Source organism: Urocitellus parryii, chromosome 11 (genome assembly GCF_045843805.1).
Source record: "Urocitellus parryii isolate mUroPar1 chromosome 11, mUroPar1.hap1, whole genome shotgun sequence".
NCBI classification, from domain to species: Eukaryota; Metazoa; Chordata; class Mammalia; order Rodentia; family Sciuridae; genus Urocitellus; species Urocitellus parryii.
In genome coordinates this window covers 115,786,323-115,858,411 of record NC_135541.1, presented here as the reverse complement: position 1 = coordinate 115,858,411, position 72,089 = coordinate 115,786,323, and the positions used below count along the sequence as shown (strand labels likewise).

General features: G+C 39.1%; 1 pseudogene; it reads left to right on the top strand.

Moving 5' to 3' along the window:
- Window positions 1-36,190: 36,190 nt before the first annotated feature.
- Window positions 36,191-41,693, top strand: LOC144249391 (dual specificity protein phosphatase 4 pseudogene; annotated as a pseudogene).
- Window positions 41,694-72,089: the final 30,396 nt, after the last annotated feature.

Genomic DNA, 72,089 nt, shown 5'->3' with positions numbered 1-72,089 from the left:
AGGGGTCTCCCTCCAGGATGCTACATTAAGATGCAGCACATTCTAACAACCTATGTAGCTCCTGACCTTCAGAAAGCCCTGGAACTGAGAATACAGAATCTCATGGGGCAGAAGAACAAAGCTTATACCAGAAGACAACACTGGCCTCTTACCACTTTGCCAGGCAGCCCAGGGCCGTGGAAGCTTGGTAAAGCTGCTCTCCAGAACGTAGTCAGGAGCGAGGCTGACTCATCTAGGATGTGCTGCAGGGCATGAGCACTGCTTCTTAGCTCATGGAAACATCTGCTACCTGGTGCCTGTGGAAAGGTGGGAGGGAGCCATGGACATCACTGAAGTTGAGACATCTCAGGGCTCATGACATTGCAGCCCTGCACAAGACTCAAGCTTCCTTTGTTGATGAGGCACAAAGCATGTGCTGCTTGAACCTGGAAAACCCTAGCTCATCCCTCTGAGGTCCCAGGACTGAAGTGTGGCTCCTTTTACCTGGAATGACTCCTCACCTGGACACCCTATATAAGGCTGTCACAGCTCATTCCCATGTCATGTCCTCTACAGACCTTTTACCTTCCTCGCATGCAATAAAAGACCCCTCTGCACCAGTGAACTTGAGGCACAAGAGGGGACTTCTCACATTGGGCCTGTGGCCCATTAGTTGGTTTATAAATAGGGGTCTGTATCTTGCCCTGAAGTGGGGGTTACCTGGATGCAAGGCTCTGTCTATACAACCATGGGTCTCTGGTGGCTCAGACAGCACAGCCATTGGCCCTTGTTGTCTCTGAACAGAGATGCACTCTGAGAAGCATTTGCAGATTGCCTCCCTCCCATTGCCAGGTTCTTACTCTTTCCATACACAAGGCCTTTATGGATGCGAATCCCTTAGTACCTGTCCATCTGACAGATTTTAATCCACATGGGTCAGCATGAGTGTAACAGATAATGAACCATGAGACAGTGCTGATTTCAACATCATATGGGCATCAACTCTTAGCAAATACTTTACTGAGGATGGTGGCAACACTGCACAGACATCTCTGTGGCTCTGAGGGAGAATATCTAGTTGGCTTCCTATACCACATAGTAGAACATAGAATGAATCAGGAGATAGGGAAGCAAGGGCTTGGCTAGAATAATTGGAAGATGCTTTCTCTGCCATTGGGAGATGCAGGCCACAAAAATAAATAGGGGAGAAGAAACTAGAATTAAGGACGAAGGGCACAAAGAAAGGGTGAATGCAGGAGCTGCAGGTGTGTCTACCTCTGAGCTCTGAGCTTCAAGGCCCAGGGAGTTGCATGTGGGTCTCAGGAGAGACTGGATCTTTTCAACCAGCTGTTTCCCCTCCCCAATCTGCTCTCTGAGAGCAGTATAGTCATCAATGTGGCCTATGATGTGGCAGCCATGCTTGTTGGCGAAGGAGCCATCCATAGAATCACCCTCTAGCTTCAGAGAGTTCTTCATTCCTGAAGGATCATTTGAATCCAGCTCTGAAAAAGAAAACCACAATAATAAAGATATGCTGTTATTCATGAAAATATCCTCAGTTTTCACCAGTACAGAGACAGTTGAAAGAGCCCAGGTTCAAGAAAGGCAGCCTTCAGAAATGCAGGGTGGCTCAAGCCCATAGACACCTTTTGTTTTCTTTACTTTTATAATCTTTCTTACAACATTACATAATGATAAACTTTCCAGAAGAAAAATTTTCTATTCATTGACAAGTGGGCTATTCGGGACAAATAGCATAAACATGAAAGTTTTCTGGATAGAAAGGCACAGACGACTGAATAAGAATGTGTACAGGGCAATGACCCAAACAGAGCAATAGGACAACTGTGGCAAGAAGAAGAATGAGAAGAAAGGCAGCCACAGAAGTCTCAAGGAACATGGAAGATGCTTTCTCTGTGAGGAATAAGGATGTCGCACACAGAAAATTTTCTAAATTCACATGACACACTTACAGAGGACCAAGAGTTATTTGCATTAATAATTTTCCTTCATTGTGTCCAAGCCCTTTAGTTGTCATATTTATACCATTTGTCCTGGTGACAATGACAGTATCTGAGCCAGGAGAAGAGAAAGAAGAGCTGTGGAGGACCAGAGTTAGAAAATCTATGCCAACATCCCAAATACAGAGGAAATACCTGAATCTAGGGAGTAAAAACAACCAGTGTTAAGGACATCACAAACAGCCTGCACCCCAAATCATGCACAGTCTAGCCTTCACCACACAAGATCTAAGGTGCCAGGACTTCCCTCTCATATCATTAGCCTATATATGTCACATAGAAAAGCAAAAGTCAACAGATTGATATGTTTCTATTATTTAGAAAAAAAATGTTTGATGGATGGATATTCCACATGAATGTAACTTCCAGTAAAAACTTGTTAGGTACAATTTCATAAACCAACTTTGAGTATAATTTTCTACGTGCTTTCTAGTACAATGCCTTGTAGTGAAACTTAAATATGTACAAAATCACATACATATATAAAATACACATACATATGCATATATGTGAAATATGTATATGTTAAAATATTTATCAAGGGCTAGGGTGCAGTTCAGTGGTAGAATGAAGAAAAAGAAACCACTCTATAGAGTATGGCAGGTCTGGCACACACAGAAGAACTTGGGTTCAAATTCTCTGTATTATAAAAGTTCATCAAAATGTAAACTATCAATAAAAGGAGTTCCTGCTAAGAGGAGAGTGGGTCAGAGCCAGGTTCCAGTTCAGGCCTCTGGGGCTGGGAACAAGAGGAAGAGCAGGGACTGAGCCATGCTGCTGCCATCTCAGCTGGTACATGGGAAAACAGTGACAGGGAAGCCCTGTCAGGAGGAAGTAAAGAGGAGACTCAACACCACACACACCATGGCAGCTCTAAAAGGACAAGGCAGCAACCTAATGTATCCTGAGCACTTCCTGCTAGCTGGGTACTGTGCTTAGCAGTTTAAAAAGTCCATGAAATAGTCCACTTTCATCTGACATTTGAGGACATTAACTGAAAAATGAGTATTCAGTTTAACCAGAGAAAATAAGGATTAACATGACCCAAGAATATCTGGCATGAAAATTTCAAGGCTCAGACTTTGAGAAACCTGAGCAGAAGTGATTGAGGATATAGCCATGCCGGTCATTGGAGAGCGTGAATCAATTGGTGCCCCCAAAAGACAAAACAGAAGACACAGAGTGGAATGTTGTGTCAAGAGGCTGGGGAGTGGGACCTCTGTTAACACTCAAATTAAAACTAGGGAGGTAAGACAGAGGCTGGATATTGAAGAGAGCCAGAGAAATCTGGTGAACATGCTTATCTGAACAGGCAGGCAAGAGACTGGGGCACAAGTGGATGTCTACCACGTGGAATAAATGTGCCTGCCACCCAGCACTTTTCCACAGCCCTGGTTTCCTTAGGGACAGGAGCATTGTGCCACATACTGAGGTTCCCCTAGGTGAAGAAAAGGAAGCCACTTTAGAGAGTGTGGAAGGTCTGTGATGCTGAGACGGAGCCTAGTGAGGTGGAAGGAAGAGCAACTAAAAAGCCAAGCACCTGATTAGGTCTCCAAGCCCTGTAAACCCAGCTTGTCTATTAATGTCTCAGTGCCCCCTTTGTCAGTTGGGTCATGTAAAATATAAAAATGTAGTAAAACCTGTCCTACTATAAATGACATCGGAAAACACAGGCTCCGGGCCAGTATGTGTCTCCCACCTATAGCCAAACTTCCACAGAAATTTGTTTTTGCCTTTTTAGGTTTCATAATGATTTTCTTACCTATATTTCTTTTTTAAGATTAGAACTGTGTAGTTATACATAGTAGTGGGTTCATTCGGACAAAATCATACACACATGCAATTTGACTTCAATTCATGATTGCCCCCTTCCCTCTCTCTTTTTCTCCCATTCCCACTAACATTTCCCAAATCTCTTTCATCTACTCTACTAGACTTCTTTTTTGCTCATCTATTAATTTATATTTGATTGCTTCTTTCTACCTATGCATAAAGGTGGAGTCCCCTGTGGTATATTTATATGTCCACATAACAACTTTTTAAGAATTCATTCTGGGGCTGGGGTTGTGGCTTAGTCGAGAACACTTGCCTCAAATGCCTGAGTCCCTTTGATCAACCCTAAGCACCAGGTTAAAAATATATAGAAATATATTGTGTTCATCTATAACAACAACAAAACAATCATCTGCATTGACTCCCCTTACCATCTCTGCACTCTGCCTCTCAATCTTCTCCATTACTGCTCTTTCCTTTATCTGTATGATATCCTATCCTGCCCTCCCCATTTCCTTTGTTTTACTCTAGTTTCTGCATGAGAGTAAACATTCAAGTTTTGAGTTTTTGTGTTTGGCTTATTTCACGTAGCATGATATTCTCATTGCTGTCCATTTACCTGTAAAAGCCATTATTTCATTTTCTTTTATGCCTTTGAAGAACCCCAGTGTGTGTGTGTGTATGCTTACACACATATCATGTATATGTTTCAGAATTATAAAATTTATTGATTAAGGTGATTCCATCATTTAGCTATTGTGAAATGTGCTTCTATAAACATTGAGGTGGCTGTCACTGTAGTATGCTGATTATAGAAGTTTTCGCAAAATACCAAGGAGTGGGCAGATCCTCACAGGATGTTTACATCTCTAGTTTTTTGATGAATCTCTATAGTGGTTTCTGGACTTGTACTCATCTGCAGTCCCATTAACAATATACAAGTGTATATTTTCCCAAGAACCTTGCCTGCATTTTTTTATGTATATTCTTGAACATTGCAATTCTGGAGTGAGATAAAATTTTAGTATTTCTTTCATTTGCTTTCCCTAATTGCTAGTGATATTGAACCTTTTCTCATTTGGCTATTTGTATTTTTTTTATTAAGAAGTTTCTATTTCATTTTTTCTATTGCCCATTTATTGATTGGGTTATTTGGGATATTTTTGTATGAAGTGCTTTGAGTTACTTATATATTTGGGGTATTAATCCCTTATCAGATGAGTAGCTGGCCAAGATATTTTTCTCATTCTGTAGGCTCTCTCTTCACACTCTTCTTTCTTTCTTTTGCTGGGAAGAAGTTTTGTAGTTTGATGGTGTCCCACTTATTTATTCATAGTTTCAGTTCATGTACTTTTGAGGAAGCTGGTGCCAGCAATTATATGTAGAATGTTGGCCCTACGTTCTTTTCTAACAGTTGTAAGGTTTCTGGTCTAATTCCTCAGTGTTTGATCCATTTTCATTTGAGTTTTGTGCAGGGTGAGAAATAGGGTTTTAGTGTTATTTTTCTAGATAGTTATCCAGTTGTCCCAGAACCATTTATTAAAAATCCTCTTTCCTCCAATGTATATTTTTGCACCGTTGTTAAGTATCAGAGGGCTCTAAGTATTGGATTTGTCTCTGTCTTCTATTCTGTCCTATTGGTCTTTGGGTCTATTTTTGTGACAATATCATGCTGTTTTGTTACTAGAGCTCTGCAGCATTACTTATTGTCTGGAGTTTTGTATTTAACAGTGGTACCAATAATAAAAAACAAACTGAAATAGAAAACTACTTCAAGAATTAGATAGTAGGAGACAACTATGTAGGCTAATACATTAACATCAGAACTTGAAGTGGTGGGAATTACAATATATATATATATATATATATATATATATATGAATACAGTATTTTTCTTTTGGCAGAGCTATTTTTGTTTAATACTTTTACTTCATTTATTTTTACGTGGTACTGAGGATCCAATCAGTGCCTCACACATGCTAGGCAAGTGCTCCGCCACTGAGCTACAATACCAAATCTAGGAATACAGTATTTATTGAAAATTCTTTTTAAAAATATTATTGTTTTTACATAATAGCATATTTTGGCATATTATACATACATAGAATAAGTATAACTTGTTGAAAATACGATCCCCCATTACTGTGGTTGTACATGACGAAGAACTTCATTGTTTGTATATTCATACATGAAGATAGGAAAGATGTGTCTTATTCATTCTCCTGTCTTTCCTATTACATGTTCCCCCTTCTCTTCATTCCCTTTTGTCTAGTCCAATGAACCTCTAATCTTTCACTCTCTAGTTGTGAGTTAGCATCCACATTCTGCCTTTGGGTTTGGGACAGACTTATTTCACAAAGCATGATAGTCTCCACTTCCATCCATTTACTGGTGAATGATATCATTTCATTCTTTGTTATGGCTGAGTAGTATTCCATTTTGTATGTATACCAAATTCTTTATCTATTCATCTGATGTAGGGCACCTAAGTTGGTTCCATAGCTTGACTATTGTGAATTGAGCTGATATTAAATATTGAAGTGGCTATGTCACTGCAGTATGCTCATTTTAAGTTGTTTGGGTATAAAGTGAGTGGGATAATGGGGTCAAATAGCGGTTCCATTCCAAGTTTTGTAAAAAAGCTCCACACTGCTTTCCAGAATGGTTGCACCAATTTGCAATTCCACCAGCAATGTATTAAGTGAATCTCTTTCCACACATCCTTGCCATCATTTACTGTTGCTTTTATTTTTAATATTTACCATTCTGAGTGGGGTGAGTGAATTCTCAGTGTAGTTTTGATTTACATTTCTCTAATTGCTAAGATTTTAAATACTGCAACCTCTAAATCAACCAAGTTCAGGCAGCTTCTCTGATTTCAGGTTTTTCTGTACTCAATCTGTGTTTCTCTGTGTTCTCCCCTCCCTCTGTGGGGAATCTTTGCTGCTTTCAGTACCCATGTGGCAGGTGAGTTGGCGTCTATATATTCTTATTCTTTCTTTTTGTACTCAAATTTCTGATTCCCTAGTCCAATTGAATGTACACTATTATATTTTGTGAAATTCCTTTTTCATCAACCTCAGTAAGTGTCGGTATTCCTGCTGCTTTGCTCATGAGACAAGGTAATGCAGCTTTCCACTATATCACCATCTTCTGGTCTTGCAATACAGCTTTTTATCCAGGATGATTGCTCATCAATTTTAACACTTTTCAGGTTGATGCCATCCCATTTGTGGATGTTTCATTTTATTTCTTGAACTTTAGGAGTGTACTTAAGGAATTCAGTTCCTGAGCCTCAATGTTAGAGTGTTAGGCCTACATGTTCTTCTGGTAGATGCAGGGTTTCTGGTCTACTTTTAAGGTCTTTGATATGCTTTCAGTGCAGTTTTAAGAGAGAGGGGCTAAATTTCATTTGACTACATATGGATTTCCAGTTTTTCCAGCACCATTTGTTGAAGAGGCTATCCTCAGCACACTATAGTGATATAATCACATCAATGTTTTTAGCAGCACAATTCACAATAGCTAAGCTATGGAGTCAACCTAGGTTTTCATACACACACACACACACACACACACTCACACACACACACATGTATTACTCAGCCATAAAGAAGAATAACTTTATGATATTTGCCATTATATGGATGAATCTGGAGACTACTATGCTAAGTAAATTAAGTCAGTCTCCCCAAATATAAATATCAAATGTTTTCTCTGACATTTGGAAGGTAATCTACACTAAGGAGGGAAGAGGGGAAGAATACAAGTTCCAGGTATTAGACAAAGGGAAATGAAGGAAAAAGAGTACGGTAAGGAAAGGAAATGAATGGTAAGAAAAAGAATGAACCTGACATAATTTTGCTATGTACATATAGGAACACAATGCAGAATGTCACCTTTATGTACATCAAAAGCCTGGGGTCCTAATTAGATTAAGATATATTCCATGCTTCTATATGATCTCAAAATGGGCTCCACTCTCATGAATAACTAAAAAGAAGTAATAAAAACATAATAAAAAATGACACTTTAATTTGCATGTCTAAGTTAACAATCCAGGGGGCTGGGTTTGTGGCTCAGTGGTAGAGCACTTGCCTCGCATGTACAAGACCCTGGGTTTGATCCTCAGCACCACATAAAAATAAATAAGTGAAATAGAGGCATTATGTCCAACTACAACTAAAAAATAAATATTAAAAAAAGATAACAACCCAGGTTTGAGTTAGACTTGTTTCCTATGAAAACCCCCAGAGAGAGATCCATGTGCTACCAACTTAGGAAAGACTCATTCCCAGCAGAAAGAGGTAATGAAGTCAAGGAAGTCAGGTACAGAAGGCAAAAAAGTGTAGAAAGTATAGAATTTAAGAGAAGGTAGCATGTGACTGAAAGATGCTCTTCATAGGGTTGGGACCCTAATCTGACTGGGCTTCCCTGCGGCAGTTATCAAGAATATTAGGAGAGCAGGCATGAGAACAGAGCAGATTTCAGAATGTAAACAGGAAATGTAGATGGAAGGGCAGGTCAGGGCTACAAGGCCATGGGAAATACAGATAAGACCAAACAGAGGCTCCATCTCCTGTTGGAGACAAGCACAGGTGAACAGAAATCACTGCAGAAGGAGGAGCTACAATCTTATAGAGCTAAAAGGAGTCAAGTGCATCCCAGAGCCAACATACCTGAAGCCTGAAGGCCAGGGAATCTGCATGCTAGTTTCCTCTTGCTCATTAGAATTTTTCTTGTAATTATCTTTTGTTTGCAGACACCTGTGGCATCACTGAAGACATGCTCTGTAAGTATGTGCAAATAAGACAGGATTTGTAAAATCCAATAGCACCCAGATATATTTGCAAACACTAGAAAATCAGAGTGGAGGTAGGTTGTGCTTGGGGAAGGAAGAGATAATAAAAATCAAGCAAAATCAAAGGAGAAACACATTATTAAAGAAAGGAAAACTCATCCTAAGGAATTTAAAAATATGCATAATAATGATACACTGCATGTATACCCATTATGTATGATAAAGCACATATATAAACAATGTGCAATACACACAAGAGGGATCTCTATATTTATCTGATGGACAACTGCTCCTTTGGGCTCCTGACTCCAGCTGTGCATAGGAAATTTGCATCTATGATATGTACGGGCTCACATGTCCACTCAAAGGCCCTTGGGCCTTCTCTGAGGAAGTTGAAAGGAGAAGAGGGTTCAGTAACAATCCCAATTCTCCCTTTGCTAACCACTCCTGGAAAACCCATTTCTTATGTCCCTGCCAACTGACCCAACCGAGCGACCCAGGCACAGTGACAGAAATCATGTGTCCAATGGACATGTCATCTTTTGTACATGTGCCTAAGTATTCTTGGGTGGGTGGTGCCCATACAAAAGTTCCTAAAATAAAGTAATCCAATTGACAAAGAGGGCTTTGAAGTAACAATGAGTTCATGTTTTTTATCCAAATATAATTAATCTTAGTCACTATTTCTGGAGAGAACATTCTACAGAGACACCAGGGCATGGGACAAAAAAAGGAATTTATTGATCTTGATCCACAGGCAGGAAAGATCATGAATAGAAATGGGGAACATCATATTTTTCTTGGGGGGGCGGACAGCAGGGATTTAACTCAGGGGACTTGATCACTGAGCTACATCCCAGCCCTATTTTGTGTTTAATTTACAAATTGGGTTTCAGTGAGTTTCTTAGCACCCCACTGTTGCTGAGGCTGGCTTTGAATTCATCATTCTCCCGTCTCAGCCTCCTAAGCCCCTGGGATTATAGGCCTGGGCCCCCATGCCAAGCACAGTGGACATACTTTAAAGACAGAATCAGTCAGAGTCTCTGAAGTGCTCATGATGCGCTCCCTCTTAATTGCAACCTACATGCCAATATATGGTTGACACAGCAAAGGCAACAATAAAATAAATCTGACCAGGCCATAGGAAAACAGCAAAGCTTAAGATCCACCTGACCTCTGTACCTACTCTGAAACAAGATGGGTCTCCTGCCTCTGAATGCATATATCTCAGCTTACACACCAGAGTTGAGTGCAGAGAATTTTTGCTTTCCCAGGGAGACAAGTTCGATTCATCTGAATTATGATAGGAGTACTCACTGGCTTCATCCACAGCAGAACTGACTTCAGGCTCTGCTGATGGGAAGACATGCGAGTTTCTGACAAGTTCTTGTGTGTTAGATGAATTAGGAGGATCTGAGGGTAGAAAATAAGTTTTCCCCAGCAGGTCGTCATCCTCATTCTCCTCCTGCAGTTCACCATTGGGAATGCTGAGACAAGGAAGTATAACAGAAAAAATCAAGGTGGTTTAGAAGCTACAGCCTCCCAGTTGGTCCTGATTCAAAGTTGAAGAGTGGAGTCCCCTAACAGGTGCCTCCCTTCAAAAATGATCTAGAAAACCATTTTCAACTCATGGACATAGTTTAGGTGCCATGGTATGAGATAGAGAGGGAGAGCCACCAGTGTCCAGTGTACTGGCCAGATAACAAGCTGATGAGAAAGGAGGCTCATCTTCATCTATAAAGTACAACTACAGAAGGATCATACAATGAGAAGCAAAGCTGTAGTTGAACCTAGGGCATGACTGATATTGACACTTACATATAGATGGCCAGCAAATACAGCCTGGTACATGAGAGAGTGCCCAAAGAATGTGTGCCTTCCAGAACTTTTTCTATCCATTTTTTTGACATAATACTTTTTTGGGTGGGGGGACAGGGGTAGAAAGGGAGCGTATTTCTGTTTTTCTTGCTATGACATACCTGTCCGCGATTATCAGGCCATAGTATAGAAAGATAGTATGCCTCTAATTCTGATTATTCAACTTAAAATAAACAAGTGATTTTGTTAAAAGGAAGAAATGCCCAAGACTGACTGTGCAGTTCTTGTCAGTCACACTCACTGTACCAGCACCAGGAAGATAAAAGATAACCTTGCTAAAGGGCTCCATCACACTGGGCTTAGTCAACATCACCCCTGCCAACAGTAGTCTTTTTTACATTTGGTCATCAAATGTATCTACTTTTGACCTCATGGTTTATTCTTTCAGGTTATCCTTAACCCCTTATTTTGCCCTTTCTTACAATCTCCAGATTATTTGTTGTTACCTGGAATTCAGTGAATTTTGGTCTTTTTCATCATCATTTCGATGGTTTTCTGCAAACAATTCAAAAACATCCAGGAGTCATTACATAGTGCTATTTCACCCATTTCAATACAGAGCCCATGTGGGTTCTTCAGTCACCTTGGCTAGACAGGAATAAGAATCTGCAGGAAATCTTGAAAGTTATTACAATTTAGATCACGAATGAGCAGAAAAAGGAGTCATGGAAAATGGAGTGGGCTAAGGGGTGAAGACAAAATGACTCCAGACCTGTTTTTGGGTCTGCCACCTATAGCCCAGATAAAGTTCAATTGTCATAATCTTTCTCTTCATTTTTCACAATTTTTCTTTGTGTGTACAAGATAAGAATCCAGGGTTGACTTAGTCCTGTTTGCCAAGGAGGGTCCAAGAAGGAGCCATGTGCCAGTGACTTATGAAGGCCATGTTCCCAGAATAAAGAGGCAGCAGAGTCAAGGAAGCTGGGTAGATCAAAAGCCTAGACAGTGTTTGATTCCAGGGAAGGTGGCATGTGTCTGAAAGATGCTCTTCATGGGATTAGGACCCCCAATTAAGCTGGGCTTTCCTGTGTCAGTTACCGGGAATATCACGACAGCAGATGTAGGAACAGAGCAGACTTCAGAATGCAAACAGGAGGTAGAGATGGAAGGGCCTCTCAGGGTGGGAGACCATAAAATAGAGACATAAGACCAGACAGTCTCCATCTGCTGTTGGAAAGAACCAATGGTGAAGAGAAATCACAGCAGAAGGAGCTACATCCTCATAGAGAGAGCTAAAATAGGTAAGTGGATCCCAGAGCCACAGAAGCTGTCACCACTCTACCTGAAGCTTGAAGTCCTGGGAATCTGCATGCCATTCTCCACTTGCAGAAGAGTTGTTTTCTTTTCATGATCTTCTGTTTCAGGACACTCATGGTATCAGTGAGGACATGCAGCTCACATCCAGGTGTTTTGACAGCCAAGCCTCCAAGGGTATTACCCTCAAGCTTGGGAAGGTTCTGCAGTCCAATGCAAGTATCCAAATTCAGTTCTGAAAATAAGAAAATAAAACAGGAACTATTATTCTGTGACACAACTATTGACCCGAAAGAGTCACCCAATCAGGAAAGCAGCCTTGCACAAGAAAGTCTAAGGATTGATGTGTAGCTTATAGAGACTGATACTTTCAGGGCTGGGGTTGTAGCTTGGAGTTAGAGCACTTGCCTTAAATGCATGAGGCCCTGGGTTCTATCCTCAGCACCACATAAAAATAAAGACATTGAGACGGATACTTTCATTTTGTTGATGATTCTGGCATATCCAGTATGATAAACTTGACAGGAGGCAAGTGTGCTTCCAATTCTTGAAAATATTCAAGAAATATGGAAGTTATAGACACCTATAGCTCCTCAATATAAAAATCAATAATACCACTAGAGATCTAGGCAGAGTTTTAGTCAGGAAGAGATCATCAAAGTTAAGCAAAATCATAGTAGAAGGAAAACTATATGAAAGTAGAGAACTGGGGAAGAATCATCCCTGGAATATTTTAAATCTTACTCTGACTGACTGATTTTACATACAGGCATTATTACTAATAGAACTACTGTATATGCCTAACATATAATGGATATATCTGATGAACAGAAAATTATGAACATTTACATGTGGGATTGTATAATATCAATATTCTGGCCACTAGAAGTCGGAGATAATTTAGAAACCTGAGGGAAAAAAAGAGATGTTTGAAAAGCAGATGCTCAAAAATTCCCTGTGAGACACCAGAACACAATCACTCAACTGAGCCTGTAGGCTGAGTCTTGACTGGGATTGTGGGAGCACCCAGTAGAGTCCAGCAGGACGAAAAGATGGTGAGCCTCCTTAAGTTATCACATCTGCTTCTAGAACTACACACCACTGACACACACTGAGCCCATGCCAGGGAGTGCTCCACATGAGGGACAGGTGTTTCTTCTCTTGCAGGACCCTCAGAGGTTTGTAATGAGGGCTAGGTTGCCCACATCTGTCAGAGGAGTGTGGCACCAGACATGAGAACCAGCGGCTCCAGAAGCTGATATTGAGGGAGACAGAGAATCAAGATGAACACACCCAGATTGAGGGGGCAGGAGGGACTGAAACTCAGTCTTCACATCTGAGCAGAATTGAGACCTTGTGAGGACACTGACAACATGGCTATGGAGACAGAGGAATGGAGAAGATGGACTCAGTGTGGAATCAGGGAGACCAATTTGTGCACTTTCTGTGTGAAGGTGTCACATTAATTCAAAGAGATGAGGAAAGGTGAAAAGTGAGCTAGATATGTCAGGACACAGACTTGTGGGCCCAGGATTTATACTATTACTGAACAATTGCTCTATATAAAATAAAAATATCTTTTATGAAATTATATTTATCAAATCACCAGAAGTTATCTGAGGATTTGAGATTACAGAGTCAAAGCTTTCATTAAAAAATTTTATTTTTATTCAACTGGTTCTATGGAAATTATTTTAATGAACCAAGAAAGAGATGAAAGCACCTAAGATATGCCCTTGGTAAAGGCCAGCCCAGGACCTGAGAATGTATTTAACCCTAGGCCCCAGGCTCCAGCTCACATCACTATGTCAGAGAATCGCAGCTTTCAGTCTGACCAAGAGAACATGGAGAGGCCCACTATCTCTGCCACCCACAATATTCTGACTACCAACATGTGGATCAGAGCTTACAAATTCCCTTTCCTTTCCTACCTGGGAAGAGCATCCACTGTTTTCCAGGGTCAGTGTTGGCTACACAGCTATCGATAGCAGAGGAAAGGCTCAGCCTGGCTCCACCATCACCACTGATTAACTGGTGATCCAACATTGTCCCCTGACAACTACTCATTTGGGCATTTACATCCAGGTGTGCATCTGAGGCTTGCATCTCTGACACACTGGGGCTCACATGCCCACTCAAAGGCCCATGGAGGCAGGCCTTCTCAGTGACACCTAAAAGGAGAAGAGGGCTCCATAACTATCCCAGTTCTTTCTTTAGTACCCCCACACAGAATGCCCATCTCTTATGTCCCTGTCTTTTGGGGGAAACCAGCTTGTGACTCAGGTACAGTGACAGAGATCATGAGTGTGATGGATATGTCACCTTTGGTTTCTGTGCCTGGATGCTAAGAAGCCAGAATAAATGGGATGGCAAACTGCAAAGCTTCTTCACAGTAAAGGAAACAATAACGTGAAGAGAGAGCCTACAGAATGGGAAAAGATTTTTACCACATGCACCTCAGACAAGAGCATTCAATCCTCAGGATATATTAAGAACTCAAAAAACTAAAAACCCAAAAGAAAAAAAAAACATTAAATAACCCAATAAATAAATGGACAAAGGACTGAACATGCACCTCACAGCCGAAAAAATACTAATGGCCCAAAGATACATGAACAACTCTTTATTATCTCTAGCAATTAGAGAAATGCAAATTAAAACTACGCAGAGATTCCATCTCACTTGAGTTAGAATGGCAATTATAAAGAATTCAAGTAATAATAAATGTTGGTGGGGAAGGGGGTGAGAACGTTCTCTCATACATTTTGGGTAGGACTGAAAATTAGAGCAGCCTCTATGGAAAGCAGTATGAAGATTCGTTAGAAAACTTGGAATGAAACCACCATTTGACATCATCAACAGATGAATGGATAAAGAAAACATAATGTATATAGAGAATGGAATATTACTCAGGCATAAAGAAAAATAAAACAATGGCATTTGCAGGAAATGGATGGAACTGGAGATATCATGCTAAGTGAAATAAGCCAATCCCAAACACCAAAGGCTATATGTTCTGACTTGTAGATGCTAACCCCAAACAAGGGAGTTTGGGGAAGGGAATAATAGAAATCTACTGTATTGGACAAAGGAAAATAAAGGGATGGGAGGGGATAGAGAAACAGGAAAGACAATAGAATTAACTGGACCTAACTAGCCTTAACTAGCCTTGTATTTGAATACATAACCAGGGTAAATTCACATCATAAACAAAAAGAGTGGGATCATCGACAGGATAAGTTATACTCTACTAATGTGTAATTTGCAAAATACATTCTACTGTCATATGTTACTAAACAAGAACAACAACAACAAAGGCAGGTGTCCAGAAAAGAGTGTCCCTGAAGAAAAATCATCCACTTAAGATGGCTTTGAAGAAAAAAATGAGTTCAAGGCTATTTTCCCAGTATTATTAACTCCATCACTGTTTGTAGAGAGGACATTCTATTGAGACTCAATGAAGTGACTGAAATAAAAAGAGTTAATGATCTCTCTCCCCAGGGAGGAAAGATCATGGAAAGAATCTAGGATACCATGTAGAGGGGTGTCGAGTGGTTGTATAACATTCCTAGTTATGGGACCCTCTCTGCATTTCAGTAGCCTATGACTCCTTGTGGCCTATGTACCACCTACAATGCATACACATATACAGTCTGTTGCCACCTGGAGGCTGTTAGCAGCTATAAGCAATGCAGCAGAGGAGCTGGCTACTTATTGTAAATCAACTGTATGAAACTGTGAAGAGATATCGGGTCCATAATCCTTATATTTTCCACATACTGCAGAGGCAAATTGGACATTCCTCCTGATATAATTGAGTTCTATGTCCCTAGGGAAATGAATAGATGTCTTCAGAAATTGAGCTGACTGGAGGTTTCCAGAAGCCTCATGTCTATCCAGGTCAGGCTCAGGAAGAACTGGGTACAATAGGGCCAGCTGCCCACTACTGTGTTCTCCACACACTCTCCCTGAAAATCCCTCATTCTCACCACGATCTGTTTCAGTTTTCTCAAAATTTCTTCAATCTGACTGTTTGGCTCCTTCACCCTGAGAGCACACCTCATCATACTCTCATCACTGGTGTCTAGATTCTTCCACTCTCCTCCTCACTACCTCCTCTGGTTGTGAAGTTCCCCAAAGATCAACTCTCTCGTCAGGCTTACTTTGGTTAAGATACAGCTGCACAGTGTTACCCATGCTGGCCTCACACTCCTGGCCATGAGAGAACCTCCTGCTGGGACCACTGAGCCCAGCCTCACTAGCCTTCTCACTCAATGTCCTGCTCTTACCATGTTCCCACTCTGCTTGTGAAAACTGTATTCCTACATCCCCCTGAATAATTCCAACTCCCCATCTTGCATTTGAAGTCCTCATTCCTGGCCCCACAAGGTTATCCAACATCACATCCCGAAACTCCCATACACCATCCTTCCTTGACAGGCTGTCTCCTCCCTGACTCTCACTCTGCTTCACTGTCTTCCAGCATTCAGGTCTTTGTCTACAGGTGCTGCTCCATGAAAAAAGAGCGGAAATCATTAGAAAATAAATGCAATTTCCAAGGACACTGCAGAAGGAATGATTTAACCCCTTTCAAGACTGAGGTCTGACCAATCCCTCCTGGAACAACTTGTAGTGATGTCTGTGAGGTGCTTCTAATCCCCTCCTCCTAACTCCAGTCTACCTGCAACTCTGGCTGGCACATTGCAGACCAGGATTAAAAATCAACTGACCTGGCAAGAAAAATAACAAAGCTTCCAATCCACCTGACCTCTACACCTGCTGGGAAACAAAATGGGTCTCCTGGCTCTGCAGGCATATGTCTCAGCCTAGATAGTGGAGGTGAGTGCAGAGAATTTGTGATTTACCAGGGAGACAAGTTGCATTCATCTGAATTAGGATAAAAGTACTCACTGGTTCCATCCACAGTAGAGCTGACATTAGGCTCATGTGATGGCAACACAGAGCTTATGTCAAGTTCTTCTGTGTCACATGAATCAGGATGACCAGAGTACCGAAAATATTTTTCATCCAGCTGGAGGTCATTCTCTTCGTCTTCCTTCAATTCACTGTTGAGACTGCTGAGACAGCTGAGGCAGGGAAGAACAAAAGATGAAATCATGGTGGTTCAGAAGTTACAGCCTCCCAGCTGGTCCCGATTCAAAGCTGAAGGGTGGAGTCCCAAACAGGTGCCTCCCTTCAAAAATGATCCAGAAAACCATTTTCATCTGAAGGACATAGTTTAGGAGACCAAGGGCCACCAGTGGTCAGTGTACTGATATCAAGATAACAAGCTGATGAGGAAGAGGGCACAGCTCAGCCTATAAAGTACAGTCACAGAAGGGTCATACAATGAGAAGCTTAGCAGGGGCCAATCTTGTGCATAAAGCAAGGTGAATTTTAGACACAAGTGTCTGATCAATAGTCTCCTGAACTGAAGAGTCTCAGAGAAATTTTGCCTTCTTTGCACAGCCATCTTATGACATGATATCATTTTTGTTCTATCTACTTTTCTTGCTATGGAATACCTGTTGATGAGCTCAGGCTAACACTACAGAAATGATTTTTTGGTCTCATCCTGAGTCTGACCTTTACAAAGGGAACACATGTTTTATTTAAGATCTAGAAGTACCCAAGGCTGCTCATTTCTCCTTGAGCAGACTCACTCTTACAATACCATAAAGAAGACAGAGAACTTTGCTAATGGGTTCCACCATCTTGGGTTGAATCAACAACTTCACTGAAATCAGCACTCCTACTGTGCCTTTAAGAAACTTTGACTACATTTGACCTCATGCTCTGTACTTTTAGGATTCCTGCACCCCCTTTATTTTACCCAATTTTTTCTAGCCCCTGGTCATTCATTGTTACCTGAAATAAAGTGACTCTTCTTTATCATTGTCCTCATTGTCATGGTGTTCTGTAAACATATTCAGAAATGTAGAAGTCATTAAATAACTCCACTTTACACATTCCAATACAGACACCTCCCTCAGAAGAAGACATAATTTATGTATATATAATTCAGGGAGCAACGAAGGGACTTAACCTGGAAGAACTCACATGCTGAATTTAAGGAAATGGTCGGGGATGCTATGCTGATCCATCATGCACAATGTCTCTGACTGGGTGGATCATTATTATGGAATGCTCTTCATGTATTTGGACAAAGTCAAAATACATTTTGGTCTCCTGATCCCTGGATACTCGTCCAGGTTCTTCTGGATTTCACTAACTTCAGCTTCCTTCCTTCCACAAAGCTCATTCCAAGACTTAGTGGCTCTGGGCCCCCTCATAATTCTCAAACAGAACCAGTTTCATTCTCTATGAAGAGGATTAAAATCCCTGAGGCTCATTTTTTCTCAATACTAGGGATTTTTTTTAAGGATCTCAAAGTTAACTTTGGCAGTGTACTAGAAGGAAATTCCTCTTTCAGAACTGTTCTGGTATAAACCAATATTTCCACCACCTGATTCTAGCATTTTAATGGAAGCAAAAGTAACCATTTCAATGTTCTCTCTCTTTTTTGTTTTTGGTACCAGTGATTGAACTTAGGGGCACATGACCACTGCACTACATCCCCAGGCCTATTTTGTATTTCATTTAGTGATAGGGTCTGAGTTGTTTACTACCTTGCTTTTTCCTGAGGCTGGCTTTTTAAATTTTTAAAATTTTTTTTAGTTTTAGGTGGACACACAATATCTTTATTTTTTATCTTTTTTATGGTGCCGAGAGTTGAACCCAGTGCCTCATGCATGCTAGCTGACTGTCCTACCACTTGAGCCACATCCCATGCCCTCTAAGTTGGCTTTAAACCCAAGATCCTCCTGCCTCAAACTCCTGAGCAGCTGGGATTATAGGCTTGTGCTTGTAATCAAAGGATCAAACATGAGCAAGAACACTGTAGGAGAGATCACTTGTCCTAGGTTGTAAGAATAAGGTCATGCAGAGCCCTGATATGCACACACATAAATGGTACCTGTGAGTAGGTTACAGTCTCTACAACTTCCCTGCTCTTGTTAGTTCTAGGTTTACCATCCTGAATTTGTCACTGGGCCCTCAGAAGTATAATTAATAGGTGTGCATTTGTGTTTTAATGGGGTGGTCATGAGCTGCAGCTAGACAAAGGGAGACTTCATGCTCACCCAAGAGATCAGCACTGAAGCAGGGGGCCTGGTGGATATCTGATGATTCAGAGTGACTGGGGCAAGTGTTACAGCCCTCATTCAATAAGTCCTGCAGGATTTCTTTCTCCTTCTGTGGGGCTTGTCTCAGACTGGAGGGATAAAGAGTACAATTAAAGGAGAGAATTAAATATGAGTCCGAGTTGGTCTAAATAGAGGCCTAAGGGAGTGGTCACAGAAGGGCAAGAGGGTACTCCTTTCAAAGAGAAAGAAAATGATCCTCCTAGGATGTGGGCAGGGTGCACATGTCTTTATGACAGGAGATAGGAAGAGGGGCTCAATCTACTGACTAGAAAAGAGCTGAGGACAGAGACTCCACTCTCCCTGTGTGATACAACCATGTGCCACAGCATATACAGAAAATGAACTTTATGTGTGTGTTTGTGCGCACATTTGTATATGTGTGTGTGTGTGTGTGTGTGTATGTGTATTCCCCCCACCCAAGGCTATGGCATCCCTGCCAAAAAGTCTTATCAACCAGAAAGAAATCCGATTTATATCTCATACTCAATGGACCCATACAAGACAGGAGATGTAGATTCTGTGAGGTAAAAAAAAAAAAAAAACATTTAGTTAGTTTGATTATTTCTAGTTGGATACAGACAAGAACCACAGAGAAAAGAAAAACACCTCCTTAAAAGATGGACTTCTTCCATGGTTGAGGAATGCAGTCATACCAGCAGCTTGTGTTTGCCTTTGCATGTGAATAGTGTGGACACTTTGTACCTCTTGGTTTGCTCATCTGGGGACCCTGCTCATATTTAACCCATCCTCTTCCAGGCTCTTAACACTCATTGTTACCTGGGAGCCAGTAATTCCTGTTCTTTTCCACTTTCCTCCTCTGCACCACTCCCTGAAATCAAATTCAGAAATGTCCAGTCAGTCAATGAGTAGTTTCTACATCACTCACTACAAACACAGGGGAAGCCTGAACTCAATGGAGAATCATTAGTCCCAGACCTTTACCAACACGGCTGTTATATGTCTGTGGATCTGATATGGTACAAAATGGATCCTGATATAAAAAGATTTGAGCTATTCTTAAGGATGAAAAGGCATTTTCATGTCTCCAGTAGAAATCAGTAACTGGAAATTAACCTATGCCCACCCTACACTTCCCTGTAAACTAGAAGTTGCTATAGTCTTTGTGTTTCATTATTCCATTGTTAGTAAACTGAAGGCAAAATAACAATATCTTTACTTCTAGAAATGATGGATTTCCTTTTGATGAAAGAAAAGAGGAGAAAAAGTTTTGGAGAAAATCTTTTTCTCAGAGGGGAAACAGACAATCATACCTCACTTTAGTGACCATAAACCTATCTGCAACTTACGATATTTCTGGAACTGGTTGGCCAGGGTATACACGGTAGATTGACATAAGATGAATTTTTCTTCCAGATCACGGAAATTCAGTTTGTGTTCTTGTAATTCGGCTTGTAGTCCCCGTATGATATCTTCAAGTTTCATCTGAGGCTCTCCATCAAGGTTCATTTCAGCCCCTCCATCAGGGGAAGGGCTGAAGAATACTGCCATGTTTGTACAGTAAATGTACAGACAGGACCTGCAAAGAGGAAACCCAAACATGTTATGGGTTAAAAACAAGTGAATCCAAGAGCTGGATGCAGTGGCAAACGCCTATAATCTCAGAGGCTCAGAAGGTGAGACAGAAAGATCTAGAGTTAGAAGTCAGCTTGAGCAATGGCAAGGTGCTAAGCCACTCAGTGAGACCCTGTCTCTTAATAAAATACAAAAAAGGGCTGCATATGTGGCTCAGTGTTTGAGTGCTTCTGACCCAAATATTAAAAAATAAAATAAAATAACCCAAGTAGAATTCATCAGGACTAAGGGAAGGCAGCAGCTGTCATGATTCACTTACTGTTGAGAAACAACTACTCAGCAGTCCACAACACTTGAAACTCCTTCACCTTTCAAACAAGGATTCACACACCTGAGTCTATAGCATGGACTCAAGACAGAAATGAGGAGGTAGGGCTGAGTGCGCTAGGTAACAGTCTAACAGAATCAGAATGTAGGAGATGTCATGGAATGTGGGAGCCTCTGCCTTCCAATGGCCTCATGATGGCTGACCCACTGGTTTCTTCAGAAGGTCACTACAGACATGGACCGCCACTCATTGGGCAGTCTCAGTACTTGTGTACCCTCATGCCAATGTTACCAACTTTTCTTTGTTCCCTTCTCCAAACACCATATTTCACATTACTCCTACAGGTATATGTTGAGAATCCTCGAAGTAATTATCTACAGGACTACCCAGTGGTCACCTCATTATTTCCTTAATAATAAGGTGGATCATAAGGCTTTTCCTCAAGGGAACAATGCAAAACTGTCAATGTAACATAGGCATAATATTCGTCTCTGAATATGCAGCCAATATTTAAAAATCCACTAAAAATACAGAACAAAGAGTAAACCATGAGTGTTTGAAATAGTTTTCTGCACTCTATCAATATTATTTTGTTATACTCCATTTTTATTGTGGCCTCTTTTCTCTCACTGGGACAAAAAAAATGGATAAAAAATGTGGCATTTATACACAATGGAATACTACTCTGCATTAAAAAATGACAAAATCATAGAATTTGGAGGAAAATGGATGGCATTAGAGCAGATTATGCTAAGTGAAGCTAGCCAATCCCTAAAAAACAAATGCCAAATGTCTTCTTTGATATAAGGGGAGTAACTAAGAACAGAGTAGAGAAGAAGAGCATGAGAAGAAGACTAACATTAAACAGGGATGAGGGGTGCGAGGGAAAGGGAGAGAGAAGGGAAATTGCATGGAAATGGAAGGAGACCCTCATTGTTATACAAAATTACATACAAGAGGAAGTGAGGGGAAACAGAAAAATAATACAAGGGGGAGAAATGATTACAGTAGAGGTGGTAGAGAGAGAAGAGGGTAGAGGAGGGGAGAGGGGATAGTAGAGGATAGCAAAGGCAGCAGAATACAATAGACATGAGTATGGCAATATGTAAATCAATGGAAGTATAACTGATGTGATTCTGCAATCTGTATATGGGGTAAAAATGGGAGTTCATAACCCACTTAAATCAAAGTGTGAAATATGATGTATCAAGAACTATGTAATGTTTTGAACAACCAACAATTAAAAAAATTTAAAAATTTTAAAAAAGACACAAATGGTGTGACTCAACTTTGTGTACAACCATCGATATGAAAATTTGTGCTCTATATGTGGAATATGAGTCATAATGCATTCTGCGGTCATATATAACAAATTAAAATTTAAAAACTACAAAAAAAGAACGTGAAAGTTAAAAAAAAAATACTACCGTAAATCTAGGCCCCATCTAAGACTCTTCAATTTCAAGTAGCAATTTGTATGACATAACTCTAGCTGAAAGTGCCAATGGTGCCAATCATTTATTAGTCTTCCTTTAATTTGCATGGTTTCAGAAAGCAATGGTACAATGATAAACAGACAGATAATTATTAGGGTCCTTATGGGCAAGGAGAATATCTCTACTACAAATCTTCTACTCTAATTTGCCTAGGCTTTTCCTTTTGATAAGATACACAATTTTTCCAGCATTTTTCTTCTATTACAACGTTTAGTCTCATTTCAGAGCTATAACATAGATATCTCTAAAACATAGATACCTTCACTTTAGATCCACATTGGTTTACTGATAAATACAAGATCTCTGTATTCTAAGAAATATGGGAAGTATTGCCCTTTATCATGATGTCAAGTCAAAGTCAACCCATTTTTGTTAAAAAATTTTGAGGAATAAACTTCCTTTTCATGTGAGTGAAAAATCAAATTCCATAACAGATAAAGTCTGATGAAATATGGAACATAGCAATGTAACCTCCAATTACTCTTTGAGAACATGCACTTTTTTTTTCTCCATTTTCTACACCAGGTATACATGTTATCTATTTCAATATCAAAACTCTATTATCAGAATCCAACAGTTAATTCCTTTAAAGGCTATGGAACCAAGAAAAAAAGAGGTATTAAAATCAGAAGTTCAATTAGAAAATTTAACATGAAAAAAATAATAATTTTGAGAATAAGAGATTTAGTTAGATTTAATTCTCTAAGATTTAATTAGAATTAATTCTGCACGTTATTTAATTAAAACAATAGCATGTCAATTACAAAACAGTCAGTGTTCATAATAATCAGAAAATTAGTAGACTTAGTAATTTTTAAAATTTTATTCTGAACCTCATTTTTTATTCCTTTAATAAGAGACCTCTATGTTGCCTGAGGACTGCTAATATTTTTAAAGATTGTTTTCTGAGGTTGGAAAAAGGCTTAAATTTTGTTTACTCAAATTCAATTAAACTTTTATTTCTAAGTACTGTAGCACTTATAGACTTAGTTGTAAAGTCTTAAAACCTCAAATTTAACTCCTGTATTTATTAGGCACATCATCTTCTACAGTATCTATTGATTTAAATAAATCCTTATAGTGAAAATGAAATGTTGACAAACACACACTCTGACACTGATGATCACTGTTGAACATCAGCTAATTGATACTCTTAGCAACAAATACATAGGAGGATTCTTAAAATATCACAGCTACCAAAATAATGAGTGCATTTGACCTTTTTTTAGTTTGCATATACTTTATTTTCATTTCATTCTCACAAAAGTCTTACAAAATGAGTAGAACAGGTAGTTGAAAGTTGAGTTTACCAAAAAAACAATCAAGTACAGATAATTTAAATCCCTCTTGTCACAGCTAGTAAAGTGAGGAGTCCTATATTCAAACCTAGAGTTTCTAATAATGGGACCAGTCGGTCTCAGAGTATGGCACTCAACTAACAGAATCTGGGACTTTTTTTTCCAGTATGAGTGCATTTGATCTTTAAGAACCATTTTAAATGACATTTCTAAATTAAGTATTAAAGTAGAAGAAGTCTTAAGGTAAGTAAATTGGATATGCCTGAAAATTTACCCACTATGCACTTAAAGCAGGTACTCCCAAATCAAAAACAAACAACTTAACATAAAAATATTTTGAATAAAACTGTTAATTATTACTTCTATGGTTATTAAACCTTTACTTCAAACTAGACCACTTAACATTAAATTTGTCTTTCCAAAGGAGGCCAATTTAATAAACAAAATAGTAACAAAATATTAAGCTTTTACATAAAAAGTAAGAGTAAGACACAATTAGAAACAAAGAATATACCACAGCCTTGTCTTGTTTGCAGTGTCTGGAGCTTCCAAAGCATACCATCATCAGTCATTATAACTTAGAAATGCAAAAATAAAAAGTTATTTGGATTTTGTTTGTTCAAAGCATGCTTTGTTAAAGCTGCAGATTACCTTTTCAATACAGTGGTGTTACAATAGTATATATGAATGATTAATTAAAAGTTTAATGCCTGATTACAAAGAAAGAAAAACACAGCTTTAAAAAAAAATTGAAAAAAGACACTATGGGGTTAGAAACGATGGTAGGGGGGCTGGGGTTGTAGCACAGTGGTAGAGCACTGGCCTCACATGTGTGAAGCTCTGGGTTCAATCCTCAGCACCACATATAATAAATAAATTAAATAAAGATATTGTGTCCAAGTATAACCAAAAAAGATAAATATTTACAAAAAAGAAAAAGAAACAATGGTAGAATGATTTGGCCATTACTAATGCATGGGCCCACATGATTACATGATTTGTGTAAATCTGCTTCCTGGACAACCAGATGAAGGAGAAATTATACTTCACTGATTTGGGATGTGTCAAAGCGCATTCCACTGTCATGTGTAACTGATCAGAACAAATGAAGAATATATTTGAACAAATTAAAAAGCAGAAAGCAAGCTTACCAAAGTTCTGGGGCTGGTGTAAGTAGCATATGCTCCTCTGCTGTCTGCATGTGTGGAAATTCTGGCTGGTGCGTGGGTCCTGGTCACAGGTGCTTGTGTCTTGATGCCAACAGCAATCCTTGTGTGCACGCAGGCATGTGTGTGAACACGGACAGCAGCTTCCACTTCGAGGGTCCTGAGGGCCATAGGGCACCTCGTTGGGAGATGTACATCAACCAATGTCATTCAGAGCCCTGCCAGATATACGTTCCCCATGATAAACAAAAACTAAATAATTTACAACTAGAATGCCCACACCACACAACATTCTCAACAAAATATATCATGAGGATGAATTTTAAAAAAATGGAAAGGGAGGATCTACACTAAATAAATAGTCAATCAAACTAGAAACTACGTCACATTAATAACCAGATATAATTCAAAATGAGTGGGAACCCAGATCATACCTCAATAATAAACTTGAATATTAACAGCCTGAACTCATCAATCAGAACTGGCAGATTCATTTCATGGGGAAAGACATCCACAGGCTGCGGGTGAAAGGATGGGAAAAAAACATCACATTAAATGTGTAAACAAGCTAGGGTTTCCATGCTCATCTCAGATAAAGTAGACTTCAAGCCAAATTTAATTGGAAGAGACAAAGAAGGATATTTCATACTTCTTAAGAGAAGTATATATGAGGAGGACATAACAATATAAACATTTGTGTCCCAAACAATGGACGTCTGCATGTATCAAACAAATCCTTCTCTATTTCAATAGCAAAATAGATCATAACACAATAATACTGGGTGACTTTAACACACCTCTCTCACTACTAGACAGTCGTTCTAAACAAAAACAAATGAAAAATCTATAGAGGGACTTGGGTTGAGGCTCCATGGTAGAGCACTTGCCTAGCATGTATGAGGCACTGGGATCAATTCTCAGCACAGCATATAAAATATAATAAATAAAATAAAGTTATAAGAAGTAAAAATAAATATTTTTAAAAAAGAAACCACACAATAATACAGTCAATAATTTATAATTAATAGAAATATATAGAATATTTCATCCATTAACGAGTAAATATACTTTCTTTTCAGCAGCACGTGTCTTCTTCTCTAAAATAGGCCATATCTTACACCGCAAAGCAATTCTTAGTAAATACAAAAAAAGCAAAGAAATTACCCTGCATTCTATCATATTAAAATGGAAGAAATTAGAAATCAGCGCTCAAGTAAAAAACAGAAGCTACTCTACCAAAGGGAGACTACATTATACATTATTTAATGAGGAACGGATAGTCAAATAAATCAAGGATGAAATAATAAACTGTTAAAGGTAAATGAGAACACTGATAAAACATATCAAAATCTCTGGGACACTAGGAAGGCAGTACTAAGAGGAAAGTTTACTGCACTGTGCATGAATAAAGGACCTAACAGTACATCTCAAAGCCTGAGAAAAAGAAGAACAAATCAATACCAAAAGCAATAGAAGACAGAAACTGATTAAAATCAGGAAAGGCAGCAGAAAAGAACAGACACTAGTATGGAAGTGTGCATAAACGTGGATGTATAACCAATGTGATCCTGCAATCTGTTCACATGGTAAAAATAAGAATTCATAACCCACTTGAATCAAATGTATGAAATATGATATGTCAAGATCATTGTAGTGTTTTGAGCAACCAATAAAAAATAAAATAAAATCAGAGCTGAAATCAATGAACTCTAAAGGAAAAAAATTGAAAAATTGACAAAACACAAAGTTGGTTCTTTGAAACAATGAATAAAATACATAAACCCTTGGCCATGCTAACGAAGAGAAAAAGAAAACTAAGATTACTAAGAAGCAGGTAATATCACAACGGACATGTCTAAAATGCAGAAGGAAATTAGAAACTACTTTGACAATTTGTACTTCAAAAAAATAGAAAATATAGAATACATAAACAAATTCCTAGAGTCATAAGACCTACTCAAACTGAATGAGGAGGTCATACACAATTTAAATAGATTAATTGCAAGTAATGAAATAGAAAACACCATCTAAAGCCTACCAACGAGTCTGGGGTTGTGTGGTAGAGTGCTTGCCTGGCATGTGTGAGGCACTGGGTTTGATTATCAGCATCACATAAAAAATAAACTAAAGGCATTGTGCCTATCTAAAACTAATAAAAATATATTTTAAAAAGCCTACCAACCAAGAAAAGTCCAGGACCAGACGGATTCTCTGCTAAATTCAATGAGACTTTCAAAGAAGAATTAACACCATACTTCTCATTGTATTCCATGAAACAGGAAAAGAGGGAAGCCTTCTAAACTCATTCTATGAGACTAACGTCACCCTGATACCAAAACCAGACAAAGACTCTTTAAGAAAAGAAAACTTCAGACCAATATCCCTGATGAACATACATGTAAAAATTCTCAATAAAATTCTGACAAATTGCATACAAAAAATATTAAAAACATAGTTCACCATGATCAAGTGGGGTTCATCCCAAGGATCCAAGGTTGGGTTTAATATGCAGAAATCAATAAATGTAAATCATCATATTAATAGACTTGAAAACATGAATCATGCGATCTCAACAGATGCAAAAAACAGCATTTGACAAAATACGGCACACTCTCATGTTCAAAACACGAGAAAAATAAGGAATAGTAAAAACATAGCTCAACACTGTAAAAGCTATCTATGCTAAACCCAAGGCCAGCATCATTCTAAATGGAGAAAAATTGAAAGCATCCCCTCTCAACACTGGAACAAGACAAGGATGTCCTCTTTCACCACTTATATTCAACATCATCCTTGAACTCTAGCCAGAGCAATTACAAGAAAGAAGTTAAAAGAATACAAGTAGGTATAGAAGAACCCAAACTATCCCTATTTGCTGATGACATGATTCTGTATCTAAAAAATCCAAAAAACTCCACCAGAAAACTTCTGAAACTACCAGATGAATTCAGCAAAGTCGGAGGATGTAAAATCACCACCCATCAATCAAATGCATTCTGGTACATCAGTGATGAATCCACTGAATGAGAAATTAGGAAAACTACCCCATTCACAACAGCCTCAAAATAAAATAAAATAAAATACCCGGGAATCAATCAAACAGAAGAGGTGAAATGCCTCTATAATGAAAAGTAGAGAACATTAAAGAAAGTCAAGAAAACTCAGAAGGTGGAAAGATCTCCCATGATCCTGGATAGGCAGAATTATTATTGTCAAATGTGCTCTACTACCAAAAGCATTATATAGATTTAATGCAATTTCTATTAAAATCCCAATGACATTCTTCATAGAAATATAATAAGCAATCATGAAATTTATTTGTCAAAATAAGAGACACAGAATAGGCAAAGCAATCTTTAGCATGAAAAGTAAAGCAGGAGGCATCACCATACCAGACGTAAAACCATACCACAGAGCTATAGTAACAAAAACAACATGGTATTGGCACCAAAACAGACTTGTAGACCAATGGTACAGAATAGAGGATGTTGGGGTTTTTAGCTTCTTCTATGCACTCCATCCCACAGAGAGGCTTAGGAGAACAGGCCCCAAACTGGAAGGATCAAGAAAGGTGAGGGGTGGCCCACCGCCCACCCAGCCCTCCCCACTGGAGGACAATTAGAAGCACCAGGGAGACCAGTCAAAGCAGGATCTCCTTTATTGAGGAAGTACACACAGCTAATAAAATGTGCAGGAGCCAATCAGGATGAAGGTCAGAGGGGTGGAGCAAGTTCACAAGTCATGTCATACAGAGGACACAGAAACAAACCCACATAAATACAGTATCTCACACTAGACAAAGGTGCCAAAACTTTCATTGGAGGAAAAAATAGCCTACTCAACCAATAGTGCTGGCAAAACTGGGAATTCACATGCAGGAAAATGAAATTAAACCTCTCTCTCTCACACCATGCCCCCAAATCAACCCAAAGTGCATCTAAGACTTAGCCACTAGAACAGAGACCCTGTACCTAACAGAAGAAAAAGTAGAAACAAATCTTCACCATGTCAGCCTAAGATCAGACTTCCATCACAAGACCCCTGAAGTGCAAGAAGTAAAATTAAGGATCAATAAATGGGATGGATTAAAATAAAAAAGATTCTTATCAGCAAAGGAAACAACATGTGAGAAGAGAGCCTAGAGACTGGGAGAAAATCTTTACCACATGTACCTCTCACAAAGCATTGATCTCTAGGATACAGAAAGAACTAAAAAAAACTTAACACCAAGAACACATATAACCCAATCAATAACGGAGTTAAGAAAATGAATATACACTTCACAGAAGAAGAAATAAAATCGATCAACAAATGTAAGAAAAAGTGTTCAACATCTCTAGCAATTAAAGAAATGCAAATCAAAACTACACTAAGACTCCATGTGGGGGGAAAGATACACTCATACATTGCTGTTGGGACTGCAAACTGTATGACCACTATGGAAAGCAGTATGGAGAGTATTCTGAAAAACATGGAATGGAACCCCTATTTGACCCAGCTATCCCACTCTTCGATTTATACCCAAAGGACATAAAATCAGCATACTGCAGTAATGCAGCCACATCAACATTTATAGAAGCTCAATTCACAATAGCTAGATGTCCTTCAATAGATGAATGGATAAAGAAAATCTCAGATAGATATTCAATGGAATATTACTCAGCTTTAAAGAAGAATGAAATTATGGCATTTGCCAGTTAATGGATGGAGTTGGAGAATATCATGATAAGAGAAAGAAGTCAATCCCCATAAACCAAAGGCAAAATGGTTTCTGGAATATGTGCATTTTAGTTCAAAATAAGGGGAGGGCAGGGAACTAGAGAAGAATGGAGTTACCTTGTATTTGGCAGAGGGAAGTGAAGGGAGGGGAGGGAACATGAGGATAGGAAGGATAACAGAAGAAAATAGACATTATTACTTTATGTATATATATATATATATATATATATATATATATGACTGCAAGACCAATGTGATCCTACAGCATGCATACTCAGAAAAATGAGAAATTATATCCCATCTATAAATGATAACCAAAGGGCATGAATGCATTCCACTGTCATGGATAACTAATTAAAACAAATTAAAAACTTAAAAAAAGAGACTCTGTGGAAAAGCAAACTCTCCTGCTGCCCCAGAGTTTTGCAAAATCTGTCACATTCCATTAGAAATGGATCTAACTTGCAGCACGTGCTCTGTGGTACTCTGGACCTCTTCTGTGGAGACAGTCACCATTTGCCCCAGCTATCCCACTCCTCGGTTTATACCCAAAGGACATAAAATCAGCATACTGCAGTAAGGCAGCCACATCAACGTTTATAGAAGCTCAATTCACAATAGCTAAATGTCCTTCAACAGATGAATGGATAAAGAAAATCTGAGAATCTTGAATGCTGAGAGGCCCAGCTAACACTGCTGAAGTGACTGCTGAGGTGGCTGCTCTGGCTGATGAAGGATGCCAGCTTCTGTAGATGTGGATGGTGCCCTGATTTTGACCTATACCCTCGCTCAGCTAACATTTAGGAACACAGAGTGGGGACCCTTTGGGTCTGTCAATGTCTGCAAAGTATGCACTGACTAAGGAGCAAGGTATAGTCTTTTTCCAGGTGAGGTGCACAGAATGAAAACGGCATGATATTGGCAGCAAAACACATACAGAGACCAATGGTACACAAGAGAGGACACAGAGACAATCTGACAAAAATACAGTTATCTCACACTAGAAAAAGGCACCAAAAATATTCACTGGAGAAAAGACAGCCTCATAAACAAGTGGTGCTGGGAAAACTGGAAATCCATACCTACCAAAAAGAAATAAAAAGCCTCTCTCTCATGCATAAAAATCAACTCAAAGCAGATCAAAGGTGGAGGCACTAGGTCAGAGACCCTGGGCCTGATCCTACTACATATAGGCCCATATTTCCACCATGTCGGCTTAGGAACGCACTTTGTTATTGGGACTCCTAAAGTACAAGAAGTGAAACCAAGAATGGATAAATGCGATAGATTCAAACTACAAAGCTTCTTCACAGCAAAGGCTACAATCAAGAACATGAAGAGAGAGCCTACACAACGGGAAAAAATCTTTACCACATGTACCTCAGATCAAGCATTATTCTCCAGAACACATTAAGAACTCAAGAAACCTAACATTCCTCCATATATCTGATTTGGTGCCAGTACTGTTTCTGATTCATTCACTATGCTCTTACCCCTTGCCTCCCCACTACCTTCACTCACTTGTGTTTTCTTAGGACTCTCCATAAAGCTTTCTATAGTGATTGCACAAATGTGCAGTCCCACCAGCAATGTATGTGAGTACCTTTTCCCCCACATCCTCACCACCATTTACTGTTGCTTATATCTTTGATAACTGCCATTCTGACTGGAGATGGAATCTCAGTGTCATTTTGATTTGCATTTCTATAATGGATACAGATACTGTACATTTTTAAATTCATATGTTGATCTATTGGGTTTCTTCTTCTGTGAAGTGTCTTTTCATTTCTTTCCAATTTGTTGATTTTTTTTGTTTTGGGTGTGGTTGACTTTCAAGTGTAGAATTTTCTGTTACTAGAAACAAATTAACAGCTTTCTCACCACACGTCCAAGACTAGTTATGATAAAGATATAGGAATTTGCTAAGGGGATCTGTTCTAGATCTGAATAAGATTATTGATGGTAGAATTTCTCAAATCAGAGCCAAAAGACAATACAATACTTCTGTTAAACTAAGAAATTCATAATGCCATTTTTAAGTAGTTGGCCAACTCTGTGTTAGTTTTTATGATGGGAAATATACCTTCTTTGGCACATCAATTCCATTCACCAGTTCAGAAAGTGAGTTTAAGCAAAACCAATTAAGAGAGCAGTGAAGCTATCTGATATTTTTGGGCACTGATTAAGCATAACTATCATTTAAGTAGATGATATTTAAAATGCTTACTAACAAATTACAGCGTTGGAGGCATATTAAAAACAATTTAACTTTAAAAATGAGTACCTAAAAGAATAAGAAAACCCAGTTGCAGGTGCCCTCTGCTCTTTTTTGTTATACAAAGAACTTTGAATTTCTCAATGCAAGAAATTTGAAACAAATAACAGTATCAGAGTTTATATTTTCTTCAAGGACTAGAATTGTCAGAGAAATACCTGAATTTTTAATAGAAAAAATAAGGTTAAAGATTGGGCAGGGGAGTGGGTGTTCTTGGAACGAGTTTTTAGCAGGTAATTCTACCTCACTTACCTTTAAGACACATCAGAAGGAACCACTCTACATTTTCTAATCCCTATGTGCTTTCTAATGTATGTGATTTTGTTTCTCATCCTTCCTTCCTCTCCAGATCATTTCTATCTTCTGAAAAACAGCAAAACGAATGAAATGAAAATGTTCTCTGTGGTTTACATAGACAGCAAAAAAGGAAAAAGGGTCATATCTGTGTGGCATTTTGCAGCCAACAGAGGGAAAGTCAAATTCCCATAAAAAGTGGGGTGAGGGGCTGCTAAGAAGTCAACAGGCAGAATTCTGTCAGATTTAGTCACTAACAAGCTCTCATATTACCTGACATGAGATAAAATATTGCATGTGCCCAGGTGCAGGGAGGGATTCAAGTACTAAGGGACAAAAACACTGACCTGATACCTCCAGAGCTCTCCAACGTCATCAGTCCTTTCAAAGCAAACAGGTTTTCCAAGACTTCATCCAGGCAGCCATTGACAAAACAGAGCCAAAAGGCTCCACCCAATCACAGAGATTCTTTTCTTGTTCATGGTCTTCAAGGATCTTCACCTGGCTAGGGCAATGTCACTTTTCCTAAAGAAAGAACAAGAGGCAGAAAGCACAAATCTGTCAACAGTTCTTAAGAATGACAGCTGCCATGACACTCAAATAAATGCTGTAACAAGAGCTGACTGGGAAGCCAGATTCGACTGCCCTCTTTAGAAGAAATCCTCTGCACAGGATGGGGAAGCCCTGTACCTGCAAGACCCAGAGCTGAGGAGCACCCTGGTGTCATCTTCCTCTCTTTCCAGAAGCACCCATCTGATCCTTCAGCTGCAATATGGAAGTTACTCTGAATTTCTGCTGTAATAAAACATAGATAAACTACAAAATATAAACAAAGACCCAGGCTTTGTGAGCTTAGGGTATGAGATGGCTTGGAGTTCTCATCAACACAGTGGAAGTGGACTGTCACAGAGAGGTTCTAGGGTTTCAATGTCGGCTGAATCATGAGGAACATTTTGGGTTCGTGTAATTTTATTATTGAGATAACCTACTCCCTATGTGAAAATCTCTCAAAAAGTTAAATTCTAGCACTTGTAAACTCAAAAACTCCAGGAACTAGCAAGGTGGATTATATAAAAGTTTTCAGGCAGAACAGAGAACAAAAGGTAAAACTGATGTGACTAATTTGCAAAAGTATTCAATTACAAAGTAAAATAAAAAAAAAAAAAACCTGGGCACAATGTCACATGCTTGTTATCACAGCTACTAAAGAAGCTAATGCAGGAAGATCATGAATTTAAGCCCAGCTTTGGCAAATTAAACACATTAACCCCTACTCAATAAAGTCGAATAAAATAATATATAAAGGGATGGGGATGTAGCTCAGTAAGAGAGTGCTTTCCTAATATGTGCAAGATCTTGAGTTCACTCCCAGTAAGTATCACAAAGGAAAACAAGAACTGCTCTCTCAAACAAGACACACAGGCAAATTTCAGTGCAGAGCCATCTACGATCTCTGACCTGTGTCCTCAAAGATTTATTTGAAAATATTTTATTGTGTGACCTTACCTTTAGTATTGAAAGGGAATGACAATTCTCAGAGGTGACTGGGCAAGATGCTGAAAACACTTCTTGCTATACTTGAATGTACACTCTCCTTGGTATATCTTCTCAGGCTCTTGGGTTCTCTGGGTTTTACATTTATTATATAAATTTAATGCCTCCGAAATATAATTACATCATAGTCAAATGTAGTTTTTCGTTCTTGGAAAATAAAAACCCAAATTGCTTTCAACTCAGTGAAGGGCACTGACTTAACCCTAACCTTAGCCCAAAGATTTAAGTTTATGTATGCACGTAGAGTTCTCTACACATTTTCCCTTATGATCACATCTTTTACTCAAGCTTCATATCTGACTCAGTAGATGCTGCCAGCTAGTATTCTATTGTAACCCAGTAAACCAAAGATATAGTGGATACCACACATAATCTGTTCACTAACCTGTCCTTCAATCATGCTTGTTTGGGTTGGGGTTGAAGATGCTAAGAACTATCAAAGGCATGATTTGATTACTGTTAATGTTACTGGGTTGCTGTTGTTAGAGGACTTACTCTTTTGTAGAGGAATAAAACAGAATTAATGAAAGCATCATGATTGTATAACCTAAGCAAGGAATGAAAAAAGAGTTGAGCTAGACTTCATTCTGGAAGGTAATGCTGACTCACTAGAAAATATTGAACTAGTTTCCTAAATGTTCTGTGTCTTAGTTTGCTCATTGTTAAATGTCCTCTCTTTTCCCCAAGGTTTTAACAATCACAGGTCCTAGATTTTCAAAATGCTCCAAAAAACCCTCAAACATTTAACAATACTTTTTTGTTGTTTGTTTTGGTACTGAGGATTGAATCCAGAGGAGCTCAATCACTGACTCACATCCCCAGTGTTTTTTGTTTGTTTGTTTGTTTGAGGAGCCTCATACTATTTCCATAACTGCTCTACTAATTTACATAAGCATATTAATCATTTAAGGAATATTTGTCTACATCTGATAATTTACTTCCTTCAAGGCTGAAGACATCAAGGTCAGAAAAACTAAGATATTTTCTACAGACCAATTTCTTTTACTATGTCCTGTTCCAGGAACCTGGAGTGCTGCCTAGAAGTCTTCAGTCTTTACCCTACTTTTAGCACAGTTAGTTTTGGAGGCAGATCAACCCTTAAGAGATTGCCTTCTCTCAGCAGAAGCAATATAAGCCCCTGGGAACTGAATAGGACATCCCAGAATCACAGATCTAATAGATAAGTATCCTATGAAGCAAGTGGAAATTGCCCCTTGAATAGCTGGCAATTTCCTCAACACCAATAACATGTGGTATGATCAGAATTCAAGAAAATCATAAAACACACCACAGTTTGACCAAGACTGCTTATTACACATACTTCTTGTTTCCCACCCCAGTTCTTCCTCTGAAGGTAAAACTCACATCAGTTTCCTGAAAGACAGAATTGAGACACTTGACATCACTTGTCTTCCAAACATAGGTACAATGATTATTAAAGTTTATTTCCTTCTTTCCCCATTGTAATCTCCATTTGGTTTTTGGGGCAAGTGGTCAATTCTGATTTTTGTGGACCCACAGAGTTAGGCCTCTAGCCTAGGACTTAGGTAACAGGAAAGGTGCTGGGCAAAATCAATGAAGCCCTATGATGTGACACTGTTCTACTGTCTTAGCATTGATCTTAGCATTGCACTGCCTTAGCAGTGATCCCTACCTGACTTTTATCTATTGCCTATCTTTTCCTTTTAAAATATAAGCTCCATGAGATTAGAAGCCTCTATCTGCAGTAGCCTAAGGAGTGGTTGGCACATAAAGCAGGTGGCTCATGAAGCAGGTATTCATGAAGACTCAAGACACAATATTACCTTCATAAAAACATGCTTTGTTGGAGTTTCTATGAAAAAAAAACCCCAAACTCAACTTTTTTGTAGTTCAGAATGTATTTACTGAAGGGGGACACACTTGTAAAATGGAAGCACCAGGATTAACTTACATGGAAATAATATTCTGATGATGTTACTTAGAAAATAATACAACTTCTGTTCTCTGTTTTGCTGATTACGATTCTAAGTTCCAGCATACATGACCTACTAATAAAGTTGTTGTGTTATATAAGAAAATATGTATAAACTCCTTAGGGTAGCACATAGAAATACAAAGTCTTTCTTTTTTGTATTTCTATTTTGTTATTATTATAATATTAATGCATCTATTTTGTTATTATTTTAATATTTGTGTTAGTGGTATACTACATCATGAAATCACTCAAAACTGATGTTGAGTCCCCCTTAACACATCGGTTCCATCTACTCCCCATAGTTTCCTTGAAACATCCTTGGGGGCATTCACTCTTTGCTCATTTCAACTCACTAACATTCAGAGGCTTTCACTTGGCCTACAGCTAACAGGGAAAGGTCAGGGGATTTCAGGGTCTAACCCAATTCATCACTAGAGTCAACAGAATTGAGCTGGACTCCTAGAACAGAGTAGCCATTCCAGAACTCTACCCAAGAATTCCCGGACTCACCTGGAGCATGACACCCAGCTGCAGCTCCCAGCAGCAGTCCTCTCAGCAGGAGCCCCCTAGCAGCTGTGTGGCACTCCCAGGTCTTCTGTGGCACTCCCAGGTCTTCTGTGGCACTCCCAGGATCCTGCGAGCTGTTCCCAGGGTCCTCCATGGCGCTGCCACCGTCCTCTGCAGCACACAGGAGAGGCTGTGTACCCAGGGTGCGCGGGGCAGAGGCTCTGGCAGCCACAGGGAGGGCGACCTGTTGGGCTTCTTACCAGCTCTCCAGGTGAGCAGCAGACCCTCAGAGGAATGGACGCGGGCACAGGCGCAGGACTCACGGCAGTAGGGCTTGGAAAGTGAGAAGTCTCCTGGTGAAGGACGGCCCAGAAGACAACTCGTGGGAACTGCTCTTTTGGGCGGGTCTTGAGGGTTGTGTTCCCCACTGGCGCCTGGGCCTTCCGGGGTCCTGGAGAGTGCGGAGCACGTGCGTGTGCGTGTGCGTGTGCGTGGGGGCGGGGCTAGGCGTGGGCCACATCCGGGGTAGGCAGGCGGGTGGGCGGGGAAACTTGCAAATTTGGGCGGGAAGCACAAGGCTTCAGAACCCGCTGGATGTGGTGCCCAAGGGTGTGCGAAGGCACTTTTAAGTTCCCATCCTTTGGAGGCCTCGCCTTCGTGGTTCAGTCAAACTCTGAAAACTCATCTCCCACTTTGGCTTTCTTCTTCGTTGACTGTGTACGCGCAGTTGATGGTTTGTCACTGGTTAATTCTCCCTCAAAGGTGTATTTTGACAAATGCAAATATGCAGAGGTCCCTGCGTTCATTAACACACGTGTTGTCGATTTTAGGTCCACCTGCCCTCCTCTGGGGTCTTCTAAGTCTGGACAGTGCTAGGAGCGACCCTCTGCACCCACCCTCCACTCAGCCTCTCCCAGCCTCCTCCATCTTATCTATCAGACACAGAAGGTAGTGGTGCAGCAACTGAGTGACAGAATCGCGCTTAATAATAATATCTTTGGAGCTGGGGTTGTGGCTCAGTGGTAGAGCGTTTGCCTGGCATGTGTGAGGCACTGGGTTCCATTCTCAGCACCAAGATACAGGCCCATTAAAAAAAATCTTTTAAAAAATAATATTATAGTCATTTATATATTGTTTTATTGAAATGCTAGTGAGAGCATACTGTTGGGTGTTGGACACAAAATATGGGCCCTGTCCACCGAGTTTCTAGACTAGTGAGCCAGTGCTTTTCAAAGTATAAAATCAAGCATTCATTAAGTTCATACTTAGGTGGTAATACCAGGGAAGTGTGAGGTTTTCTTGTTCTCTGAAGGAAACAAAAGTTGTGGTTCTGTGTTTCCCTTAGAAGAGTGATGGACGCAGAGGAATGGAGAGGGTGCATATATGAAGAGTACAAGTCTGGAAGAGTGGATATCCAATCTAAGTATGAATTTATGTACTAGCCTTTGTGTGTTCAGCATATCTCGGCTGATGTTGATATGTTTAATTGCATGCCTGTCAACAGTGTGTTCACATTGATATTCAGCTGAAGATAATCTATCAGGAAAAACCTACAGGTGGACACGAGTTATTTTAGGGAAAATAAGTAGACAGTAGGTTTCAAGTTTGAGAGGATGGGATCAGATGAGCAAAAGCAGAAGTGGGGGTGTTTATAATCTGGTATGAAAGTAGCCATTTTAAAATTTGTGAATGCACAAATAAATATGCATATATAATATATATGCAAATATTTTTTTGATAATTGAATATATAGGTCTTATTACACATGTATATACACAATTTTATGTATGCTTTATATTAATGTAGATTCAGGTATACGGTTATATTTAGGTTTAGTGTTAAATTTTCTGTAGGGTAAGGGCTAGGGTTAGGGAAAAAATGCATATGGAAAACCAAGAATACTCATTAGAATAACCCATGAATACATGTATGAAAATATAAATAAATATGTTTTAAACTAGGGAAGGCTTTATTTTTTATTATTTAAAAAAAATTTTAGTTGTTTATAGACCTTTATTTTATTTATTTATATACAGTGCCGAGAATCAAACCCAGTGCCTCACACATGCCAGTAAAGTGCACTACCATTGAGCCGCAGCCACAGCCCTGAACTGAGAAAGGTTTTAATGTGACACATATGAATACAGATTTTTAAAAATAGGACTGCACAGATTAATTATATATATATGAATATATACTTATACATATTCAAATATACCATTGATAATTGTACACATAACTATTTACAAATGAATATTAAAATTTATATATGTATTTATTTTAAGTTAGGTTTAGGTATACAAGTAAATATATGGTTAGTATCGATTTCAAATTTTTGTGAACATTTAGGTTTATTTTTAAGGAATAAATATATTCATTGAAAACATGAATACACCTAGGAATGTACATGGTAACATTTGCATAAAAAATAACATAAATATATGTTTTGAAATAGGGAAGTGTTAATATGGACATAAGTACAAGTTTTTAATATGCAAATGCAAACACAAATTTTATATATGAAATATAATAACACTTCTGCAAATATAACATTGATGTGTATGTAAGGAAAATATATATACATATTCACGTAAGGATATATGCTTTTATCTGAATGTAGGTCAGTTATAGGGGTAAAACTATGGTTAGTATTAAATTTGGTATATAGTTAGGGAATGAATATTTATACTGAAAAATATGAATATTTTAAGAAAGTGCATGTGCAATTTTGACATTTTGAAACTGGGAAGGGTTTAATGTGAGATGTAGGAAGACACATTTTTAATTGGTGAAAGCAAATATATATATGCAAATATACCATTGATAATTGAATGCAAGTCAAAACACAAATGAACATTAGGAATTGAATAGGTATATTGAAAAACATGAATAATCATAAGAATATACATGTAGAAATTTGCAATACACAGAAATATATGTGTTTTGAAATAGGAAAAGGTGTGCACAGATAAATTACATGTGAACATATATAAATACTTTTGTATATGATTATCAATTGCATATTCGAATATAAGTATGTGAGAATGTTCATATTACTATATATGCTTTCGTATTAATGTAGGATTAGGAATGGGGTAAATTTAGGGTTACTATTAAATATTGTGTACTATAAAGGTTAGAGTTAGGGTATGAATATATATATATATATATCAAAAAACATGAATATTAAAAAAATATGCATGTGAAAATACGTATAAAACATATACAAAAAATAAACAGGGACCTAGTAAAAAAATTATATGGAGAAATATTAACAATAACTAAAGGAAATCCACTGCCATATATACAGTTGGAAACACTGTCTATAATTAATAGAAAAAGTACAAGGAAAAAAAGTTTATCTCAGGTATTTTGAAGCAATGAAAAGCAAGATAACAAATGCAATCATAAATCAAGACTCAAAATTTCCTCAAGGATTTCTTGAGGATAGATGATTTGAACATACAATTAAATTTTGAGTCAACAATAAAAAAATAACTCAAAGGTCATCAGAACTTTCAAATAAAGCAAAGACTTTTTATAAAAAATATATATGGGGTAAAGAAAAGCATTACAAGGAAAATTGGAAATGCTTTTGAGCTGACAGATAACAAAGATTCAACAAATCAAAAGCAATAGGAGGCCGATGAAATAGTTCATAAAGAAGTGCTTCTAATTCCACCTACTTACATTAGAAAAAGACACAGGGATTAAATCAGTGTTGATTCTGATCATGCAACTTGAGAAGCACTAATAGTAATTTATTTCTAATAATAATTAAGAATTTGCTTAGAGTAGATATGTACATGGAGTCCAGGGCCAGGGGATGTAGCATATGCCAACTACCAATGTACATTCACAAAGAGTGCAGCACCATAGCAGGCAAATGTGCAAGTGGCCAGAAGCTGAATGGTGTCTTGAAGATGTGCACAGGTCAGGTGAAGATCTTGACTTTGTTGTCACTGAGAGGCAGGATGGGGTGGGAAGAGAAAGAAAGGGAAAGGACTATATCTTAGTTATTCATGCTATCAAACTTCCTCCAAGAAAAAGTGGAGGCAGTGCACAGAGCTCTGGCAATGCTGGGGGAAGAACAGCAATGAGCAGGCTGCAGCTCAAGGTGCAGGAGCAGCAAAACACATTTGAGGCAATGACAGGGGTGAGCCAGTGCTTCTCTGCCTTCAACACACACACTTGCACTACCACCCCCTTGTCCGAGCACAGCTTGTGCAAGGCACCTGAGGCTGCTAGGGCTGCTTTGTAACCTGAAGGCTGCAGGAGGAAGGGGACCCAATAGGGGTCTGGCAGCCCAAGCCTCTGGGGACCAAGTTGGCGGTCACTTCTGAAGGCTCCCTCTCTTAGCCCTTGTTCGCCCATTCCTGTTGGCTGGCTGGCCTGGGTGACTATCTGTCGCCCCAGTTTCTACACTCCATGGTGACGATTGATTAACTGGGAGAGATGGACTGCAGTGTGCTCAAAAAGCCTATGAAGCTGAGCAAGAACCGCTAAGGCAGAGGCTGTAGCTGTGGCGGCCTCAGAGGCAAAGAGGTTGGGAGGTGGTGGTTGCCCTGGGTTATGTGGGCAGGGTGGAGACTGCAGTGCCTGGAGGCAGCTAGGCTGACAGCAGTGGCAGCCCCTGAACCCTGGGGCTGGGGAGCGCCAGCAAGGGCTTGCTGCTGGACTTTTTGCACACCTTTCCTATCAGAGGTTCTGTCCACCTTCTTCGATACAACACCCAGGAAAATAGGCAGGCCAAGGGCTCCAGGATCCTGGAATCCATCCTGCACGCTCAGGGGGAAGTGCACCCTCTTGTGCTCTAGCCTCTTCTTGGCTGTCATCCTCTACTTTGAGTGGAGCTCAGGCGCCAGGGGCTCAGGGAGTACCTCATCTTGACTCTAATAGTGCAGACACTCCATCCTAAGCCCCAGTTTAGAGACATCTGCTTGCTCAAAGGTGGCTGTGAGAAGCTTTCCTCTGCTTACCCAGAATTCTGTTCCAAAACCAGCGCCCTGGCAGACTTCTCCCCAGTGCCATGGAGTCCTTTCACCTGCATTGCAGCTCCACTGGAGCCGCTCTGCACAGGCGGCGGGCTCCCTTGGAGATTCTTCAGTTGCTCTACTTCCATGGTGCCTTTCACGCTGCCTGGAGAGATATGCTGCACGCCCTAGGGATCACAGTCCTATTGAATGGCTCCTCTGAATGCCCAAACCACATGGAAGGATGCTACCAGTACAAACGCATCTGGTGGAAGACAACCACAAGTCCAAAATGGGCTCCTGGTTCATGGAAGCCATGGAATAGGACTGTGTGGTGAAGGACTACCGCGGTCCAGGGATGGTGCACTGCTAGGAGGGCATCCTCTGCTCTGCTACCATCTGCTTGGCTTAGCAGGAATGAGGAATGAGCAGCTGAGGCTGGAGAAGGCCTTGAGCTGCATGGAGCAGCTGTCCCAGGTGCTGGCCACATCCTGCCCCTCCAGGCCCGCCAGCCCTTCAGGTCCCTTAGGGGTACTGCAAGCCCACTCCCACTCTTACCTCACAATTTGTCTTCAGCTTCCCTATCTCTCTGGGTGTGCAATTGGCCCCCAGCAGACTGCAGGACCAGCACAACCCCAACCTTACCTCCCCCAGCACTCAGAGTCACTCACCTAACCCCTGAAACTAAGGTTGCTGCCAGGGATGCCTCTGGGGGACTGAACAATATATAACTTTGTATCAAGAGGATATAATGAGTCTAATGTCTACTATGGTAGATGTCTTTTTCTCCATTTATCAGACCTTCTACTACTGCATAGACTGATAATATATAAGTGCAGTTTCCCAGTCTCATCTGGAGTAAGGATTGCAGTTGGCATTGATTCTTCAATAAGATGAATTCATGTGAGACAAACCTACATGTGCATATGGACGATTCAGGGTAGGAATGACATGTAGGGAATTTATGTTCTTGTGAAGACAGTGAGTATCCTGATCAAGCTCTGAAGTTGGGTTTCTGGCAGCAAGGTGTTAAGTGGCACAAGTTGGGGAGTAGTGTCCACTGCAATATTTCTGTGCTGTGTTTAGACCTTTCTCCTCACTCCATTTTTTTTCTAGCTCTGCAGCATCCAAACAGAGGTCTCTATCCTTCCTAGAAATTTATAAATTATGGAAATATCTTGAATATATCTCTTAATGTAATATAATTGCATTATATTATATAATTACATGTAATTATATGTAATTAATTATGTAATATAATTACTAGGGTGAATTCTCCTCTCTACATATAAGACCTGACTGATGCCTTATTTGTGAAGATTGAGTTGATTGACCTAAAACATAACATTGCTCTGTTAATGAGCTTTGATGAAAAATACCTGAAAGAATAACTTTTAGAGGAGAGATTTACTTTGTTTCACAATTTCAGAGTGTTTAGACTACCACTGGCTGGCTCCAAGGCAGAAATATTATGGGGGAAGGATGTGATGGAGGAAAGCTGCTCAGCACATGGGAGCTAAGAAGCAGAGAGAGGGGAAGGGACCAGGACATATACAGCCCAAGGTCATGCTCCCTCTGACCTTCTTCCTCCCATGATGACTCATCTGCTTACAGTTACCAAACAATAGTTCATTCAAATTTTTAATTCATCAAATGGATCAATCCAGCTCTTGTAATCCAACTGTTTCACCTCTGAACATGGTTGCCTTGTTTAACACTTGAGTTCTTTAGGGGACATTTCTGGGTCCTTACTAGAACAATTGACTTGCACATGATTAATATTCAGTACATTTTTTCTGTTATTATCACTACTGCTACACATACAGCAACTACCGCAAGATGTGAAGGAAGAAAGAATCCATTCGTAATAGCAACAACAAACCAAATACTTAGACAAAAAACATTAGAAAGCTGTGCAAGATCTATTGGAAGGATAATTTAAAATGCTGTTATGCACAAAAAGAGACTTGAATTGATTTTTCTTAGAAAGACTCAATATCATTCATTTTCGCTTCTGCCTAAAAGATTCATAAGGGACTATAATTTCAACGGAAATAACATGATTTCTTCAATTTTAGAACAAGACAAGCTGATTTTAAAAAATCAGATTGACAAAGATTTGAAGAAAAAGCAAATTTACTTACTAATGAAAATGTAAGACAAATTCCTATTTAAAATAATTGATACACAAAAGTAAATGAGAATGACAATCACACAATCAAACCTTTGGTGGACTACCAATTTATAGGATGAAACCTAAAATAAGGTTTCATCAAGGACAATACTGTTTTTCCCCTTTTTTAAACAGCTTTTTATTTTTTAATTTTTTTTAAAGAGAGGAGAGAGAGAGAGAGAGAGAGAGAGAGAGAGAGAGAGAGAGAGAGAGAATTTTAATATTTATTCATTTATTTTAGTTTTCAGTGGACACAACATCTTTGTTTGTATGTGGTGCTGAGGATCGAACCCGGGCCGCACACATGCCAGTCGAGCGCACTACCGATTGAGCCACATCCCCAGCCCCTAAACAGCTTTTTAGTAGTAGATGGACACAATACCTTTATTTTACTTATTTATTTTTATGTGTTTCTGAGGATCAAACCAGGGCCTCACACATGTCAGGCAAGCTCTCCACCATAGAGTCACAACCCCAACTTCAAAGGACAATTACTTTTAGTTTAGTCAGTATAGAATGATATTCTTGATAGTGACTGTCACAATTGGTTTATTTAGAACACTATTTATATATATGTGTGTGTGTGTGTATAAAATTTTCTAACTAGATTACACTATTCTTTGCCTAAAGAAAATAGCAGTCACTGATATTGTCAAGAGTAGAGCAAAGGGAAGTATCCTAAAGATGCACTGTTTAGAATAGAACCTGATGTTACAGAATACATAGGGGTAGCTTTTATATTTTTACATCTCTTTGATTAGGTTTTACTTTCACCTTGGGTGTCTTTTTTACTTTCAGCATGGGGTGTCTTTTTTGGTTTTCTGATCCTTACATATTGAAGATATTTTTCTATCCTTACCCTGAAAAATACAAGGATTGCAGACAACAGCAAGAAAAAGAAACCAATAAAAGAATGAAGGGCACTGCTCTTTCTTGAGGTCCTCTCATCTCTCCTGCAGGCCCACTGTGGACACTTCCTAAAAATGCCTGCTCCCCACAGAAAGGAGGACCCAGTCAATAGAACAGTGGCAGTTTTTTTTTTTTCTTATTGCAAATGCCTTGGTAGTTGCCCTTCTCAGGCTGACTCTTAATTTAGAGCTCTGACTTTAACTCATACTCAACACATATCAAGTCTACTACAAGAAGCACCACTCCCCACCTGCCCAAATCTGGAAATCCACAGGCTGTCAAGGACTCATGATACTCTGCCCCAGCACAGAACATGTTTCTGCTTTCCAGTAACATGACCAGGCATGTCAGGATTGACCTAGACATTGACACACTACATACTTCCATCTAAAGTATTTTCAGTTTTACTCATAGGAATGCAATAGGCATGATTTCAATGAACATTCAGGTAGTGGAACATGGGGAGGTTCCTGGAGAGTGGCATTCCTGGAGAGGGCACGGAAGCTCTGCACCTCTTCTCCCTTAACTGAGCTCTCTTTCATCTGGCTTCCCATCAATCTCCTCTGTAATATCTTTTGTTGATAGACCAATGAAATTACAAACACAAGTATATCCCTGAGCTGCTCTAGAAAATTAAACAAACCTAAGGAGGGGATTAGGAACCCTACCAGCTATATGTGTGTGTGTGTAATAAAATATTGATTTATATTATTTTATATATATATTTATTTATAAAATATTTATTTTATAAATAAACATTTTATAAAATAAAATGTAAATATACACAAATACACACACATCCCACATATCCAGAAGCACAGTTCCTCTTTGGTGGACTACAAATTTATAGGAGTATCCCCTAAAATAAGGTTTTATGCTTGCATTTCACATCCAAAGTGGACTGCAGCCTCATAAGATTCACCCTCAAACTGTGGAATATAACCCTATTCTCAGGATACCCCCAGAGGTATCTACTAGAGAACTGACTGTTAGAGGATCAAATATCCACACATTTTGGTAAACAAAGGTAATTCTGTGTTTACTATAAGAAAAGAGAAAATACACTTTTTTTCTATATTTTAGAGATGTTGGTCTGTATACATAGAGCCTGTGCCTCTGCCAACTCAGATCTTAGGGACCAGCCATGAAAATAGTGACATAAAAAAACAGCAACAGTGAAATGTGCCAGTTGGTGATTTCTCAATTTGACACATGGTGAAAAGAACAGTTGGAGCCTTGGCCAGTTCATATTTCCTTTTTACATGGGTTTGAAATGCTTTCTGGGGTAGTAAAAATTGCCTTGGTTAACACAGTTTTCCTACACAATAATTTGTTACCATTTTCTCCAACATCTTGCAATTTTGTTGGCATTATGTGAAACTGAAAATTTAAGAGATTAGTAATAACCTACTTTACCTCATGCTTCTATTTTATGCACCTCTTTTAAAAATTTGCAATCAAGTCCACAGTTATATTATTAGTAATATTATAATAAGATCTTACTTTGTATTTTTCATTATGTACTACTATTGTGAATCCCTCTGTAATTTTGTGAAGAATCTGTACTTTCTCTTTTTACTCTGGTTATGGAACACTTTAAAATGATAAATTTCCATTGGGGTATGCCTGTGTGTGTGTGTGTGTGTGTGTGTACACATATGTGTGATTTAAACTTTTCTTTAATGTTTTATATGTCTTTGTATCTGAAGACAAGCCAGGACATTTTTCTTATGTTTATGTTATTTTTTCTTATCTGTGCTCGCCCAATGTGTCTTTTTTTTTTTCTTCTAGAAGTCAGATTGGGACTCATTTACCTTAGCTTCCCTTTTATACTTCTTTATCTTCTTGTTATAGATGCTGTTACCCCTTGTGCTCTATTTAGAGACAGACTTCAGCTTGGTCTCTCAGTGTGCTAATTCATTGTTTTTGCATTAGAAATAAAAGCTACTCTAACCTCAGAGAAGAAAACTAAGATGAAAAAAATTTCTGGCCTTGAATTTTTATATTGTCATTGATTTCTTATATTTGAGATAAAGAGGACAAATTATTAATGTAAAAAAGAGTTAAATTAAACATTATTTGAATCTTAAATTTCTGCTGTTTGAAATTTTCCATCAAGAAAAAGAAAATGATAAGATAAGCCACATATAATATTTACAATATTAATAATAATAAAATAATTTTATTTTTCTAATAAATTTTATTATTATTAGATTAACAGTATTCAGGTATCTGACAAGATTTATGGTCATTGGAAATCTTCAAACTTAGCAATAGTCAGACAAGCAACTTAAATAAGGATCAAATATTTCAACAGATACTACACAAAGAAAGGAATGTAAACATCAATGAACACCTGAAAATTTGCTCAAGAGCATGAGTCATCAGGAAAACAAAAATGAAGACCAACTCACATCCATCATAATGTCTAAAATTCAAATGACAATGCCAAGTGTTGGCAGGGATTTAGAACAACTGCAGCTCCATCCTCTGTTGTTGAGAGGGATACATGTTACTATCACTTTGAAAAACAGTTTGGTGGCTCCTTAAGAAGATGAGCATACACTAATCATGTGACCTGTCAATGCTGTCACCAGACATAAACACATAAAACTAGAAAAGTACATGTTCCCTTGAACTTCAGAACTGCTATGCTCAGAGTAGTTCCCAAATGGAAGCAATCAAAATGTCCATGAACAAGTGTCTGGATAAAACAAGTTATCATAATCCTTGAAATGGAATAAAACTCTGCAATAAAAACATAAAATACTGATACAAGTAATAACATAAAAGAATCCCAGAAATATTATGGTGCGCAAAAGGAGTCAGATAGCAAAGAATGTATGACAAACTATTCCATTTATATTTAGCTGCACAGGCACTTTCATTCCTCTAAGGTGTTCTTGCTAGGTATTTTGGTCACAGTGACACAAAGCTGAATAAAACATTCTAATCCTTGAACTTGAAAAATATGATTATATTGGCATATAAACAAATAAGCTAATGATATATCAAATCAGTCTAGGAAATTACAACTTTAAAAAAAATCTCTTCTGGAAGGAAATCATGCTGGAGCACTGACATATAAGTAGTAGTAATAATAATAATAATAATAATAACAACTTAAACACTAATTTCAAGATAATTTTTAAAAAGTATTTGTATAACATTGGCCTTGGGGAGAAGTTTTTAAACTAATACTGGAAACTTAGCAGATGTAAAGAGAAGAATAACTTATTTGATAACATTAAAGTCTTCCAATTCTTCTCTGTGCAGGGTCTCTTCCTTTGTCACCATGTTTGGGTGTTTGTTCATTAACTTTTAATCCTATGACCCTGTCAATATCACAAAATAATAAAAACAATTTGAAGAAAGTTTTTAAGGATTTTTTTTTCAAATGAAAGTAGTTTCTTATTTTCATTTCCACACTTATTCCTCTCAGCTTGTCCTTATTTTTCCTTATTTTGTGGACTAAGTAAGTGAACATGGAGAGAAATCCTCACCTTGTTCCTGAAGTTAGGTGGGAAACATTCAGCATTTCACTACTAAATGTATCAGTTGTTTGTTCTTCATAGACACATTGTGTCAGGTGAGAAAAATTTCCTCCTATTCCTAGTTTTCAAAAAAAAAAAAATTAGGAATGAGTTTCGATTTTGTCAAATACTTTTTTGAAATTATTGTATATCTATTTTTCATTCCTTGTTCTGTTAATGAAGTAAATTATATTCTTTAATTTTCAAATATTGAGCAAATTTTACATTCCCAAACTAAACTTGTTTGGGTTGTATTGTTCCTGTTACATATGATTGGCTTGCTTTTGTAGAGGACTTTTTTTTTTTGCACAAATGTTTATGAAAAATAGTTGTGCATATATTTTTTTTGTTGTTGTTATCAGATCTTGTGGTATCAGATATGTTCCATTTGGTTTTGGTATCAGGGTTATGTCTACCTAAGAAATTAGTTGGGAGATTTTTTTCTCCTTTTATTTTCTAACTTGGGAATTTTTTTAAAAATATATGTTTTCTAGTTGTACACAATACCTTAATTTTGTTTATTTGTTTTTATGTAGTGCTGAGGATCGAACCCAGGACCTCACACGTGCTAGGCAAGTGCTCTACTGCTGAGCCACAACCCCAGCCCTTAACTTGTGAATATTCGTATCACTTTTTCTTTAAATAAATGAAAGAATTCAATCTGTGAAATCTCTGAGAGTTAGAATTTTATTTGTGTCAAATTTTCAAATTATGGGATGGGGTTGTGGCTCAGCAGTAGAGTGCTTGCCTAGCATGTGTAAGGTGCTGGGGTTGATCCTCGGCACCACATAAAAATAAATAAATAACATAAAGCTATTGTGTCCAACTACAACTAAAAAAATCAAAATATTGAAATTTTTTTTCAAATTATAAATGATTTTTTTTTCATAGAGGGATAACCTTGCTGTCTTGAGAAATATATTTTTCAAGAGATTTGTCCAATTCACCTAATTTATTGTATTTCTGGATATAATGTTGTTCATTATAGTCCATGATTATCTTACTTTTAATGTTTTTAGAATCTATGGATACCACCTAAAGATAATTTTTATTTTCTGTCATTTTTCTCAATTATTCTTGCTTGGTGTTTATCAGTTTTATTAATCTTTTCAAAAAACTTGATTTTTTTCTGTAGTTTATCTGTTTTCCATTGGGTTGATATCTGCTCTTTATTATTTCTTTGTCCTATTTACTTTGGATTTTATTTGCTTGTCTTTCTCTACATTCTTAAGACAGAAATTAAGATCATTGGTTTTAAACTGTGATGTCAACATGAAGTTATATATTTTCCTGTCAGTACCACTTTGGCTGCAAATTTTAGAATATATTCCTTTCATTGTCATTAAGTTTGAAGAATTTTCCACTTACTTTTGTGATTTTTTTCTTTGATTTGTATTATTTAAGAGGATATTATTTGTCTTTCTAGTATATGGGAATTTCATAGATACCTATTATTAATTATAACATAATTTTGTGTTCAGTAAACATAATTAGTATTTTAAAAATTTGTTGAGTTTATTAGGGAATGGAAATGGTAATATCCATGATTTTGGTTATTACACATTGTATAAATGTACTAAATTATCATTTTGTGCCCCATGAATAACCATAAAATTATCTGTTGACTTAAAAATGCAAAGTTGGTGAATCTTCCCTGCTTATTTGGTTGGATTTTTAACCTTTCTCCCTGATTATACACCAAGGGGAGGAAATCTAGGTACAAGTGTTTTAACAATGTGAAACTTGCAAGACAAAGGCTATAGAACAGTGCATGACGGCTGTGCCATATTCCATGAACAAAATGTGCATGTGCGTATGCAGATTCAGGGCTATTTCTCAAAGTACCAGATGTGGGTTTTCTGGGCATATCCTTCTTTGTCCAACCTGGTAGTATTTCAGGGTCTTTTATTTCTTATCCTCACAGCACAGATTTTAATGAAAATTCAGGAAAAAAAGATGCTGGCTAACATAAGAAATAGGAAGATGCGATTTTTGCTGTTTGAATCAAAGAAAGAGTTAGTCACATTAAAATTTTAAATAGTTGTTTGAGCTGGGGATTGAATCCAGGGCCTTGTGCTTGCAAGGTAAGCACTTCATGAACTTATTAACATAAGTTAATAGCTCAGCTGGCAGGAGATCAGGGCACCACTCAATGGGTGGAAGGGAAATAAATTTTAAGGTGCTAATGAAAAAAGACAAAATATTTGATTGTTGCAACTACAAAGCTCTTATTTGCAAGTTAATTGTTGGTGTCTAGTGATTAATCTTGAGTTTCCTTCTTCTGTTTTCATTGAGTTGTCATTTGGTTTATCTCAATAGGAAACCACAGTACTGGAGGTGTCTCCACATTAATTTTCTAAAGTATGAAGCATGAGTTTTTTTTTTTACTTTTTCCTGATTTCAGAACTAGATTAGAAGACTTGTTTGTGAAGGAGTCAGCGATGGAGAAAAATGCAGAATTATAATTTCAGGGCAGAAAATTGTAATTTCATGGGGTGGTTGGACTTAGTTCTAAAAGGGCTGCCATTGTATTGAGGGGGGAGATGACTATACTTATTAGAATCCTGGAGGCATTTGGAAGGCAATGGAGCCCCTAGCAGATTTCCAAGGATACAGCACATCTTCTTTTCTTCATTCTTTATCTTTTTCTCTCCTCCTCTTTCTCTTCCTTTTTCTTTCCTCTTTCTCCTTCTCCTCCTCTTCCTCCTTCTTCTCCAGGTTTTTCTACTTCACCATTAAAAATAGAGTATTATTTTAACCCTAACCCTATGATGAATTCTCTGTAAATTCTGAAGGTCTTAAGACAGCAGGTCAAGAGATAGTATTTTTTATTTTAAGTGCTACAATAGGTACCTGTTTTATTTTCTTTTCTGTCTCCCTTTATGGACTTTCACTCTATTTTCCTCAAAGAATACTCCATGGATTTTATTTGAATTAGAAAAAAATGGAAGACAGTGGTAGTCCTTTGCTTTTTCTTTTTCTTTTTTAATTTCCTGGTGCTGGGGATTGAATCCAGGGCCTTGTGCTGGCAAAGGTTAGCACTCTATGAACTGAACTATATGAACTGCACCAGCCTCCCCCTCCTTTTTTTTATTTCTTAGAGAATGAGCTGTGTTTCTGCCACAACAGGGATACAATATAATTATTAAAAAATACTGGAGAATCTGCTTTAAGGATATTTTGCTGTCACCTTTTATTTATTTCAGTTGTATATGGACTCAATGCCTTTGTTTTTATTTGGTGCTAGGATCAAACCCAGTGTCTTACACTTGTGAGGCAATTGCCCTACCATTGAGCTACAACTCCACCTTTTGCTGTTGCCTTTTAAAAAATTATTAATTCAAACAGCTATTTTGAATTATTTGTATAATCATAAATGGGGAAATACAACAGCTTTCAAAAGTTTTCTCCAAAAGTAGCTGGGGACTGTATCCACCAGTCTCAGACTTACAAGAGGTAATATGTTGCTGTTGTCATCGTAAAGTTGCTTCATAGTAAGCTGACTTACTAAGTAGAAATATTTGAGTTGTCCTGTGACCATTGATTATTTTATCAAGGCTACCAGCCCTTGAAGTTCAGAAGTAAAAGAAGAAAATTTGCAGGCTTGCTGCAATAAACTCAGGGCCAGAAAAGTGCCACCTATTGTAGCGCTTAAAATACATAATAGTATCTTTTAACCAGCAAAATATGCCCTTCCCTGTGAAACTATACAGGCACCTCCTTACCATTGAATACATTATTTTTAGATTCAGTAATGGGTCTGAGGAGTTTCTAACCATTCAGATAAATCTGCCAGCAAATTCCTCTGTATTTCAAAGCCAAAATCATTCATGCAAATACTTAAAACACTCCAGTGTAAAGTACAGGTTGACTTCATATCTTCCCAAGGGAGTGGCCATGTCTCTACACAGGGAGGTCTATTGAAGGTTTTCTGTTGTTGCTGCTGGTAATGTCATTTTGTTAATTTTTAACTATTTCTAGGAAATAACTATAGACTAATAGCTTTATTTTAATTCTGCAAGGAGAAAGAACACAAAAATTTTCTGAAGGATTATTTTAAAAATTTTTCATTCCAAAATTTATGGAATGATCATTATCAACTAAGGTTCTTAAATAAATGTATTGTGACTCAATGACATGCACAATGTGTGTTAAACTGTCATCTGAGGCCCACCTGTATCAGAATCATCAGGTTGTTAAACTGTGTCTGCATCACTATCACCTGGGATACTTACATAAAGAGGCAGATCCTCGATTAGAGTCCCATAACCACTAAAGTGCTTTATACTGCAGCCCAGGGAGTCGCTACCACAATCCCCATAGCCGACTGTGAAACAGACCCCCTTTGAAATGAAAATCTTCAAATTCTTTTTTAATTTTGATCTTTAAACTGATGATGGAGGTTGATAGACTGCCTGGCCCTCCTGGGCACTGCAAAGGGAACATACACTTTGAGACAGGTTCCTGATTAACACAGTCTAGCTAAATACACACATGGGCATTGCCTGCCTTTCCCCCACACTGTGTCCTGTTTTTATAAAAGCTTTCCATGCCTCACAGTCATCAAAGATGAAGATTTGTCAAAGAAAATGTTCTTCTCTATCTTGTTCAAACCCAGGATGGAAAGAAACCAATTCTCCACTGCCATACTGACTCCTGAGTTTTAATGCTGCAGAACAAACAGCAAAATATGTCCTTCCGTGTGAAATTGTAAAGGCACATCAGGTTTAAGAATCAATTGTCTTATCTTAGAAATTCTTGAAAAATGGCAAAGAGGAAAAATTGTCACTTTTTTAAACTTAGACCTCAGAATTAGCCAATGAATTTCTTCATGACAGTTTTATTTTCTATCCTTTTAAAGATTTTTATCATTTTTTAATTTTAATTTTAAAATTTATTCTAATTAATTATACATGACAGTATTGTACACAAATGGATAACTTCCTCTGGCTGAACATGGTGCAGAGTCAACACCAGTAGTGTAGTCACAAATATAGGGTATTAAAGTCCCTCTCATTCCACAATCCTTCACACCTCCACACCCCTCCCTTTACCTCCCTCCCCTCTGTCCAATCCAAAGTTACTTCATTCCCCCCAACCCGCTTTATAGATCAGCATCTGCTTATCAGAGAAAACATTCAGTCTTTGGTTTTTTGGGTTTGGCTTACTTTATTTTCTATTCTTAACACTTATTCTAGGGACTGGTGTAGAAATGGGAAACAAAGACAAAAAAAAAAAAAGAAAGAAACTATTTATACAAACTTTGCTTTAAAAGAAAAAAAAAGCCACCAAAAGACCATTACATTTTCACCCTGCCTGCTATGATTGATGTTGGCCTTCAACCAACATCACAATGGCTACAGCAACACAAATAAACCTCTATCTTACATTTACGCATACCTACTCACGTCCTAGGAGCACTCTGAAGATACAAAGGGGGCTTCAGTACAATTGGGGCCTGGCCCACACCACTAAGAAACAAGTAGAGGCTGCCATATGCAAGACTTTGTATAGGCGTGGTGTGGACATCAGTCTCATATTCCCCAAGGGAAGTTAGATTAGCAAAATGGCGCAGCATACTTAATGTGGAGGAGTGGGGGCAGTAAAATTTGGAGAATGAGTGAATAAAGGAAGCAGATTGTTCTAGGCTATAAATGAGAGGGCCTCTTAGCAAGTCATCAATTTCCTTCCTCACATGGACTCAAAGTGGTCAGACCTGATGGTGCAGTGCAAAGTCCAGCCTGGCTTGGCCTAGAGGAGCTACCTGGTCAGGTGTGGATCTGTGAAAGGTGCCAGCTGAGTCTCACTGATGCTGTCCAGCAGGGCCCTGCTGCTCACTAGGGTGCTTCTAGAACTGCCAAGGAGCTCTACATTGGAACCATATGACCCTTGTATAGGAGGCAACCATTTCCCCAGAGTTGATTTTCTGAGGAGAGCTGATGAGGTGAGAACTGTGTTGTGACAGGTGCTGTGTCACTGAGGCTGTTCAGAAGCAGTGTCTCGAGGTTTAGCATGCACTCTTAGGTGCACTTTGTCTAGTGAGAGGCCTGGTGGTATTTGACTACTGGTATAACATTACTGCCAGGGAGTCATTCTGTCTTTCTGCCTACCCTAGTAGGAGACATTTCTGATCACCTCTTCAGACCTGCACCAGATGTGAAGGAATAGGGCCCAGGTGCTCCTTAGCAGATAGACAGTTGTTCAGATGTGGTGAGGGGGTTAGGCCTAGGCTTCCTCGTGTTTAAGGGACCTGTGGTGGCTTTGCTTCTTTTGTGGCTCCTGGAAGGCAAGGGTCTCAATGCTGGAGCACACAGAAGGACCCTTAAGGATTTCACCTGCAAGTAAACAAAAGAATCCTGTTCAGATGGAACTGTTAGACCCCACTTATGATGCCCAGACACTGGAATTAGGGCAAAGCATGCAGGAAGGCATAAACATGGTGGGAGGTGGTAAAAAGAATGAGTCAAGGGGATGCACTGGGTCTGGAGGAGATTCCAGGTTCCAGCTTAGAGGATAAGCTTCCCTGTGCACCCAAATCCCAGGTGCCCCAGCCATAGCCCTACTGCATGTCATATGGTCAGATCCTACTACTTTCCTTTTATTACCCAGTTCATACTACATGTCATGTGGTCTGAAGAAAAATAAAGGCCTTGTCATATCCCGGGAAAAGAAGGATGAAGCATGAAACACACACATGTAGAAACAGCCTGTACTGAAGAGGATATATTCGGGCAAGTTCCCCTCTTAAGTGTGTGTCTCATTTTTCTTAAGGAGAATTCAAATTGGCAGGGACCTCAGAGATGATCTAAGTCTAGGTCCACCTTTAACAGATGAAGGGTAGTAGCTCACAGAGGCAAAGGGGCCAGCCAAAGGCATACAACCAGTTAACATTAAGCCTGGAGTTAGAGACCAGAAATTTGGAACAAAAGAGGGTGGCCTGCACACTGGAGGGAGCCAGCAAGAACTGGAGGCTGTGAGTTAACTTGGCAGGGATAGGAAGAGGCTGTACAGAGCCAATCCTCTAAGTGTTGTGTTAAGAGGCTCAGGAAAGAAAGCAATCCTCCGAGAAGAACCCATGCTTGATCACACTATGTGTGTCAAGGCTCTCAGGGTACAACTTAGGAACATTCCTAGAATGCTCAACTGCTCTGATGTTTACCATATAAGTTTAAAGGTTTAATTTCTTATATTTAAAACAATCAGTTACACATTAAGTTTCTCTTCACAGGATTTCTAGGGTATTATTAGCACAGCATTTAAGTAAATGTAGAGAATATCTGCTATATATATATTTTAAACTTTTCCCTTAAAGTGTCTTTTTTTCATTATCAGTTTTTTCTTTTATATCCAGGAGACCAAGTGGATCTTCCTTCATATTTTTTAAAGAAAATGAGGTGTTAAAATAAAATACTGTTCTTAACCTAATTTTGTGCACTAAAGTAAATTTATAAGGTTATGCCTTATTTGGTTTTTCATAAAGTAGTTCAGGAAAGTCCAGAATGCGCATATGGCCTCAAGATCTCTTGGTAGACAACTAATTCACAGAGAGACTTTGAAAGTTTCTTCGGCTACAGAAGAATACAACAGTCACTAATATGCTATTATGTAAAAATGTGAGTGTGTAACTGATGTGATTCTGCAATTTGTATTTGGAGTAAAAATGGGAGTTCATAACCCAAATGAGTCAAATGTATGAAAAATGATATATCATGAGCTTTGTAACATTTTGAACAACCAATAAAAAAAAAGAAAGTTTCTTCCCTCAGGGACCAACTGAACTGCATTTCTCTGGCTCCTTGCTTGACTGACATCAAGGAGAAAAAATTGGGCTAAAGGGGAGAGATGGTGACGAGAGGAATATAATAACAGGGTAGAAAGCGGAGTGGGCAGGAGGGTGAAGGGATGGAATCTTAGGAGGAGGCTATCCAGGAGCTAAGACCTGTGAGGTGGACCAGATATCTCCTAGAAGGTAAAGGGGGTCAGGGTCACTTACAGATCTGATGTCAGATGGTGATGTATTTGAAGCAGGCTCTGTGACTGTGTAAGATGCAATCGTTGCTTTAGCTCCAAGTTAATCCTTGCCTTCTTCAAAACATCATGTGTCCTGGTCACTGAAAGACGAAAAGAGACCCACAAAGAAGGAATTTCCAGCTGGGCCCTACTTGCTGGGCATGCATTTTCTAGAGCATTTTCTTCTCACCTCTCAATCATGGCCTATTGCTGACTCCTTTGTCCCCCCTCCCTCTGGAACCACAATTGCTCATATCACAGGAGGGTTGGGCCCATTGCATCAGACTCTCCCCTCCCAACATTCCAGTGCCTCTGTGGTCACTGTTTATCTGCAGCACAAGTGGGACATCTGCAAGACCAGCCCTTTCCTCTGCTGCTCCACAGCTCAGGGGCACCTACGCTGGCTGACAATGAAGTTCTCCATGTTCTCCTTCTGCTGGTTGGCAGTCTTCAGATGCTCAGCTGTGCTCTCAAGGAGCTTCTCCTGTTTGGATACTTGGGCTCGCAGATCCAGGAGCTCCCTTTCCATTGATTCATCCTGGGGAAGAAGGACAAGCTCTCAGACAACAGTTTGGAGACCGTATGTATCCAGTTCTTTGTGGTTCCTACCAATCAGAAGCAGAACTCTATAATCTTCTCAGCAGACTGAGTTCCCTTCATTATAACTTCTCAATCCCTCAGTTCAGAACAGTTGAGAAAAAGACCACAGGTAGGAATGTTGAGAACCTGAAAGCTCCCAATCAAGGATCAAAGACACTGTGACTCCAGACCCACAGCAACTCCCAACTGTGAACAAGACCTCCAAATCAGTCCTGGAAGAAGTTTTCTCACCCTTCTCCCATCCATGCAGGACTTGGAATTTCAGAGATACTATGTCTGGGACACAGGGCTACCTGATGACAGTGTTCACATTTCAAAATGTCTGTACGAATCTGAAGATGGTAAAGTGCTTCCTTGTAATTAGCATAGTTTTTTCCCCAAACATACCAGTGACATTAATATGGAAATAAAAACTAGTGAGCGGATCCAGATTCTAGTCTACCCAAGGCAGGACAATTCTTTAGGGGCTCTACCTTTTCCCCAGACTGGAACAGAGATAAAAGGTGTGTTGGGATTCTAGGAGCATGACTGAAAGAAGCTGCAGGATCACAGTGACTTCCTTTGATCTTTTGACCAAGAAGCCCTGAGGAATGGAGAAGCTTCAAAGGCTCCTGAAATTTAGCTCAAACTTCAGATTTATTGGAAGTGGATATTTATAGATTACCAGGGCATCTATGTCTGTGCTTCTCCATTTCCTTTTCTTCTCTTTGAATTATTATCTTGGGGTTTGGGGTGTGAGGACAAAGTAAGGTAATCAGAGCTTCAATGAAAACATCCACCAGGGGTCTCCCTCCAGGATGCTACATTAAGATCCAGCACATTCTAACAACCTGTGTAGCTCCTGACCCTCAGAAAGCCCTGGAACTGAGAATACAGAATCTCATGGGGCAGAAGAACAAAGCTTATACCAGAAGACAACACTGGCCTCTTACCACTTTGCCAGGCAGCCCAGGGCTGTGGAAGCTTGGTAAAGCTGCTCTCCAGAACATGGTCAGGAGCAAGGCTGACTCATCTAGGATGTGCTGCAGGGCATGAGCACTGCTTCTTAGCTCATGGAAACATTTGCTGCCTGGTGCCTGTGGAAAGGTGGGAGGGAGCCATGGACATCACTGAAGTTGAGACATCACAGGGCTCACGACATTGCAGTCCTGCACAGGACTCAAGCTTCCTTTGTTGATGAGGCATAAAGCATGGGCTGCTTGAACCTGGAAAACCCTAGCTCATCCCTTTGAGGTCTCAGGACTGAAGTGTGGCTCCTTTTACCTGGAATGACTCCTCACCTGGACACCCTATATAAGGCTGTCACAGCTCATTCCCATGTCATGTCCTCTACAGACCTTTTACCTTCCTCGCATGCAATAAAAGACCCCTCTGCACCAGTGAACTTGAGGTACAAGAGTGACTTCTCACATTGGGCCTGTGGCCCATTAGTTGGTTTATGAATAGGGGTATATATCTTGCCCTGAAGTGGGGGTTACCTGGATGCAAGGCTCTGTCTATACAACCATGGGTCTCTGGTGGCTCAGACAGCACAGCCATTGGCCCTTGTTGTCTCTGAACAGAGATGCACTCTGAGAAGCATTTGCAGATTGCCTCCCTCCCATTGCCAGGTTCTTACTCTTTCCATACACAAGGCCTTTATGGATTCGAATCCCTTAGTACCTGTCCACCTGACAGATTTTAATCCACATGGGTCAGCATGAGTGAAACAGATAATGAACCATGAGACAGTGCTGATTTCAACATCATATGAGCATCAACTCTTAACAAATACTTTACTGAGGATGGTGGCAACACTGCACAGACATCTCTGTGGTTCTGAGGGAGAATATCTAGTTGGCTTCCTATACCACAGAGTAGAACATAGAATGAATCAGGAGATAGGGAAGCAAGGACTTGGCTAGAATAATTGGAAGATGCTTTCTCTGCCATTGGGAGATGCAGGCCACAAAAATAAATAGGGGAGAAGAAACTAGAATTAAGGACGAAGGGCACAAAGAAAGGGTGAATGCAGGAGCTGCAGGTGTGACTACCTCTGAGCTCTGGGCTTCAAGGCCCAGGGAGTTGCATGTCACTGTCAGGAGAGACTGGATCTTTTCAACCAGTTGTTTCCCCTCCCCAATCTGCTCTCTGAGAGCAGTATAGTCATCAATGTGGCCTATGATGTGGCAGCCATGCTTGTTGGCGAAGGAGCCATCCATAGAATCACCGTCTAGCTTCAGAGAGTTCTTCATTCCTGAAGGATCATTTGAATCCAGCTCTGAAAAACAAAGCCACAATAATAAAGATCTGCTGTTATTCATGAAAATATCCTCAGTTCTCACAGTGCAGAGACAGTGAAAGAGCTCAGGTTCAAGAAAGGCAGCCTTCAGAAATGCAGGGTGGCTCAAGCCCATAGACACCTTTTGTTTCCTTTATTTTTATAATCTTTCTTACATCATTACATAATGATAAACTTTCCAGAAGAAAAATTTTGTTTTCATTGACAAGTGGGCTATTCAGGACAATATTATAAACATGAAAGCTTTCTGTATAGAAAAGGCACAGACGACTGAATAAGAATGTGTACAGGGCAATGACCAAAAGAGAGCAATAGGACAACTGTGGCAAGAAGAAGAATGAGAAGAAAGGCAGCCACAGAAGTCTCAAGGAACATGGAAGATGCTTTCTCTGTGAGGAATAAGGATGTCGCACACAGAAAATTTTCTAAATTCACATGACACACTTACAGAGGACCAGCAGATATTTGCATTAATAATTTTCCTTCATTGTGTCCAAGCCCTTTAGTTGTCATATTTATACATTTGTCCTGGTGACAATGACAGTATCTGAGCCAGGAGAAGAGAAAGAAGAGCTGTGGAGGACCAGAGTTAGAAAATCTATGCCAACACCCCAAATACAGAGGAAATACCTGAATCTAGGGAGTAAAAACAACCAGTGTCAAGGACATCACAAACAGCCTGCATCCCATATCATGCACAGTCTAGCCTTCACCACACAAGATCTAAGGTGCCAGGACTTCCCTCTCATATCATTAGCCTATATATGTCACATAGAAAAGCAAAAGTCAACAGATTGATATGTTTCTATTATTTAGAAAAAAAATGTTTGATGGATGGATATTCCACATGAATGTAACTTCCAGTAAAAACTTGTTAGGTACAATTTCATAAACCAACTTTGAGTATAATTTTCTATGTGCTTTCTAGTACAATGCCTTGTAGTGAAACTTAAATATGCACAAAATCACATAGATATATAAAATACACATACATATGCATATATATGAAATATGCATATGTTAAAATATTTATCAAGAGCTGGGGTGCAGAGTTTAGTGGTAGAATGAAGAAAAAGAAACCACTCTATAGAGTGTGGCAGGTCTGGCACACACAGAAGAACTTGGGTTCAAATTCTCTGTATTACAAAAGTTGATCAAAATGTAAACTATCAACAAAAGGAGTTCCTGGTAAGAGGACAGTGAGTCATAGCCAGGTTCCAGTTCAGGCCTCTGGGGCTGGGAACTAGAGGAAGAGCAGGGACTGAGCCATGCTGCTGCATCTCAGCTGGTACATGGGAAAGCAGTGACAGGGAAGCCCTGTCAGGAGGAAGTGAAGAGGAGACTCAACACCATACCCACCATGGCAGCTCTAAAAGGGCAAGGCAGCAACCTAATGTATGCTGAGCACTTCCTGCCAGCTGGGTACTGTGCTTAGCAGTTTACAGATATATCTTACTTACAGGCCACAATAAAAAGTCCATGAAATAGTCCACTTTCATCTGACATTTGAGGACATTAACTGAAAAATGAGTATTCAGCGCAACCAGAGAAAATAAGGATTAATATGACCCAAGAATATCTGACATGATAATGTCAAGGCTCAGACTTAGAGAAACCAGAGCAGAAGTGATTGAGAATATGGCCATGCAGGTGATGGGAGAGGGTAAATTAATTGGAACCCCCAAAAGGCAAAACAGAAGACACAGAGTGGAATGTTGTGTCAAGAGGCTGGGGAGTGGGGCCTCTGTTAACACTCAAAACTAGGGAGGCAAGATAGAGGCTGGATATGGAAGAGAGCCAGAGAAATCTGGTGAACATGCTTATCTGAACAGGCAGGCAAGAGACTGGGGCACAACTGGATGTCTACCACGTGGAGTAAATGTGGCTGCCACACAGCACTTTTCCACAGCCCTGGTTTCCTTAGGGACACGAACATTGTGCCACATACTGAGGTCCCCCTAGGTGAAGAAAAGGAAGCTGTTCTAGAGAGTGTGGAAGGTCTGTGATACTGAGACGGAGCCTAGTGAGGTGGAAGGAAGAGCAACTAAAAAGCCAAACACCTGATTAGGTCTCTAAGCCCTGTAAACCCAGCTTGTGTATTAATGTCTCAGTTCCCCCTCTTTGACAGTTGGATCATGTAAAATATAAAAATATAGTAAAACCTGTCCTACTATAAATGACATCGGAAAACACAGGCTCCAGGCCAGTATGTGTCTCCCACCTATAGCCAAACTTCCACAGAAATTTGTTTTTGCCTTTTTAGGATTCATAATGATTTTCTTACCTATATTTCTTTTTTAAGATTAGAACTGTGTAGTTATACATAGTAGTGGGTTCATTGGGACAAAATCATACACACATGCAATTTGACTTCAGTTCATGATTGCCCCCTTCCCTCTCTCTTTGTTCTCCCATTCCCCCTAACATTTCCCAAATCTCTTTCATCTACTCTACTAGACTTCTTTTTTGCTCATCTATTAATTTATATTTGATTGCTTCTTTCTACCTATGCATAAAGGTGGAGTCCCTGTGGTATAATTATATGTCCACATAACAACTTTTTAAGAATTCATTCTGAAGCTGGGGTTGTGGCTTAGTCAAGAACACTTGCCTCAAATGCCTGAGTCCCTTTGATCAACCCTAAGCACCAGGTTAAAAATATATATAAATATATTGTGTTCATCTATAACAACAACAAAAAACAATCATCTGCATTGCCTCCCCTTAACCCATCTCTGCACTCTGCCTCTCAATCTTCTCCATTACTGCTCTTTCCTTTATCTGTATGATATCCTATCCTGCCCTCCCCATTTCCTTTGTTTTACTCTAGTTTCTGCATGGGAGTAAATATTCAAGTTTTGAGTTTTTGTGTTTGGCTTATTTCACGTAGCATGATATTCTCATTGCTATCCATTTACCTGTAAATGCCATTATTTCATTTTCTTTTATGCCTTTGAAGAACCCTAGTGTGTGTGTGTGTGTGTGTGTGTGCCTGCGCGCGCGCGCACACGCACGTGTGTGTGTTTACATACATATCATATATATGTGTCAGAATCATAAAATTTATTTATCTATTAAGGTGATTCCATCATTTAGTGAAATGTGCTTCTATAAACATTGAGGTGGCTGTCACTGTAGTATGCTGATTATAGAAGTTTTGGCAAAATACCAAGGAGTGGGCAGATCCTCACAGGATGCTTACATCTCTAGTTTTTTGATGAATCTCTACAGTGGTTTCTGGACTTGTACTAGTCTGCAGTCCCATTAACAATATACAAGTGTATATTTTTCCCACAACCTTGCCTGCATTTTTTTATGTACATTCTTGAACATTGCAATTCTGGAGTGAGACAAAATTTTAGTATTTCTTTCATTTGCTTTCCCTAATTGCTAGTGATATTGAACCTTTTCTCATTTGGCTATTTGTAATTTTTTTGTTAAGAAGTTTCGATTTCATTTTTTCTATTGCCCATTGATTGGTTGGGTTATTTGGGATATTTTTGTATGAAGTGCTTTGAGTTATTTATATATTTAGGGTATTAATCCCTTATCAGATGAGTAGCTGCCCAAGATATTTTTCCCATTCTGTAGGCTCTCTCTTCACACTCTTATTTCTTTCTTTTGCTGGGAAGAAGTTTTGTAGTTTGATGGTGTCCCACTTATTTATTCATAGTTTCAGTTCATGTACTTTTGAGGAAGCTGGTGCCAGCAATTATATGTAGAATGTTGGCCCTACGTTCTTTTCTAACAGTTGCAAGTTTTCTGGTCTAATTCCTAAGTGTTTGGTCCATTTTCATTTGAGTTTTGTGCAGGGTGAGAAATAGGGTTTTAGTGTTATTTTTCTAGATAGTTATCCAGTTGTCCCAGAACCATTTATTAAAAATCCTCTTTCCTCCAATGTATATTTTTGCACCTTTGTTAAGTATCAGAGGGATCTAAGTATTGGATTTGTCTCTGTCTTCTATTCTGTCCTATTGGTCTTTGGGTCTATTTCTGTGACAATATCATGCTGTTTTGTTACTAGAGCTCTGCAGCATTACTTATTGTCTGGAGTTTTGTATTTAACAGTGGTACCAATAATAAAAAAACAAACTGAAATAGAAAACTACTTCAAGAATTAGATAGTAGGAGACAACTATGTAGGCTAATATATTAACATCCCAACTTGAAGTGGTGGGAATTACAATATATATTTAGGAATACAGTATTTTTCTTTTGGCAGAGCTATTTTTGTTTAATACTTTTACTTTATTTATTTTTACGTGGTGCTGAGGATCCAATAAGTACCTCACACATGCTAGACAAGTGCTCCGCCACTGAGCTACAATACCAAATCTAGGAATACAGTATTTTTATTGAAAATTCTTTTTAAAATATTATTATTTTTACATAATAGCATATTTTGGCATATTATACATACATAGAATAAGTATAACTTGTTGAAAATAGGATCCCCCATTGTTGTGGTTGTACATGATGAAGAACTTCATTGTTTGTATATTCATACATGAAGATAGGAAAGATGTGTCTTATTCATTCTCCTGTCTTTCCTATTACATGTTCCCCCTTCTCTTCATTCCCCTTTGTCTAGTCCAATGAACCTCTAGTCTTTCACTCTCTAGTTGTGAGTTAGCATCCACATTCTTCCTTTGGGTTTGGGACTGCCTTATTTCACAAAACATGATAGTCTCCACTTCCATCCATTTACTGGTGAATGATATAATTTCATTCTTTGTTATGGCTGAGTAGTATTCCATTTTGTATGTATACCAAATTCTTTATCTATTCATCTGATGTAGGGCACCTAAGTTGGTTCCATAGCTTGACTATTGTGAATTGAGCTGATATTAAATACTGAAGTGGCTATGTCACTGCGGTATGCTGATTTTAAGTTGTTTGGGTATAAAATGAGTGGGATAATGGGGTCAAATAGCAGTTCCATTCCAAGTTTTCTAAAAAAGCTCCACACTGCTTTCCAAAATGGTTGCACCAATTTGCAATTCCACCAGCAATGTATTAAGTGAATCTCTTTCCCCACATCCTTGCCATCATTTACTGTTGCTTTTATTTTTAATATTTACCATTCTGAGTGGGGTGAGTGAATTCTCAATGTAGTTTGATTTACATTTCTCTAATTGCTAAGATTTTAAATACTGCAACCTCTAAATCAACCAAGTTCAGGCAGCTTCTATGATTTCAGGTTTTTCTGTACTCAATCTGTGTTTCTCTGTGTTCTCCCCCCCCTTTGTGGGGAATCTTTGCTGCTTTCGGTACCCATGTGGCAGGTGAGTTGGCGTCTATATATTCTTATTCTTTCTTTTTGTACTCAAATTTCTGATTCCCTAGTCCAATTGAATGTACACTATTATATTTTGTGAAATTCCTTTTTCATCAACCTCAGTAGGTGTCTATATTCCTGCTGCTGTGCTCATGATACAAGGTAATGCAGCTTTTCACTATCTCACCATCTTCGGTTCTTGCAATACAGCTTTTTATCCAGGATGATTGCTCATCAATTTTAACACTTTTCAGATTGATGCCATCCCATTTGTGGATGTTTGATTTTATTTCTTGAACTTTAGGAGTGTACTTAAGGAATTCAGTTCCTGAGCCTTGATGTTGGAGTGTAGGCCTACATGTTCTTCTGGTAGATGCAGGGTTTCTGGTCTACTTCTCAGGTCTTTGATATGCTTTCAGTGCAGTTTTAAGAGAGAGGGGCTAAATTTCATTTGACTACATATGGATTTCCAGTTTTTCCAGCACCATTTGATGAAGAGGCTATCCTCAGCACACTATAGTGATATAATCACATCAATGTTTTTAGCAGCACAAATCACAATAGCTAAGCTATGGAGTCAACCTAGGTTTTGAGATATATATATATATATATATATATATATATATATATACACACATACATTCACACACACACACACATACATGTATTACTCAGCCATAAAGAAGAATAACTTTATGATATTTGCCATTATATGGATGAATCTGGAGACTACCATGCTAAGTGAATTAAGTCAGTCTCCCCAAATACAAATATCAAATGTATCAAATGTTTTCTCTGACATTTGGAAGCTAATCTACACTAAGGAGGGAAGAGGGGAAGAATACAAATTCCATGTATTAGACAAAGGGAAATGAAGGAAAAAGAGTACGGTAAGGAAAGGAAATGAATGGTAAGAAAAGGAATGAACCTGACATAATTTTGCTATGTACATATAGGAACACAATGCAGAGAATGTCACCTTTATGTACATCAAAAGCCTGGGGTCCTAATTAGATTAAGATATATTCCATGCTTCTATATGATCTCAAAATGGGCTGGACTCTCATGAATAACTAAAAAGAAGTAATAAAAAACATAATAAAAAATGACACTTTAATTTGCATGTCTAAGTTAACAATCCAGGGGGCTGGGTTTGTGGCTCAGTGGTAGAGCACTTGCCTCGCATGTACAAGACCCTGGGTTTGATCCTCAGCACCACATAAAAATAAATAAGTGAAATAGAGGCATTATGTCCAACTACAACTAAGAAATAAATATTAAAAAAAAGATAACAACCCAGGTTTGAGTTAGACTTGTTCCCTATGAAAACCCCCAGAGAGAGATCCATGTGCTAGTAACTTAGGAAAGACTCATTCCCAGCAGAAAGAGGTAATGAAGTCAAGGAAGTCAGGTACAGAAGGCAAAAAAGTCTAGAAAGTATAGAATGTAAGAGAAGGTAGCATGTGTCTGAAAGATGCTCTTCATAGGGTTGGGACCCTAATCTGACTGGGCTTCCCTGCGGCAGTTATCAAGAATATTAGGAGAGCAGGCATGAGAACAGAGCAGATTTCAGAATGTAAACAGGAAATGTAGATGGAAGGGCAGGTCAGGGCTACAAGGCCATGGGAAGTACAGATAAGACCAAACAGAGGCTCCATCTGCTGTTGCAGACAAGCATAGGCGAAGAGAAATCACTGCAGAAGGAGGAGCTACAATCTTACAGAGTTAAAAGGAGTCAAGTGCATTCCAGAGCCAACATACCTGAAGCCTGAAGGCCAGGGAATCTGCATGCTAGTTTCCTCTTGCTCATCAGAATTTTTCTTGTAATAATTTTCTGTTTGCTGACACCTGTGGCATCACTGAAGACATGCTCTGTAAGTATGTGCAAATAAGACAGGATTTGTAAAATCCAATAGCACCCAGATATATTTGCAAACACTAGAAAATCAGAGTGGAGGTAGGTTGTGCTTTGGGGAAGGAAGAGATAATAAAAATCAAGCAAAATCAAAGGAGAAACACATTATTAAAGAAAGGAAAACTCATCCTAAGGAATTTAAAAATATGCATAATAATGATATACTGCATGTATACCCATTATGTATGATAAAGCACATATATAAACAATGTGTAATACACGCAAGAGGAATCTCTATATTTATCTGATGGACAACTGCTCCTTTGGGCTCTTGACTCCACCTGTGCATGGGAAATTTGCATCTATGATATGTATGGGCTCACATGTCCACTCAAAGGCCCTTGGGCCTTCTCTGAGGAAGTTGAAAGGAGAAGAGGGTTCAGTAACAATCCCAATTCTCCCTTTGCTAACCACTCCTGAAAACCCATTTCTTATATCCCTGCCAATTGACCCAACCTAGCGACCCAGGCACAGTGACAGAAATCATGTGTCCAATGGACATGTCATCTTTTGTAAATGTGCCCAGGTATTCTTGGGTGGGTGGTCCCCATACCAAAGTTCCTAAAATAAAGTAATCCAATTGACAAAGAGGGCTTTGAAGTAACAATGAGTTCATGTTTATTATCCAAATATAATTAATCTTAGTCACTATTTCTGGAGAGAACATTCTACAGAGACACCAGGGCATGGGACAAAAAAAGGAATTTATTGATCTTGATCCACAGGCAGAAAAGATCATGAATAGAAATGGTGAACATCATATTTTTCTTTGCGGGGGGACAGCAGGGATGATTTAACTCAGGGGACTTGACCACTGAGCCACATCCCCAGCCCTATTTTGTGTTTAATTTACAAATTGGGTTTCACTGAGTTTCTTAGCACCCTGCTGTTGCTGAGGCTGGCTTTGAATTCATCATTCTCCTGTCACTACTTTACCGGAAGCTTGAAGTACTGGGAATCTGCATGCCATTCTCCACTTGCAGAAGAGTTGTTTTCTTTTCATGATCTTCTGTTTCAGGACACTCATGGTATCAGTGAGGACATGCAGCTCACATCCAGGTGTTTTGACAGCCAAGCCTCCAAGGGCATCACCCTCAAGCTTGGGAAGGTTCTGCAGTTCAATGCAAGTATCCAAATTCAGTTCTGAAAATAAAACAGGAACTGTTATCCTGTGACACAACTATTGACCCCAAAGAGTCACCTAATCAAGAAAGCAGCCTTGCACAAGAAAGTCTAAGTATTGATGTGTAGCTTATAGAGACTGATACTTTCAGGGCTGGGGTTGTAGCTTGGAGTTAGAGCACTTGCCTCAAATGCATGAGGCCCTGGGTTCTATCCTCAGTACCACATAAAAATAAAGACATTGAGACGGATACTTTCATTTTGTTGATGATTCTTGCATATCCAGTATGATAAACTTGACAGGAGGCAAGTGTGCTTCCAATTCTTAAAAATATTCAAGAAATATAGAAGTTATAGACACCTAGAGCACCCCAATATAAAAATCAATAATACCACTAGAGATCTAGGCAGAGCTTTTAGTCAGAAAGAGATCATCAAAGTTAAGCAAAATCATAGTAGAAGGAAAACTATATGAAAGTAGAGAACTGGGGAAGAATCATCCCTGGAATATTTTAAATCTTACTCTGACTGACTGATTTTACATACAGGCATTATTACTAATAGAACTACTGTATATGCCTAACATATAATGGATATATCTGATGAACAGAAAATTATGAACATTTACATGTTGGATTGTATAATATCAATATTCTGGCCACTAGAAGTCAGAAATAATTTAGAAACCTGAGGAAAAAAAAGAGATGTTTGAAAAGCAGATGCTCAGAAATTCCCTGTGAGACACCAGAACACAATCACTCAACTGAGCCTGTAGGCTGAGTCTTGACTGGGATTGTGGGAGCACCCAGTAGAGTCCAGCAGGAAGAAAAGATGGTGAACCTCCTCAAGTTTTCACAGGTGCTTCAAGAACTACACACCAGTGACACACACTGAGCCCATGCCAGGGAGTGCTCCACATGAGGCACAGGCGTTTCTCCTCTTGCACGACCCTCAGAGGTTTGTAATGAGTGCAAGGGTGCCCACATCTGTCAGACGAGTGTGGCACCTGACATGAGAACCAGCGGGTCCAGAAGCTGATATTGAGGGAGACAGATAATCAAGATGAACAAAACCCAGATTAAGGGGGCAAGAGGGACTAAAACTCAGTCTTCACATCTGAGCAGAATTGAGTCCTTGTGAGGACACTGGCAACATGGATATGGAGACAGATGAATGGAGAGGATGGACTCAGTGTGGAATCAGGGAGACCAATTTGTGCACTTTCTGTGTGAAGGTGTCACATTAATTCAAAGAAATGAGGAAAGGTGAAAAGTGAGCTGGATATGTCAGGACACAGACTTGTGGGCCCAGGATTTACACTATTACTGAAAAATTTCTCTATGTCAAATGAAAATATCTTTTGTGAAATTATATTTATCAAATCACCAGAAGTTATCTGAGGATTTGAGATTACAGAGTCAAAGCTTTCATTAAAAAATTTTTATTTTTATTGAACTGGTACTATGGAAATTATTTTAATAAACCAAGAAAGAGATGAAAGCACCTAAGATATGCCCTTGGTAAAGGCCAGCCCAGGACCTGAGAGTGTATTTAACCCTAGGCCCCAGGCTCCAGCTCACATCACTATGTCAGAGAATCGCAGCTTTAAGTCTGACCAAGAGAACATGAAGAGTCCCACCATCTCTGCCACCCACAATATTCTGACAACCAACATGTGGATCAGAGCTTACAAGTTCCATTTCCTTTCCTACCTGGGGAGAGCATCCACTGTTTTCCAGGGTCAGTGTTGGCTACACAGCTATTGATAGCAAAGGAAAGGCTCAGCCTGGCTCCACCATCACCACTGATTAACTGGTGATCCAACATTGTCCCCTGACAACTACTCATTTGGGCATTTACATCCAGGTGTGCATCTGAGGCTTGCATCTCTGACACACTGGGGCTCACATGCCCACTCAAAGGCCCATGGAGGCAGGCCTTCTTAGTGACACCTAAAAGGAGAAGAGGGTAACTATCCCAGTTCTTTCTTTCTTTAGTACCCCCACACAGAATGCCCATTTCTTATGTCCCGGTCTGTTGGGGAAACCAGCTTGTATCTCAGGTACAGTGACAGAGATCATGAGTGTGATGGATATGTCACCTTTGGTTTCTGTGCCTGGATGCTAAGAAGGCCAGAATCAATAAATGGGATGTCAAACTGCAAAGTGTCTTCAGAGTAAAGGAAACAATTAATAACGTGATGAGAGATCCTACAGAATGGGAAAAGATTTTTACCACATGCACCTTAGACAAGAGCATTCAATCCTCAGGATGTATTAAGAACTCAAAAAACTAAAAACCCAAAAGAAAAAAAAAACATTAAATAACCCAATAAATAAATGGGCAAAGCACTGAACATGCACCTCACAGCCGAAAAAATACTAATGGCCAAAAGATACAAGAACAACTCTTTATCATCTCTAGCAATTAGAGAAATGCAAATTAAAACTACACAGAGATTCCATCTCACTTGAATTCGAATGGCAATTATAAAGAACTCAAGTAACAATAAATGTTGGTGGGGAATGGGGTGAGAAAGGTACTCTCATACATTTTGGGTAGGACTGAAAATTAGAGCAGCCACTATGGAAAGCAGTATGAAGATTCCTTAAAAACTTGGATTGAAACCACCATTTGACATCATCAACAGATGAATGGATAAAGAAAATGTAATGTATATAGAGAATGGAATATTAATCAGCCATAAAGAAAAATAAAACAATGGCATTTGCAGGAAATGGATGGAACTGGAGATATCATGCTAAGTGAAATAAGCCAATCCCAAACACCAAAGGCTATATGTTCTGACTTCTAGATGCTAACCGGAAACAAGGGAGATTGGGGAAGGGAATAATAGAAATCTACTGTATTGGACAAAGGAAAATAAAGGGATGGGAGGGGATAGAGAAACAGGAAAGACAATAGAATTAACTGGACCTAACTAGCCTTAACTAGCCTTGTATTTGAATACAAGTAAATACAGGGTAAATTCACATCATAAACAAAAAGAGTGTGATCATTGACAGGATAAGTTATACTCTACTAATGTGTAATTTGCAAAATACATTCTACTGTCATATGTTACTAAACAAGAACAACAACAACAAAGGCAGGTGTCCAGAAAAGAGTGTCCCTGAAGAAAAATCATCCACTGAAGATGGCTTTGAAGAAAAAAATGAGTTCAAGGCTATTTTCCCAGTATTATTAAACTCCATCACTTTTTGTAGAGAGGACATTCTATTGAGACTCAATGACGTGATTGAAATAAAAAGAGTTAATGATCTCTCTCCCCAGGGAGGAAAGATCATGGAAAGAATCTAGGATACCAAGGAAAGGGGTGTCCAGTGGTTGTATAACATTCCTAGTTATGGGACCCTCTCTGCATTTTGGAAGCCTATGACTCCTTGTGGCCTATGTACCACCTAAAATCCATAAAACATATACAGTCTGTTGCCACCTGGAGGCTGTTAGCAGCTATATGCAATGCAGTAGAGGAGCTGGCTCCTTATTGTAAATCAACTGTATGAAACTGTGAAGAGATATCGGGTCCATAATCCTTATATTTTCCACATACTAGAGAGGCAAATTGGGCATTCCTCCTGATATAATTGAGTTCTATGTCCCTAGGGAAATGAATAGATGTCCTCAGAAACTGAGCTGACTGGAGGTTTCCAGCAGCCTCATGTCAATCCAGGTCAGGTTCAGGAAGAACTGGGTACAACAGGGCCAGCTGCCCACTACTGTATTCTCCACACACTCTCCTTGAAAATCCCTCATTCTCACCACGATCTGCTTCAGTTATCTCAAAATTTCTTCAATCTGACTGTTTGGCTCCTTCACCCTGAGAGCACACCTCATCATACTCTCATCACTGGTGTCTAGATTCTTCCACTCTCCTCCTCACTACTTTCTCTTGTTGTGAAGTTCCCCAAAGATCAACTGTCTCATCAGGTTAACGTTTGTTAAGATACAGATGCACAGTGTTACCCATGCTGGCCTCATGCTCCTGGCCATGAGAGAACCTCCTGCTGGGACCACTTATGTGTGCTACTGAGCCTAGCCTCACTAGCCTTCTAACTCAATGTCCTGCTCTTACCATGTTCCCACTCTGCTTGGGAAAACTGTATTCCTACATCCCCCTGAATAATTCCAACTCCCTATCCTGCATTTGAAGTCCTCATTCCTGGCCCCACAGGTTATCCAACATCACATCCCAACACTCCCATACACCATCCTTCCTTGTCAGGCTGTCTCCTCCCTGACTCTTACTCTGCTTCACTGTCTTCCAGCATTCAGGTCTTTGTCTACAGGTGCTGCTCCCTGCCTGTCATGTACTCTGTGTCCCCAAGTCTCAGTTCATCCATCATTAATCATCTGTCACTGAAAACACTCAGTAACATGCATGAGAGATCCTCTTGACCTGAAGGAGAAGGTATCTTAAACCAATATACCTGTTTGTGAAAGCAATGGTGAAACAGAGAAAAAAAGGAGATTAGACCCTGAAGGATTGAAAATGGCCACTGACGCAAGAATCTCTTCATGGACTCTTGGCAACGTGGACACTTTCTTCACAAAGGTCTTGTACAGCATGCTTACTACCAGCTACTCTGTCATTACATAAGTTTGGTGGGAAGGAGAACTCCTTTTATATGTCCAAACCCTGAAATCCTGGCCTATTCCTTTTCATGAAATCCTATTTAGTATCATTATATCAAATCAAATCTCCTCCCCTTCAATCTACTTCTTTCAGTTCCTTGCTGCTGGATTCCTCAATCATCGTGTACAATATTTATTTCCACTGTGTCTAAACCTCCAGCCCCTCCTACATATAGTATCTATCATGAAAAGTGGCCAAATCTGTGAAGTCCCTTGGGAAAGTCTCACCTTCCCACAAGGATATTACATTTAAACTACCTTGAACTCAGACTGAAGGGCTTTGGGGTTAGTTTGGTCTCAAAGTGGCTGTAATTCAATATAGACTCACTCTCTCTACCACTTCCGTGAATGACTACAGAGCTACTACTACCATCTAGGTCATCTGCAATAAATATTTTAAATTGGGTTAGAATTTTGTCCTATTTTTGGTTGCCTGCTTTTATCAGGGAGGAACCTTCCTGACATTTTTCAAGGCTCACAGTAGAAGATCCTCTGCAACTATTGGAGCCATTTATCAAACTCTAAAAGTATTGTTACATGGGATTAGTGGGCAAGATGGGAAAGTCCTCAACAAAATATCAACTTGTAGCCTAATTATATT